A 70387-nucleotide genomic window follows, 5' to 3' on the forward strand; every position below is an offset into this window, starting at 1 on the left:
ATACAAAATTAGAAAAAATTCAAGAAAAATCGAAAAATGACTACTTTTGTTACTTAGTTTTTGAAAATTTCACGAGAAGTTACAAAACTTTTCCGAACGGTTTTTTAAGCTTCCAACTTTTGACACCTACTTAATCCCTCCCCCACTTCCTAATGCCCCTAACCCAACAATTATGATTAAATTATATCGATGCCTGTATATTTACAGAAGCCTCCCCCCTCATCCCTCCTTCATACAAATACTAAGACATAATCGAGTAGTGGCATGATTGATGGAATGTCAACAAGTGACAGTAGTCCCCTTACAATTTGGAGGGAAAGTGACTAATGATGGGAAAATGTAGATTAGGTGCCAGTTTTGGTAAGGGTATCACTTAACTTTAAAACCCCGTTGCCGGTGAAATCGGGACTCCAATCAACAAAAAGTTATATCAGTTGCGTAGATCAAGTCTAGGCATTCATTTTTGTAGTTGAAAACTTTTTGATAGCTCCGGCCACTTTTGAGATATGCGCCTTTAAAGAAATGCTACCGTAGGAGCGTGCTCGCCGAGAGGGGGCGACGCAGAGATATATTTAAAGACGCATATCTCAAAAGCCTTAAAATCTATCAGAAATTTGTCAACTACAAAAATATAGCTCTTGGCTTTTTCTACAAGAAAAATAAAAATTTGGGACATAAAGTGACACCAAGGGGACATGTCAAAGATCACCAATTTTCACTGGCACTCCTTCTCATATGCTATATTTAAAGACGAATATCTCAAAAGTGGGCGGAGCAATCAAAAAGTTGTCAATTACAAAATTAAAGATCTAGATTTATTTTACAAAACTCACTTTAAATTCTAAAAATCCGTATAAAATTGAAGCCGTGACTCAATCTCAAAGTTGGCCAATTTTCAAGTTTGACAGTACCCCCAGGATCTGAATCACCGTAAAACAAAACGTTAGCCTTTCCTTACATGACCTTTATTCAATATTTCGTGTACGTGTGTCTGCGTGACGCAACCAATTCATGGGTAAGACAACGGGAAATTACGTAATCCCGCCTATAGAAATTTTTGGAGGATAAATGGAAAAAAGGAAAAAAAGGAACGGCGGAAGGATAAACAAAAGATCTAATTGTGAGAAGAAGGAGAACTTAAGTACAGTAAGGAAGGTGACCGCCATGTTAACTAAGCATGCTCGCTACTGTAGAACTTACGATGACGGTGATTACAGTAACCTAGTCACGAACTAGGGAAGGTCATAAAGTTAGTTTGGAGTTATGGAACGTGACCTGTATCATTGAAAAGCTGAGAAAGCGCTGATTCAAAATACATATTCAGTTTTTACACTCGATGCCTGGTATTCGAGAAAAAAGGGGTCAAAGTTTGGGAAATTACAGAATTATTAACTTTTTAAGCCTAAGGCTTGAGGCCTAAGGCTCCAAGTGCCTTAAAACGTAGTTTATATTAAGAACAAATTCAAGACCTTCAAAAGCATATTAATATCTTCAGATTTAGTTGAGTTTTCAGAGAGTTAGAAGGATTTGTATTGAAAAAATTAGACTTTTGAGCCTACGGTTGCACCAAAAACACAACTTCTGTGTCTACATGTCTGTCGGTGTGTCCGAATGTCTGAATGTTCAAAAATCCAAAATTTGGATATTAAACAATTGCCGGAGAGTTATTAAATACAAAGATTTGAAAATTGCACAAAATTTTCTCTTTTGATTTTGTTTTTCTCGAATACCAGGCCTCAAGGGCAAAAACAGAACCTATAATTGAAATCAGCGTGATTACAGCTTTCCAATGGCATATTCCCTAATAAGCTACAGTAGGACTATGTCAGCTACAGTATACCTGTTAAGATCCCAAAAAAATCCCCTGAAAGTGAGAAAATTTAGAAGAAGAGAAGTAGACGATGCGATGGAGTAGAGAGGGGAGAAGGCTCTTCCGATATTCGGACGGGGTGCGCAGCTGGACAAACTAAAGGGGGAAAGAGGGACTATTGGATATATATATTATGTTGTAGAAAAAGAAAATCGTCATTTCGGATTGGGAGAGAGAGGGAGATGGAGAATGTGTTCGGTGATGGGATGAGGAGGAGCATAAGACGAGGAACATGTACTTCAATTGGGATATAAAAACATATAGTGTCAAATGATGGGTTTTTTGAAAAAAAAAAAGGGGGGGGGGTGGTTACGGTAGTTTAGAAAGAACAACTTTAGATTGGGAAAAGATTTGAAAAATTGTGTTTTTTTTCTTCAATTTTTTTCAGTAATAGTTGGTCTCCCACACCGTGGAAAAGAACTGCTATCAATTTGTACTGAAACTCAGTATTTTCAGGTTTTTAGACGGCTCAATAAACATGAAAATCTTATGAGCCAGAACAGAGATGAGAGGAAGAGTTGGCGGAAGAAATCCTTAAATTGGCGGAGCAGCTTTTCTTTAGGACGGTAGCAAAAAGTGTACAATAGATGCAATTTGCAGCATAAATTTGTCTATCGATTGGAAAAAACAGGACCCAAAAATTTTTTAAACTAAACGAGTTAGAGTCAGTTTAAGTCTGTATTCCGCCTTCCGCCCTGAGGCCATTTGACGGAAGGCGGAATACAGACTTAAACTGACTCTAACTCGTTTAGTTTTTAATATTTTAATGTCCTGTTTTTTCCAATCGATAGACAAATTTATGCTGCAAATTTCATCTATTGAACACTTTTTGCTACCGGCCTAAAGAAAAGGTACTCCGCCAATTTAAGGATTTCTTCCGCCAACTTTTCCGCTCATCTCAGAGCCAGAAAACGTGAACTTTGGTGAGAAATTGACGATTTTGATATTGAAAAAACAGATTTTTGGAAAACTATGATTTTCAGCTATTTCAGCCAGTTTTCCAAAAATGTAACAGTTTCAGAGCGTCCTCGAGTACATTTCCTGCAAGTTTTGTTCGAAAATGTGTTCTGCCAAAAAAGTTATATTCACTTCTCCGAAAACCGGGTTTTCTGTTGTCGTGACCGACTAAAATTCACTTTATTTTTGGGTTCATAAGATAAAAAGTTTAATTTTACACAATTCTGATGGACGGGACTTTTTTCATCCATTACGATGTCTGAAAACCTGAAAATACTGCATTGTCAAAACATTTATGGATGCGATAAACTAACAATAGTACCCAAAAGTTTGGATATTTGAACATCTTTTTTTTCCTCAAGATGAACTCAAAATCGCGAGAAAACTTGTAGGTTGTAACATCTAGACACATGCAGACTTTTACACTTTCAAAAATGTTCAAATCGATGTCCTCATATTTGTCAAACGATCCACACACAAACACCCACACAAAATAATTTTGAGTCGTTTCGATGGAGTCCGGGATTTTACAAAAAAAGGCATCATCCAGAGGAAACGTGTGGATTTACGGGGGTAAATCTACACTTAGCTAGCTAGAATGTTGGTCGTCAAGCGTTGCCTAATCTTATCATAGCACAACTTGAAAACGTAAAACTGAGAATTTGATTATGGTGCCGAACTAGTACTAATTTTACGTCAGAGATCAAGGGAATTAAATGTTAGATAAGAATGTCAAGGAGGGGTCTCCTCAAGCTGAAAAAGTGAGAATTTTATATCAAAACATCTTAAAATTGGTCCCAAAACTGTAATTTTGGCGTTTTCCAACAAATTTTCGTTTGGAAATTAAGACATTGATATTAAAAACAAGTCAATGTAACAGAATCTGTTCAAATCCAAAGCTTTCAAAATTAAATTTAATTTGTACACCAAAAATAGAGCTCAATTTTTGTAGTTGACAACTTTTTGATAGCACTTCACGCTTTTGAGATATAGCCATACTCAGAAAGCTTAAAATTTCAGTTTTTAATTTTAAAAAATTAGTAAAAACTAACCAATTTCGTAAAAACTTCAGTTTTGCCAGACAGGTTAATAATTACGTTTATTAAGTAAATCAAAAATAGATCTCCATTTTTGTAGTTGACAACTTTTTGATAGCTCCGCACACTTTTGAGATATGCGCTTTTAAAGAGGTGCTACTGTAGGAGCGAGATTGGGGAGACGCAGAGATATCTTTAAAGACCCATATCTCAAAAGCGTTAAAAGCTATCAGAAATTTGTCAACTACAAAAATGTAGCCCTTACCTTGATCTACAATATAAATATAAATTTGGGACATTTGGGACATAACGTGACACCAAGGGGACATCTCAAACTTGATCAAGTTCCACTGGCGCTTCCTCGGATGCAATCTTTAAAGGCACATATCTCCAAAGTGGACGGAGCTATCAAAAGATTGTCAACTACAAAACTGAAGGTCTAGACTTGATCTCCTTAAAAAGTAAAATATTGAAAAAGTGTCGGAGTATCTTGATAAGGTTTTGGTGTATTCCAGCAAAAAATTGAAAAATTAAAATAAAAGATGGTTCTGAAGCAGATAACGACCTAACTATGTACAAAATCTCTTAAAAGTACAAAAACGAGTACACATTTTGACTAAACACCTGTCATGTGTACCCCCAGACCAAATGCGGTAAAGCCATGCATGATCATCAAAAAAGAAGCCGCCTGTCTTCTGTCCCTCCCCCCACTTCAAGTGTCCACACAAATCTTTCAAACAAATAGAGAAGAGCTACAGTATACCACCACCTCCAATGCGAGATTTTCAATTAGGTACTGCAAATGACACTTTTTCGACGAAAAGAATTGGAACAAATCTCTTTTCTCTCTGTCTTTCACTCGATTATATATCCGAGAGGGGAGCAATTCAATTTAGAGGGATTCAGAAGAGAGAGGGGGAGAGGGAAAACGGATTTTATGAATGACAAGGGGAGATGGAGTATAAAAATAACGAAAGAGAGGGGGAACTGGTAACAGACGATGTGGAAATGTAAATGTAGAGAAGGTATTAGGGGGAAACTGTGGAGAAAAAAAGATTTCAGGTAAGCTTCAGGCCAATTTAACTACCGGCAATTAGGTGGAGCTGTGTAGTGCTCTCGGACAAGATTTTTGCACAATTCCTAGTTTTTCCGTTTTTTCCCCAATATAAACTAAAATAAACAACAGTTTGTTGAAAAAAACGGGAAAACGAGGAATTACAGTACCGCTCAAAAGTATATTAAGTTTTGCCTTTTTCAGTTGAAAATGACCAACTTTGAGATTGTGTCAAAGTAATTCTGATTGTCACACTAAAAAAACTTTTAATGGATCGTACAGATCAAAAATAGAACTTCATTTTTGTAGTTGACAACTTTTTTGTACGGACACTCCCTAGCAAGTTACATATCGACAAAGTAATTTCTCCCTCAAATCGACCAATTTCAGTGCAAATTAGTGCAATTTTTGAGCTGTCGTCTTAAAATGACCGTAACTCTTTAGGGAGTGTCCGTACAAAAAAGTTGTCAACTACAAAAATGGAGCTCTACCTTTGATATGTATGATCCATTAACCGTTTTCTTGGTGTGACATTCAGAATTACTATGGCACACTCTCAAAGTTGGTAATTTTCCACTGAAAACAGCCAAAGTTGATACCTTTTTGTCCGGTACTGTATGTTTAGGAAAGCTTCAGGTCAACGTGAAAACGCGATTGGGTGAAAATAAAAAACATACCGTTATAATGCAAAAACAAGTACATTTTTTCACGTCTATTTTCAATTATTATTCTTTTTGCTTTGAAAATTCAGTATTTTTAGGTTTTCGGACGTCGCAATAGATGAAAAAAAGATCCCAAATGATCGAATGATCGAATGACCCAGAAAACGTAAACTTTGGTGAGACTGTGACTTTTTTGATACAGAAAACATTTTCTTATAGAAATTCCACATAATGTACTTGAGAATGCTCTGAAACTGTTACGCTATAATTTTTAGAATAAGAAAATTTATTTTTTTGAAAATCGATGTTTCTCTATCATAAAAGTCGTTCTCTTACCAAAATAAACATTCTCTGGCTCATTCGATAGAAAAAGTCGAAACAAAAAAGGTGGGCAAAATTTGAGAATTCGAAATTTGAAAATCATGAACTCCCCAAAAAAATTATTTACAGATAGTCAATTGGTTAGTAGTGAAAATGTACAAAAATATGAAAAATGGTAGTAATCCATTTTGAATGGTAAACAGGGGGATTGATGGAAGAGCATCATGCGAATTGCTTTTGTTTGCTCCCTTGATCTAGAGCTCGACCAAGAGAGGCGAGCAAACTGCAAAAAAAAATCAATAACTACTTGTTATTTAAATAGTTTATATTCTAGACATCCGGACTAGCATCTTGAAAACACACAAAGCTTAAAATTTCAGTTTTCCTAAATTAAGTAAAAATTTACCACTTTGTAAAAGCGTCAGTTTCCGCCAGACAGGTTGCTAAATATACTCATTCAGTAAATCAAAAATAGAGCGTCATTTTTGTAGTTATCAACTTTTTGATAGCTCCGCCCACTTTAGAGATATGCGCATTTAAAGAGGTGCTACTGTAGGTGTGTGCGCGCGGAGAGATGAATCTTTAAACGCGCATATCTCATTAGCGTGAATAGCTATAAAAACATTGTAAACTACAAAAATGTATCTCTTGACTTGTTCTACAAAAAAAATATAATTTCAAGAAATTCAGACAAAAATTACCGACGGTGCAACACATCAAAGTTGACTAATTAAGGCGGCTTTAAAGAAGTCAGTCTCTGCCAGGTATCAATCGTTAAAGGTGCATATCTCAAAAGCGTAAAAAGCTATCTGAAAATTGCCAATTACAAAACTGAAGAGCTAAATTTAATCTACTAAAAAAATAATTATTTAAAAGTGTTTCTTATGATTGGGGTACCTTGATGAGGTGTCAAAGTTGCTGTATGCCAGCAAAACATTAATAAAAATGTGTTCTCTTAAACTTTAAGGTTTAAGGTTTAAGGCTTACGACCGTTAAAATCATATTTAAAATTGCGTACAAAAATACCAAGGGGCTCCAAACACAAGAAAGGGAAAAAACTATTTCAGTAGAGCGCGCTTACCAAATCTCAGGCGACTAAGTAAGGGGTAACGACCTCACTACTTAAGAAATTTCTCAAAAGTACAAAAATGACGTAAACGTACAAAATTTTCGAGTATTTTCAAGGATAGCATCACCAGAAATAGTATTCGTGCTCTATCATACCTTAGAAGCCAAATTTTAGGGTAAGAAAAAAATCACGCCCTACGACCCTACGTTGCTCACCAATCGATTGCGCTTCACCATTTTTCTTCTTCCTCTTCCCTCCTTCGCCCCCTAACCGTCCCCTCCGTCGCCTCTTTCCCCAACTAGATGCCTAGATTCCATACGATCAGTTGAGACACCAGAGACGACAAGAAGGACAATTCGCCCCCCTTCTCTTCCGACCGCACATCTGGCATTCGTCTGAATAAAACGACTAAGGCCCTTCGTTTTTCGACAACCCCGATGGGAGGGGGGATGTGTTTGTGTCTCACTCCACACTCACACTCATTTCCAAATTTCCAACTAAAATGTTGAAATTGTTGGGAAAACTACTAGAATTCCTTTTTGGAATTCTAAAAATCTGAGAACCTAGAGATCCAAGGACCCTATGTTATAAAACTCAAAAAGGGGCGGAGCCAAAAATCGAAAGTTTTCAAAAAGTCATCTTATAGCATCGAATATTTCAAGAAAAAGAGCGGAGCCACAACATAGAGATACTTTTTTTACCAGGTCTAATAATCTTAAAGGGGCGGGGCTTATCAAAAAAAAAAGTTTGGAAGATACAGCTGACAGAAGTACCTACGCCTCAAAAAGGAGCTTAAACTAGATTTTGAAGATTTTACAATCTCAAAATAGTGAAAAAATTTGACACCTCAACGTTCTCGCAAAAAAGGGGCGGAGCTTATCAAAATATCTAGACGGATACAGAACAGGAAAAACAAAGGTAATCCGAAAAAATTCACAATTTCTGAAAAACTCAGTTACTACAGTATCCCGTGAGTCAAGAATTAGAAATTTGAGCAAGGGGGGCGGAGTCAGAGCTTGGAAAGGAAAAAAGATGTGCAGGAATGACAAAAAAACTGTTTCCAAGGAACAATGTCTGAAAATTTTAACGGCCCGTCCCTGAACTTAGAAATTGTTAAGAAGTTCTTTAAGTTCCATAAAAAAAGACTTTTCTAATCAACAAACTAGAAAATGTTCAAAAATTTTTACATTTTTACATAAAACCCGTTAAGCGAAATGTCTGCGGTACTTAACTTCCCAAAAAGTGAGTATTGGGCAAAAAAGGGGGCGGAGTCAGGGTTTAACGGGCATCGTGAAAAAATGGGAATAATTTCAGCATAGGAAGCTATAGGTTTCAAATGTAACTGGCTAGATTACCGGCAAAAAAACTTTTTAAAAAACTTAAAATGGTACCAGAGATCTCCAGGTATCGATGATTCATCGATGATTCATCAACTTTCACAATAACTAATTATAATTACATCATAATTTTCTAATTGCTCAAATTACGAGAAAACAAATGAAATCATGCACTAATATAAAAACTAAAAACCTCGTGATGACACACCTCTCTGTCTTCTCTTTGCCTAAAAACTGCACAAAAACAGAAAGAGTGGAGGGACCAGCTGTGATCGGTGCCACTCTCCGTATCGAGTGTGTTGACTAGTTAGAAGTTGGGAACTTTTTTGAAGAGTTTGAGGGAAAAAGGTCAATTTACTAGTAGTGAACTTTTTGGACTGAATTGAGGAAAACGGGGAAACCAGAGTTGCATGGAATTCCGACTTCCGGGCATTTTTTCCATTCCGACTTCCGACTTCCGACTTCCGGATAACAAAAATCATTTCCGACTTCCGACTTCCGGATAAGGAATTTTACTTCCGACTTCCGTCATTCCATAACTGTGGAATTTTCGAAAAGTGCATTTCGCAAAAATGCATGGAAAAATGGTCTAAAAGGACATAAAATAGGCTTTTCTTCAGCCAAAGACTGATTTTCCACTGATTTTCGCTAATTTTATGATTTTTCTCTTGGAGTTTTTGAAAGTTTGAGAAAAAATCTAATTCCGACTTCCGACTTCCGACTTCCGACTTCCGACTTCCGACTTCCGACTTCCGACTTCCGACTTCCAACTTCCGACTTCCGGGCGTTTTTTCACTTCCGGCTTTCGAGTTCCGACTTCCGGATAAGAAAATTTCACTTCCATGCAACTCTGATGGAAACTAGAAAACGGTCTAATTTAAATAGCTGTATAAAAGTTTTTTTTATATGTAGAACATTGATTTTGAGTCTGTTTGGAAATATTGTACAAAAAACACTGAAATGAATACTGCAACTTTAAAAATCCTTTTGTTCATTTTGATCGTAGCTAAATAGGGAAGGCCACGAAGTCATTGTGGAGACATGGTTCGTGACCAATATCATTGGAAAGCTGAGAAAACGCGGATTCCAGATATATATCCAGTTTTTGCTCTCGATGTCTGGTATTCGAAAAAAATGACAAATTTTGTGCAGTTTTGTGCAATTTACGCGTGAAGGCAATAAATGAATATACATTTGAAGTGAACGTTTTCTCAGCTTTCCAACGGTATATGTCACAAACCTAGTAAGCATTAAAAGTACATTTATCTTTAGCTTAACGGTCATAATACAGTTTCTTATTTGAACTTTCGATCAGCTACTTTTCTGTTTACTTCAGTAAACCTATTTTAAGGGGCGAAATTTTTGATAATGGACAATTAATGCCCTTTTTAATTTTTGCTGCTTACTAACTAACTTAACTACATAAAACACAAAACATTTCTTAAAAATACCGAAAACTAAAAATGTTACAGATTTTCGATGGTCAAGGATTATTTATTCACAGGTACCTCCCGGTCCCGAATAAGCCAACCAGAACTACAGTATTGAAATGGTTTAAAGTTCTATTTCACGCATTGAACCTAGATTTTACGTGACTGTTATTTAATTTTAATTTAATTTATTGACTAAAAAAATAATCAATGTTATGATCCGTATCAGTTCTGATTTGGGACAGCACTATTAAATAAGGAACAGTTTCAAAATGGATCAGTTTTAAAACGTCGTCCAGAACATTTTTCCAAAACTTTTTACTGCTAATTCAGGATCCAAAAACTCACAACTAAAGCTCTCTTACAAAAAAAACAGTTTTAGACCTACAGTACCCTCTTACTCAAGTAATCCACCATTTCAAAGTGCTACCCTAGCAAACTAAGGAGGTCAAAAAATTGAGGCAAAGAAACAAAGGCGAGTGAAAAAGAAGGGATAGAAGAAACGAAAGAAATGAACTGTATTAAACATATATAAGATCTCCCGTAGAGAATCTTCCCTCCCCTTAACTGTCACTCATCTCCACCTCCCCCCTTTTCCCGCCGATCGAATTTCAAATTTGGCGCGTGCCACCCCAAAACGAAATAGTGTGGACAAATGAGAGGGTGTGAGAGGTAGATTAGCGGCTTTGTTTAGGTGCCATTATACACGCGATTTCATTGAAGAAAACGAAGAAGAAAAGAATTGGGTGATGGACGGAAAAGAAGAAAAATGAAATTTGGAAGTGGGGAGAGATGGTTAAAAACGATAGGTGGCGCGTGCGAGGGAAATAGATTAATGGCAAAATATCGATGGTCTTCATCAGAGTTGCGCGGAATTCCGACTTCCGACTTCCGTTTGGAAAATTTTACTTTCGACTTCCGACTTCCGGATTTGGAGTTTCACTTCCGACTTCCGACTTCCGACTTCCGGATTTGGAGTTTCACTTCCGACTTCCGTCATTTCATAAGAGTGGAGATTAGGAAAAGTATATTTTGCAGAAATACAAGGAAAAATGGTCTAAAAGGACAGAAAATAGGCTTTTCTTCAGCCAAAAACTGATTTCTCACTGATTTTTGTGAATTTCATGTTATTTTCTTTTGGAGTTTTTGAATATTTGCGAAGAAATCTACTTCCGACTTCCGGATTTGGAATTTTACTTCCGACTTCCGACTTCCGACTTCCGTTTTTGAAAAAATCACTTCCGCGCAACTCTGGTCTCCATTTATGTGCAACGGTGTTCGAAAAAATAACGCCCCATTGGCGCAAAAACAAAATTCGAAGAAAAATATCAACTTTGGCCGTTTTCAGTCGAAAATGACCAACTTTGACAGTGTATTTCGGTGTCATCTGATTGTCCGATAAACTCAATTTTATATGGGTTGGACAGAGCAAGAATATAACATCATTTTTGTAGTTGACTATTTTTTTGTAGAGACACTCCCTAGCAAGTTACAGGTAAAGAAACCCATTACTCCTTGAAATCGACTTTTCACTTTGACAACCTATAACTTTCATGATAGTGTCCCTACAAAAAAATGGTCAACTACAAAAATGACGTTCTATTTTTGCTCTGTCTAACCCATATAAAATTGAGTTTATCGGACAATCAGATGATACCGAAATACACTGTCAAAGTTGGTCATTTTAAACTGAAAACAGCCATAGTTGATACCTCGGTACTGTAGCATCGATGAACATGAAAAGATCAAAAGAGGTATCAGAAACCAACAGATTTTTATAAATCACAAATTTTCAGCAAACAGTTAAAATCCTTCTTAGATATTTTGAGGTATTTTGAGGTTACTGAAAAATCGATAAATTTTCTTTAAAAGTGACAAACTTTGACAGCATCTAATGGCGCTCGGTTTAGTAGTTGATTATTGATTTTTTGATATGTTATAGAACTAGTGTTGATCTACAACTTTGTAGTTGACAACTTTTTTGTACGGTCACTCCCTGGGGTACTGTAGCTTCCACTCTTAGCGTTACAGTAATCCACGGAGGTGAAAGTCGAAAAATTATACGAACAAGTAAAAATAGGGTTTTACCACCGGAAATAGGAAAAAATAACATTTTTCTACAGCCCTGAAGGTTTTTATATGCTTTAAACCTAATAAACTGCAAATTTTTTCCATTTTCAAAATTATTCGATTTTTTTTTTCCAAAATGTTAGTACAAGTCTAAAAACACTGTATTTTCAGTGATTAAAACGGAAAAATTCTGATTTTTGGAATTTTGGAATTTTTGTCAATTTCTAGCTAAAAACTTCAAATTTCATGACGCTTTTTTCGGGTATTTCATCTCACGCGTATCTCAGTCAGCTTTGATCGCATCGGAAAGATTTTGGTACCATTAAAAGCCCGTAGTTTTTTCTATCGATTTCAGTCTCCCTTTTCGTTATTTTCTTCTTTTACGTGCCAGTTCACTACCCTGTGACGGATTCTTAAAGTGTACTCTAAGGAAAATGCCAAAATCTTTATTCTCCATTCACAAAACAAATATAAATCACTGCTTATGAAGTCTTGCTTTCGATCGATACGGGTACGGATTTCTATACACATTGCCACGATTCGGACACTGACAGTACCCGGCATCAGGTCCCGGTCCTCCAGGCGCCCCAACCTCTCCAGGTGATCCATCTTGTCCAGGCACCCCAGGGTACCCAGGTTTCCCTTCAGGACCCGCCGGTCCTGGTAGACCAGGTCTTCCGAGTTTTCCGTCGAGTCCAGGCGGTCCCTCTTTTCCAGGGAACCCGATTCTTCCCTCTCTTCCTGGAAGTCCTCTTCCCTTCTTTCCATCTCTTCCAGGTAAACCAGGTTTTCCATCCGATCCCGGTCTACCCGGTAATCCCGAATTGCCTTGCTCTCCAGGCCGTCCTGGCTTGCCATCGGCTCCTCGATACCCTGGATTTCCAGGTTTTCCAGCTGGACCAGGTTCTCCAGTTGGACCATCTCTACCGGGATATCCTGGAAGTCCTGCAGGACACCGAATGCAGTCTCTTTCGGGAAGTGGACATCGAATGAGTTCGTAGACTTGTTGGTTATCCGCTCCAGGTGGACCACGGGATCCGGGCGTTCCAGGGGTACCAGGGTTACCGGGGGAGCCTGAAAACCCAATTTTTAAGTTTAGAGAATGATCTAGAAGGTGCTAGAACCTCAAAATAAGAATGCAAAAAAGATTTGGCGGGTAGGTGGAAACGAACCCCTGACTTTGTGGGTGACGGGCAAAAGCGCAGTCGCCTGCGCCACCGAGCGCACAAAAGTGAGCTGAGGGGAGGGTAGTCATAAGCAGCGCCATTTGCGGAACAGCTAGTGGCCGACACTGCCGCCGCCACAATCAATTCCTCGCAGCCATAGCGCAACTAGTAACAATTGCCACTACCAAACTACCAACCAGGGTTCGATTCCTCCTACCCCTATTATTTTTTGCATTCTTTAACAATGCCAACAGTATTAAAATTGTTCGATTTGGACCACTTTAAACCGGATTTTCAATTTTTTTTTAATTTGGAATTTTTAAAATTTGAAAATCCTCACTAACCTGGTGGTCCGGGCGGGCAAACCGGTTTCGTCGGCTCACACTGACACCACGCGGGAAGTCCACCGTACGTGTGCCTCTTCTTTTTCAAATGACTCTCAAACGGGTTGACGGGTGCTCGCGACGGTGGCGCCACCGTCGACTGCACATTCATCATGTCGTGCCACGCGGGGTCCGTTTCGAATTGGAACACGCGAATCGACTCGTTGACCTAGAAAAATCATTTTGTGAGGGGATTGGAATGGAGAGAGGGGGCTCGGAATGTGTTTGTTCTTCCGACTCATTTAGCAATTCCCTTTTGGGATGACCGTTTACCCGAGAATTGTAAAATTGACCTACTTAACAAAGATATATCACTAAAATAGGAAAATCATAGGTTGATAACTTTGAGGGACATTATAAAAAGAAAAAATACCAAATTCTGATCAAATTGACATCAGAGAAACCTTTCAAAGTTTAAAAATTGGTCAACTTTGAAGCGCTCTCACGGCTTCAGTTTTTGTCCAAATTGTTCAAAATTACATTTTTCTAATAGCCCAAATCTAGCTCTCCATTTTTGTAGTTGACAACTTTTTGATAGCTCCGCATGCTTTCGAGATATGTCCCTTCAAAGATTGGTGCTTGGGGCGGCGAGAGAACGGGAGGGGGAGACGCAGAGAAGCTAGACACCCTCCTTTTTCTGCGTGCTCTCTCGCCTCCCAATCTTTAAAGGCGCATAACTCAGCAGGGCGGAGAGCTAGAAAAAAGTTGTCAACTGCAAAAATGTTGCTCTATTCCTGCTCTATAAGAAAAACAAGAATTTAAAAAAATTGAACAGTAGAGAAGCGAGTTACAAGACTTTGAAGTTTGAAAAAAAATTTCTTTAAAAACCTTATTTTCTTGATAAGTTTAACTCCCCCAACTAACCTGAACCTCCATCTCATCCATCTCTTGAAACAGACCATGCAGCACCACCAGACAGCTTACAATAGCTCCCAACGAACATGTCGTCGAGACAGCAGCCACCGCCTTCACTTCCCACCACATCTTCTGGGGAATTCTGAATTCTTAGGGAATTCTGAATTAGAGTGAAGTCACTTTATATACCCTCAAACTTATAAATATAACTGGTTTCTCAGAAAATGCATTTGCAAATTACGGGCGGTGCGGAAGGGTGGAAACCTTCTTTGTCCCCCTCTTTTCCGTTCCACTCGGTTTCGAATAAAAAAGAAGTGTAAAAGATCCATTTTGATGGATATTCTTTTTGGCGGCCCGGCACCACATTGATGGGTATTGATGGGATTAGACACAAATATTGGAGGGAGATGGAGCCAGGGGAGGATGTATTGAAAACAAAAGAATGGGGGTCAGAAGTTATTGGTACTTGGAGGAAGAGCTCGGAAAATGATGAAATAGGAATACAAAAATGGTTTGCCAACAGTGGGAGTCGAACCCGGGACTCTTTGCGCGGGATGCAAAAATGCATACCGCTGCGCCACAGGTTGCACAAGGAAAAGGGAAGGTGGAGGTGGTGATAAGAGTCGCCCTTGCCTCGCCTTGGTGAAGGTGGCGGCGGCGGCAGATTCTCTCTACTGTGGAGCACTGTGGCGCACCCGGTAACACAGTTGGCCAGTAATCTCGCATCCCGGGTTCGATTCCTCTTCCCTCCCATTATGTTTTTCTTTTTTTAACGATTAGAATGGTATATTTTATTTGAAATTTGACCCATTTTCCACAAAGTTAGCATACTTAAAATTGTCAAAAACACATTTTTGGACATCCGGGCATCGTGACACACAGACAGATACTCTACAAAATACTTTACGATGGAGGGGGTAATTAGAGGACGTAGACCTTCACGAAACCAGTAATTTGGCTTAATTACAGTGAATACATAGACTGTAGTTTTATGACTGCTGGTGGTAATGACCGTGAAAAATTTCTGAAATTTTTTTTGAACTTTTGATTTTTAAAATAGTTTTTATTGAAAAAATAGAATAATTTATGTATAATTAGCAGGTAATTAATGATAATTAGGATACATCTGCTGAATCTCCTCAATCACTGTCATATTTTCTGGTGTGTAGATGTTGAGCTCTTCGAGATTCGCTTTTCGGAGGGAGAAGAAACTCTGGAAGCGAAAATTTGAGTCGCTACGCAGTTGAATTGTATGTAATTGGAGATACGGAGTGAAAAATTTTGAAATTTTTTAAATGAAAATGAAAATTTTGCGATTTTTGGCGCCAAAAATTAAAGTCAAATCTTTTTTTTAATATAAAAATTGTAATTCTGAGTCGCTACGCAGTGAATAGGTACTGAATTTGAGATTCTTGGTGAATACAGTAAAATACAGGCGGAGCTCAAGAAATTTTGGAGTTTTTGGCGCTAAAAATTCCGAATTTTTTCAAAAATTGAAAAAAAAAGTTTTTTGAAAATTTTGGCGCCAAAATTTTAGAGCGCACTTACATGCTTATCGATTTCCTCCTTTTTCAGCGATTGCATCAAATCAATTTTTCCACGTCGTGCCAAGTGGTTCCAGATTAGTTCTGAAAAATGGAAATGCGTGTCAGGGTCCTAAAATTTGGGAAAAAATTTTTAGTCAAAATTTTTTTTTGAAATTTTCATAAAAACCTTACCATTAGTAACTGTTGGTGACGTCGTCACCACCCTCGGTCTATTCACAATTACAGTAGGCACATTAACCAGACCCGATGCTCTCGCCCTTGCTGAGTAGAACTCCGCTGTCGCCGTCGCCGTCGTAGAAGACGTCGCCGTCGCGTCCCTCGACTTTTTCAACATCCGCGGCGTCGTGCGCATCTGATTCTGAGGTGACCCTACTGACGTCACATTTCTCGGCTTCCTCGGGTTGTACTCCGTCCTCTCAATACTATTGCGTCTCGGGCGGAAATTGAATTTCGGTATGTAATCGTCTCTCAGGGTACCCGATCGTTTTGCGTGGTATTGCGCGATATCGTAGAATTCTGACGTGGGCGTCTTGTTGTCACGCTCACCGTAGAAGTCTGTGAAGCAGAGAGCAGCGAAGGATTGGCATTCCTTAAAATAATGACGTTTTTTGCTAAAATAATGATATTGAAATTGCTAACTTCGTTGAAAATGGGTCAAATTTTAAATAAAGTATACCATGGTAATCGTTAAAGAAAGTAAAAAATAATGAGACGAGAGAGGAATTGAACCCGGGATGCGAGATTACTGGTCAACTGTGTTACCGGGTGCGCCACAGTGCGCCACAGCCGCCACCGCCACTTCCAAGGCGAATCAAAGGCGCCGCTTATCACCACCTCCTCCTTCCCTCTCTTTCGTGTCCTCTGTGCCGCAGTGGTTACGCTTTTGCCTCCCGCGCAAAGGGTCCCGGGTTCGACTCCCCCTTGCGTCAAACCATTTTTGCATCCCTATTTCAGCATCCTCCATACCTCCATATACTCCCTCGTTGCTTCTGTCTCATTATCATACTCATTGGTCTCCGGTCGTTTCGCAACTCTCGCCGATCTCAAAATATCCTCGACTGACGCGAATTTCTGAAAACCTTGCAAGTTGCTATTGCGCTCTATTGATAATTTCAAGTCTTACATAAGCGTTCCTCGACTTCGCCGGCTGATACTTCACCTTCGCCTCCAGCCATTGCTTCGGCTCGATCGCTTCCGCTTTCGCGGACACTTGGAACACTTGAGAGGACACCTTGTTAAGTAAATTCTGAAAAACTTTTTTAGGCCATTAGCTGGGGTTTCTAGGCCATCCCCACCTTAGTCCCTAACGCTTTATAGATATTTGAAGATGAGTTGCTCAGGTTAAGCCTCATGTCAGTAGGACGGTGACAGTGTAGTTGGCCACGGATTTGACCGGGTTCCACGGTATCTTGAAACGGTGACGTTTTGGCGGGAAAAAGAAAAAGTTTGATCTACTTACCACAAGACATCAAAAACAAGTCGTACGCGGTGCAACCGAATTTGTTGGCTACTGTAGCATCTGCGCTCCGTTGAAGAAGTAACGGAATGATATCATCGACTCGAAGCAGACTGGCGATTTGGAGAGCAGTAATGTGCATGTTATCCCTCATATTCACGTCAGAATCGCGGTGAAGGACTAGGTGTTTGGCCTGGAAAAAAAGTTGTTTAAAAAACTTTTTACTGCGGGAAAAAATATAATCTTTGAAGCTTTGTAACTTTTTCTGTACTAACGCAAATTTTATGAATTTATAGTATGTTATAGACCAAGGTACGTTCTACAACTTTGTAGTTGACAACTTTTTGATAGGTCCGCCCACTTTTGAGATGTGCGCCTTGAAAGTATTAAGCTTCTCTGCGTTTCTTACCACGGCGGCGCCTCATCTTTAAAGGTACACAACTCAAAAGCGTGAAGCGCTATCAAAAAGTTGTGAACTACAAAAATAAAGATCCATTTTTGATCTACACAAACTATATAAATTTGTAATAGGAAAATATTTTAAAATGATAGAAAAAATGGGCAAAAGTAGCAAAGCAACAATTATCAATTTTCAAACTTTTAGCTCTTATATCTCCTTTTCTAAAAACAATACAAAAAAGTTGTTAACTAACAAATTGTGTAGAATTTCACGCTCTTAATTTCATCAATTTAAATTTTTTTGATAGCATCACCCACTCAAAAGATAAAAGCCTTAGAAGTTAGCTAGGGGGCAGACACCCAGACACTCTAGCTTCTCTGCGTCTCTCCACTCACCGAATTAATACTTCTCACAGTCACTGCATACATAAGTAGAGTGCACCCATTTTGAGGAGGCGGTCCCAGCTCTCTTTCGATGATTTGATCCTTCTTAACCTCCTTTCGCAAGTCGGAGTCGGTATTCATCCCTAAACTTTTCAAAATGAAAATTGGTCAACTTTGACATGTCCTCTTAGTGTTGTTTTATGCCCCAAATGTTTCAAATTTATATGTTTCTTGTAGAACAAGTCAAGAGCTACATTTTTGTAGTTGAAAATGTTTTGATAGCTCCTCCCACTTTTGAGATATGCGCTTTTAAAGATAGCCAACTTTAGAGTCGAGAGGGAGGAGACGCAGAGAAGCGAGACGTCTCCTCTTTTTGCACGCTCTCTCGCCTCCCATTCTTTGAAAGCGCATATCTCAAAAGCGTGAATAGCTATCAAAAAGTTGTCAACTACAAAAATGAAGAGCGAGACGTGTTCTATAACATATCAAAATTTTGAAAAAATAGAGTAACAGGTGAAACAGTTTTGAGGTGTCAAACTTGAGGTACTTTTTTTCTATTTTTCTATAAACTCACGACTTCGATGATTCCTTTTCTCCCGGAAAAAGTTGTAGACATCCTTCCGATTAAACTCGCTAGCGAATTCCTCCGGCGTTTTTCTCATCAATGTTTTCTTAGTGGCACTGGCGCCGCGATCCAAAAGTGTCCTAACCATATATAACCCCGGTGTACATATGATAGCGACGGATAAGGCGGATAGCCCTCTCAGCAGCTCCATAGTTTCATCCATGTTCACACGGGCGCTGTAATTTCAAGTTGGTAAGTGAGGTAAGCGCGCTCCACTGATAATCTGGTAAACTAAACTGACTCTGCTAAATAACCACATATTAATGGAGACTTGCTACACGTCGCCACAATCAATGAAGTTGGTGCCAGTGACCGTTTCGCGGTTTGATTCTCGTTGGGGAGCCTTATAAGCCTCCTGACAACATCTGCATGACCACCTGCACAGGCTAATGTTAAGGCGGTGACACCAAGGAACGTCTTCTGATTTGAAGCACCACGTTGGAGTAAGGTCTCAATTACTGGGAGTTTTCCTTCACGAGCTGCGTAGTGGAAAGCGGTCATTCCGAGTTGGTTGACTGCGTGGATGTTGGCACCGTGGTCGAGGAGGCGGACTACCTGGAAAATGTATAATTGGGTAGATGAAATCTAGGGCTTCATTTTTGTAGTTAACCACTTTTTGATAACTCCGCCCACTTTTGAGATATGCGCCTTTAAAGATAGCAACGAAGACAAAGCGCTTGGTCAACTTTAACATGTCCCCTTGGTGTTACTTTTTGTCCCAAATGTTCCAAATTTATATTTATCCTGTAGAACAAGTCAAGAGCTAGATTTTTGCAGTTAACAACTTTTAGATAGCATTGCACGCTTTTGAGATATGCGCCTTTAAAGATTGGCACTTAGAGTGGCGAGAGAGAAGAGAGGGGAGACGCACTCCTCTTTTTCGCCTCCTCAGAAGACGCTAACTTTGAGGCTCCGTATCTCGGAAAGGTGAAGAGTTATCAAAAAGTTGTCAACTACAAAAATTTAGAGCTAAAATCGTTATGTACAGAACATGTAAATTTGTTCAAAATTCTGTCAAAATATAAAAGTTACAAGCTTGCAAAGTTGGTCAATTTTTTTCAATTTTTAGCAGGTTTGGACCCCTGAGGCAACTTTAACAGCTCATATCTTAAAACTACAAAAGCATACATCTATCCTCATTCTACAAGTAAAATATAAATTCGGGACACCTGGAACAAAAAGTGGCACCATGGGGACATCTCAAATTTGACCAATTTTCAGTCGCGATTCTGCTATCTTTAAAGACGCTTATCTCGAAATTGGGCAGAGCTATCAAAAAGTTGTCAACTACAAAAATGGAGATCTAGAGTTGTTCCTCAACATACTAAAAATTTGGTAACTTGGCTCAAAAACTGAACCCGTTTCACAAACTTAAAGTTGGTCGATTTTTGACAAAATCGAAAATTTTCCGGAACTATTAGGTTGGCAAGAAAGTTTTTGTGCATGACTCAAGTTGTTTTTACTCAAACAGGAAGCATTCCAAATACCAAACATAGTAACCATCTTAGTCCACAACTGTCTCCAATTTACTGGATAGGTTCCCGATATCGTCCTGGCAGATCTCCGGTTGTTTCGAGGCAAAATAGACTTCCACCCATTTTTCGACTTGACTTCAAGTATCGAAGTCCTGTTCAGCGGCAAAGCGCTGAATTACCCCGAATTTATAGTAATTTGTTAGAAGAAGGTCCGAACTCTAATTTGAATAATTAAAAACTATTTTCCAATAATAGGTGAGAAAATATTTTGTCGGGTATGCAACTAGCGGATATGCAACATTATGGAGGTGGCAGACTTTTTGACCGTGTGGAGCTAAAGACTCACGTATAGTTTTGATTTTTTGCACACAAAAAGAACAGAAGTAGACGATTATTTTTTTCACATTTTCCAATCATATACGTTGTGTTGGGTCCTCCACATTAGGGTCATTATTTTCTTTGGGTATGATTCCCTTTTGATGATGTCTACCAGCGTTTGATCAACGACAAGTCGGTGGGTTTCCCTGGGGTAGTTTATGTGCAATACCCACTCTCTATCAGTGATACCCAAATGGTTAAGTCGATTGAAGTTTGAAAGAGGAGAGAGAATTCGAAGCCGCATGTCTACCTTTCACTGAACGCGGATCTTAGCCAAAATATGACTGTTCAATGTCTCTTTTTTTATTGTTGCCGACACATTTCAAAAAGTTTCCAATTGTGTTATAAGTAGTAGTGATTATCATTGATAATTCACAGGAAGATTGAGATGGAAACTCTCCTTTTACAGCTCACAGCATGTACAAATCCTATTCATATGCACTTTTAGTACGTGGTACTTCGACCACAGAAAAATCGCATTTCTCAAAGTTGGAAACTTAATTACTTATAGTGTGCCAAAAGAAGAATTCATCCTTGTAAACTTTTCCTGTTGGTTGCACAAATTTTGAAATTTTGGTATTAGATGGAAAGCGGAAATAAAAATATTGCTGTAAGAGTTGTCGGTCAAGAATAAAGATAGACATGGCTCTTGCAGAAGAGAAGCGTCGGGGGGAATTCCTGACTGCTATCAGAATCACAGAGAGTTTATCTAACAAAGGGTATGCGTAGTTGGTTTTGTTTCTTGTCGATTGACTGGCAACATTCGAAACAAAACATGCACAAAAACTTTCTTGCCAACCTAATATCTCAAAATTTCGCCATTTGCGCTCAGCCCATGAGCAAGTTTTTTTGAATTTCTTTTTTTTAACTGTCTTCTTTTTTAACTGAACTTTTCAACATAGTGTCACTGTTTTTTTTCCGATTTCTGTTCTCTCACGTCTTCCTGTATCCATACATAAATTATTGACTCTCACTCAATACCCACACTGCACGTTCTCATGCCTTGAGAACGCGCGCGCGTCTTCACCTCAGGCCACGCCCACCCACCACATGGCCACGCCCACCCATTGCAAAAAGTATATATAGTGGTTGTAAGTGTGCCTCCATAAATCAGTCTTCTGCTCACAGGCATGTCTTCCGTCTCCCGTTCTTCCCCAACCCTCGCCACCCTTCCCGTCTTCCCTGCTACCCATATCATGGGCTACTTGGATATTGACTCCCTCTGGAATCTAGCATGTACGTCTAGAGTATTCATGGAGTTCGTCCAGGATCTGAAAATCCGTACTGGCGGATATCACGTAGATATTCAACAGGGTTTATATAAAATCCATCTCCCAGCTATCCATTACTATTACTCTTACTATGAAGAGGATGATGAGTATCTCATTGATTCGATGGACAAGGACTACAAGGATTTCCAGAGTCTATTCCCTGAAAATATTGATGTTTTGAGAATTGACGCAACCCTTGTCAACCACTTCCATCGCTTCAATCAAGAGTGCACTGTACTTTCCGTTGGTGAACATCCTATTTATTACGATAAACAGAAAATGAATGACTGTTCTACGGAACAGATTAATCTACTTCTGAATTCTGTCAATTTCCGGAAAGGACTCGCATTGAATGGACCGAAGCCACTAGTCACTGAGAATGAGAAGATTTTTAATATCGATTGGCTGCATATCAAAAATTGCACATGGATCACACCGGAATTTATTAGGAAGTTGAGGAACAAGATTGTGTATTTGACGGGTGCTAAGGAATTGACAGAGGAAGACATCAATCAATATTTGAAGGATTTGAAGAATGGAAAAATCGATAATAAGAATCTTCAAGTGATAGGATTCAACACTGGATTTGGTCGACCTCGTTGGAATAAAGAAGCTATTCTTGATGGATTGGACACAGTTAGAGCTGCAGATCAAATCTACAAAGTGGAGGATTTTGATAAACGAATTAAATCGGAGCTTTTCCTTGGCGTAGTGTCTGACACTGGAGATATCAAAATTGAAGATTCATTTGATTTCACTAGAGATGATGGAATCAAAATAAGCGTCGAATTCATTTGTCGGACTGTGCGGATTTATATTTGGAATCAGAAGCAGATGCAGAATCTGGATAAGGATCAGGATATGGAGAAGGTCACCAAGAAACGAGGATACCCTGAGGATACCAATGGACCAGCTGCAAAGAAGTCTTGCTTATAATAATTATAGTATTTTTTAATGACTTCGTTTTTTTCACACAACTTTTCACATAAATCTTATGAAATTCAAATACTTTTGTTATACAAGGGGCTTTGCACAGTGGATACCAGCGCACTAGATAATTGGAGATTTAGTGAAAACAACGCAATAAAAGTTATTCAACTTTGAAGCATTGTCACGGGCTTAGACAGATTCCAAAATTTTTCAAAGTACATGTTATAGGTAGATCAAACCTAGATCTCCATTTTTGTAGTTGACAATTTTTTGATAGCTCCGCGCACTTTTGAGATATGCGCTTTGAAAGATTGACTGATTCCAAGGAGTGAGCGGTGAGAGAGGGAGGAGACGCAGAGAAGCGAGACGCCCTCCTCTTTCCACACGCTCTCTCGCCTTCTTATAGGACACAAAACTTTGGGCCTCCGTATCTCAAGAACGTGAAGAGCTATCAAAAAGTCGTCAACTACAAAAATGTAGAGCTAAACTCGATCTATAAAACGTATGTAAATTTTTAAAAATTTCTCTCAAAATAAAAGAGTTACAAACTTTCAAAGTTAGTCGTGATTTCAGTTTTTAGCTGGTTTTGAAATCTGCGACATATTTAACAGCGCATATCTCAAAATGTTAAAATCACGTGCTTTTTCCTGTTTTTTTCTGTTGGTACTAATTACCAAACTAATTATCCCACATATAAAACTCACCAACTTATTATTCCCCATCGCCGCAGCAATATGTAAGGCAGTCACATGATCATCATCCACCGAGTCGATATGCACTTTTTCTCCAAGAATTAGAGAGTCTATCTGGAATTTTGTAAATTTAATCGATGACCTAAAAAACTGACGGCCTAACTTTTTAAAGCCCTTTTTCTAGGCCATTTCTCATCAAAAACTAAAAATTGCCCAGCAAACGCGCTCTATTGCAATTCCTTGCAATTTTTGCAAATTTTCAGGACAGTGCGGTAGAGCGCGATTGCTTCCCCCTAACTTTTTCTAAATGTTTTTTTTAACTCACTTTTTCAATATCGCCATTAAACGCTGCCTCCAGCAATTCCTGTTTCGGTATATCCCTATCATCGATACCATCCGCCGCCGCTCCGCTCATTTCTAATTTTTAATTAAAATTGGTGAGTTCTTTGACTAAATTGAACCAGAAAACAAGTAGAAATCAATATAAAACTGATAAAAAATGGGAAGGAAAAGAGAAAAGAGATATAATGACGCGCCGCCGCAGAATCCTGTTTGAAAACGATGATGCGCAGTGATAATGAGATGATGAAGGGGGAAGAAGAGAAAGTACACGGAAGAAAAGGTATTTATGTATAAGATAGATAGTAATATTGATTTTATGTACTTTATGAAGAAAATAGTAAAAAAACTAGCACAAGTTTGACACCTCACAACTTTTTCACCTGTTACTCTATTTTTTCAAAATTTTGATATGTTATAGAACGGGTCTCATACTGTATTTTTGTAATTGACAAACTTTTGATAGCTCTTTACGTTCTTGAGATACGGAGCGTCAAAGATAAGCACCTGTGAAGCGGCTCGAAATGGAGAAGAGAGCGTGCGAAAAGAGGAGGGTGTCTCGCTTCTCTGCGTCTCCTCCCCTCTCTCCCCGCTCGCGCCTTGGAATTAGGCTATCTTTAAAGGCGCATATCTCAAAGGGGTGAATAGCTATCGAAAAGTAGTCAACTACACAAATGGAGAGCTAGGTTCGATCTATCAGAAAAATATAATGTTCAAAGATTTGTAACTTTGAAAGGTTGTTTTTTTTTGTTTATCTTTAAAATAGTTTTGAAAGTTTATTAGTGGCACATTACACGAAAGTTAATGAGATTTGAAAATAAAAAAGTAGAAAAGAGTACGAAGCTCCAAAATTCCGCCTGGTAGATCAACAATAAAACTCGATAGTCGGCTCGAATCGAACGCATTGATGTCCCATCGCGTGTTGAATCGAAATCCGGGCGTTGCAAAACCGACACCGTACTATTTGACAGTTATGGGCACTTTGCACCGCCCGCATATTCTCTCGTGCCACGTCGATCGTCCCGTCGATACTCGGCGTGTTGAGAGTTTTGGGTTGATGGATGTGGAAGCGGATGGTTAGCGGTTTCGCGAGGTCCGACCAGTCTGGAAATTGGGTTATTATTAGAACGCACTTCCATCTTCACTATCTTGCGTTTTGTAAAATATTTTGTAAATTTTGAAATTCGAAAAATTGGTCAACTTTGACAAGACTCACCAGCGTGAGTTTTTAGCCCAAATTTTACAAAATTATATTTTTTGTTTAGATCAAATCTAGATCTCCATTTTTGTAGTTGAAAATTTTTCAATTGCAGTTCACACCTTTGAGATATGCGCCTTTAAAGATTGGGAGGCGAGATAGCGTGGGCTCAGCGCCTTTAAGCTTGTCTTTCTATAAAGGTGAATATCTCAAAAACGTGTAGACCTATTGAAAAATGTTTTACTACAAAAAAGTTGCCCTTAACTTTATCTACAAAAAAAGTATAAATTTGAAACATTTGGAACATAAAGTGACACCACGAGGACATGTCAAAGTTGACCAATTTTCACTGTCCCTTCTTCTTGGATGCTATGTTTAAAGGCGCAAATCTCAAAAGCGTGGAGAGCTATCAAAAAGTTCTCAACTACAAAATTAAAGCCCTAGTTGTGATTTATTAGAAAAATTTAAATTTAATGCATATAGATAACAAGGAAAGCCGTGACAACGCTTCAAAGTTGCCCATATTTATTTCAATTTCACTGTCAATTTCTTAAATTTTAAAAGGTTTTACGGTTTTTTTTTTAAGAAAAACATAAAAACCATATACTTAATATATTTTTTAATTTATTTCTTGAAATGACGTCATATTTCAATTGATCCCTTCAATATTGCACAATCTTCCAACACTCAAATTTCTCTGCGTCTCCTCCCCTCTGAGTTGAGGTTCCCCTCTTAAAAGGCGCATATCTCAAAAGTGGGCGGAGCTATCAAAAAGTTGTCAACTACAAAAATGCAGCTCTTGACTTGTTTTATAACATATCAAAATTTCAAAAAAATTGAGCAACAGGCCAAAAAGCTATAAGGTGTCAAACTTAGGAAACAGTGAAAATGTGGCAATCTCTCTCTCTCCCACTTCTCTCTATCTCAAGTGCATCTTTTTTCTCTCAATTTTTGCTCATTTCATCTCTTTTTCCCCCATTTTTTCAAAATTTTTTCTCCAATACTCACCAACATAACACTTCTCTTTGTGCTCTTCGATGACTTGATCGTCGTATTGCTCACCGCAAACAAAGCAAATTCGGAATCCGTCTGGAAAATAATATATGGCTATGGAAAAGGGGGAACGGGGGAGGGAGATGAATGGAAATTATTATTTCCGGAAGGTCATTTAGTCCCCCCTTGGGTGTCCTAAAAGGGGGAAATAGATAATTAAGGGTAGGTGGCCTAGAAATTTTCTGAAATTTTCTAGGCCGCAGATTGCATATTTAGGGTTTCTAGGCCATTTTAGCGGAAGACGGAAGGGGATATGCAACCGCGCCCCACCGAACCCCTCGACACTTTCCCTCTTTAAATCTTAGGGTACCATACAGCGTGCTTACTGACGGACTAGTTTTCCCCACGAAAGAATTTTCTAGGCCACCAAGACTTACTATTCTCATGATTATATCTCGACAATGACTTGGTCCTTGGCCTCTCCACGACGACTTCAGCGGCGGGACGGATTTTCTTGCGACGACCCGATTTTGAGCGACCGCGTTTTTGATTTTGCTGGAATTTTGAGAAAATTGAAAAAAAAATGTTTTGACATTTTTAGTGACCGTTAATTTTTGTCCAATTTTTGTGAAATTGTATTTTTCAGGTAAATCAAAAATAGAGCTTCATTTTTATAGTTGAAAACTTTTTGATAGCTCCACCTACTTTTGAGATATGCGCTTTTAAAAAGCGTGAGGCGAGAGAGCGTGCGAAAAGAGGAGGGTGTCTCGCTTCTCTGCGTCTCCTCCATCGCTCCCCTTGCGCCTTGAAGCTTGCCTATATTTAAAGACGCATATCTCAAAAGTGTGAAGAGCTATTAAAAAATTGTCAACTACAAAAATGTTGCCCTTAACTTTTTCTACAAGAAAAATATAAATTTAAAAAGTTTGAAATTTAAAGTAACACCAAGACAACATGTCAAAGTTGACCAATTTTCACTGGCACTCCGTCTCGGGTGCAATCTTTAAAGGCGCATAACTCAAAACTAGGCGGAGCTATCAAAAAGTTCTCAACTACAAAATTAAAGCTCTATTTTTGTTCTATGAAATTAATGTACTTAGAAACCTGTCTGTCAAAAACAAGCATCTTTACAAAGTGGTCAATTTTTACAAAACTTTTTTTTTACTAAAAACTGAAACTTTTTGTTATAGCTATATCTTAAAAGCGTGAAGTGCTATCAAAAAATTGTCAACTACAAAAATGGAGCCCTAGGTGTGATCTGTACAATTAATGCAACCATTAAGTTTTTTTTTGAGGTTTGCGTGCCAAGCCACCCTGTCAAAGTTGACCAAAATTTCAAAGAATCACAATTAAAAAAATTTTCACTTTAGCCTGTTATAGACGGGTTTTTCCAAAATTTCTGATCTTTTTGTTTTCGGACTAATATCGTGACCAATTAGCCCGTTTTCCAATAAACTTTTGCGTTTTTCTCCAATTTTTACCATCTAAGCCCCTTGTACCTGCATCATCTTCAATTTCTCTTGCTCCAAAATTTTGTGCATCGCCTCGACACAATTCTTCTCGTGTATCACAAGAGAGTGTCTAGAATACAAGCGTTGACAGTGAGGACACTCCAAAAACGTAGGCATTTTTTCGATTTTTTTTAAGAAAAAAATGCCACAAAAAAACGTAGAAACTTTCGGAAGGAAGAGTCTCTCTAATTTTTCATGAATTTTTGAGTGAATGGATACACACACCAAGAGGAGGGGGGAAATAGAGAAGAATAGAAGATGTTCTTCTGGCGAGAGAGTGAGAGTGAGAGAGACGCAGAGTTTATGAAGGGGGGAGCTCACACGTCGACGTCGTCTGGAGCCCATAGAGAGAGCCGTTACTAGGAGAGAGAGAGTGTGGAGAGGGGAGAGGATTAGAGAAATAGCGTGATAAGGGGATTAACAAGAGAAAGAAACAAGTCAATTCTAAGAAAATGCAATCAGAGAATCTGTGACTTGTAGGCGTAAAGGGGTGTGAGTGAGTCTTGAATTTTTAAATTTTGTAAGCTGTAATTAAATGTGCGCAGTACGTAAGAAGAAGTATGTTGATCAAAATAACAAAATTGGTTCATTGAACAGTTTTACCGATGAGAAGATATTAGTAGGTGCTGCTTGAAAATCATAGTTGTACGGAATGCTATTTTCCGAAAAACCGGAATCCGGAACCGGAACCGGAATCAAAATTTTAATTTTCCGGAATCCGGAATCCGGAACCGGAATGACGAAAAAACCCGAAATTCCGGAATTTCGGAATCCGGGATTCGGAATGATTCGATAAATTTGCAAGGCCAACTCATTTTTTCGAGTGTTTTTAATGATATAAAAAATTTAAAACTACTTTTGTGGTTCAAAACCGAAAAAGAAGTAATGCAGTTGTCTTTAAAACTGAAAAAAAGTTTTTTATTTAAAATTCAAAATTCCGGAAAAAAAATTCAAAAAACCGGAATCCGGAATCCGGAATCGGAATGAAGTTTTTTTTAAATACCGGAATCCGGAATCCGGAACCGGAATGAAAATTTTCATTTTCCGGAATCCGGAACCGGAACCGGAATGTCAAAAAAACCCGGAATTCCGGAATCCGGAATTTCCGGAATCCGGATTCCGGACAACTATGTTGAAAATGACCTAATTTAACAAGGGAAGTCTTTGGAGACACCGCTTTCAGATGATCTATACATTCGGCTATAGGCATTTTAGACTGCGGGGAGTCCATTTCTGCAGTCAAAACTTGGTAAATATCTCTGCGAGCCGAGTTATGAGCTTTCAAACTTGTCATGTGGTCAAACTTTTTCACATGGAATTCCAAATCGACAAGTAGTATACGCAAGATATTCTCATTTTTGCAACGTACAAGCACAGGTAAACCGCTGGGGAACACAAATCGAACCGCGGTGGCGTATATACCGCCGATTTGGAATTTCATGTGAAAAAGCTTGACCATATGAAACGTTTTTTTTCATAACTCGACTCGCAGAGACATTTAGCAGGTTTTTACAGCAGAAATGGACTCCCCGCGGTCGAAAATATCTATAAGCAAATTTATAGATAGTTTGAAAGTGGCGTGTCTAAACACTTCCCTTGTAAGACCATCACTGATTGTCACAATCGCTAATTAGGCAGAGAGAAAGACGAATCGGCTCTTCATTTAACTAACTAAGGAAGGATCCTGGGTCAAAATAGAGTTACATGTCGAGAATAATACATTAGAACGGAAATTTTGCGTTCATTTCAAATCTGTATTCTGTTTTTGCTTTTAAAAAAGTTATTGGCGTTTTTGTGAGTTCTCAGTTTGAATATGAGCACTCACAAAATTAACGTTTCTCTAATATGTTTTTTTTTAATTTTGTGTTGAACGTATATTTCCAATCATGTAGATTGTATTGTTATCTTGAAACTTTAGAAAATTTTCAGAAATTTTTTTGTCATTTTTGAAAATTCAGGTAAACGCATGCTCATTTTTGCACTAAGAAGACACAAAACGTGATCCAGCGCAAAATTTCCATTCTAGTGATATATATCTCGACCCGGGTTGCTTCCCGACTCTTTCTCTTTGAAACCGAAAAAAGCGTAACTTCATGTTTTTAACGCTAATCTCAGTCATTCTGAGCCAGTCACTCAACAGGACAGATCAATTTTAGATTGAAAGAAAAACAGCTCTGACTAGACGCCAAAAAGTTTTAAAAAGCAGGAGAATATACAAAACAGGGTACCCAGAGCACCCAGAGCAGACAAAAATAAACGGTGAGCTATGATTTGAAAAAGGAAATGTGAGAAATGGAATTCCAAGAAAAAACAAGTTTTTCCTCACATTTTGGATGTTTGGTCAGGCGCTCTCATACCACTAATTATAGCGAGGGAGCGTCATGTTTTGAATTTTTGGTTTTTTTTTTGAACTAGGTGATTTTGGACTTTGATCTCTACGCTTGATTACGAACTATGCAAATGCGCTCCGTTGCCGAAAATGGTAAAAAGGGATTACGGTAATTTGAGCCTAGAAACACAAGAACAAAAAGTTCGGCCAGCAGTGACCACTTTAAACCGTAATATTGGATCTGGAGCCCAAGATTTTCGATTTTCAGAAAATATGGAAATTCCTAGCATTTAGTACTCATTTACACCCTTTTTTCACCTGTCCTGTCTGAATCGTCACCATTTTTTATTTGAGACTTGCGACGGGGCGGGTCGAATTTTTAAACTTTTTAGGTTTTCCGATTTATTTAGAAAAAATTTATATTTGTAGGTTTGGAAGATTTTTGAGGAATATGCATGAGGAAATATATGGAAAGTGTACAGAAAAAAAATTTTGCAAAAAGTTTTATAGTTTGTAGTACAGTACCGGACAAAAAGCTATCGATTTTTGCCTTTTTCAGTTGAAAACGCCCAACTTTAAGAGTGCGTCATGGTAAAACTAAATGTCCCACAAAATAACTATTTATAGGATCAAACTGACCAAAAGTAGAGCTTCATTTTTGTAGTTGACAACTTTTTTGTTCGGACACTCCCTAGCAAGTTACATATCGACAAAGTCATTTCTCCCTCAAATCGACCAATTTCAGTGCAAAATAGGGCAATTTTTGAGCTGTCTTGTTAAAATGACCGTAACTCTCTAGGGATTGTCCGCCCAAAAAAGTTGTCAACTACAAAAATGAAGCTCTACTTTTGGTCAGTTTGATGCCATAAATAGTTATTTTGTGGGGCATTTAGTTTTACTATGGCACAACCTCAAAGTTTGGGTATTTTCAACTGAAAAAGGCAAAAGTTGATAGCTTTTTGTCCGGTACTGTATATTACCTTATACAAACAGTTTCTAATCTTTGTGACTATTTTTTGTGTCTAGTTTGATACAGTGAAATCTGTAACAATGTTAGTAATTTGTTCTCCTTTCTCTCTAACTGTCTACTTCTCTTCACTCTCCGTTTCTTAACACAATAAAAGGACGGCAATAGTGATAAGAAATCAAACATTTCATCAGCCAACTTTCCCTATTTTTATTGCTTTATATTAATGCCATTTCACATAGAAATTCTCCTCATCTAATTATAAAATCGTAAATTTTGAATAATCGAGATATTATGAAATTTAATCAAACTTCGACCTGATGTCACAGATCTTTGGATAGTGCGAAATGCAATTTTCGACGTTTTCTATGTAAATTTGACCTAGATAATCATTTTTGTATTTGAAAACTAATCGATAGCAACTCAAACTTTTGAGATATGACTCAAATTGAAAATCTAAAAATTTGGATTTTTCAAAATTGGCCATCTTTGAACATTTACCATAGTCTCAATTTTTAGCAAAAACATTTGCATTTACATGCATTGTATAGATCTTGATCAGTACTTCATTTTTCTAGTTGACAATTTTTTGATAGCTCCGCCCACTTTTGAGATATGCATCTTTAAAGACCTCTGCGGCTCTAACTATCCGCGCGCATGCTCCTACAGTAGCACCTCTTTAAAGGAGCATATCTCAAAAGTGGGCGAAGCTTTAAAGAAGTTGTCAACTACGAAAATAAAGCTCTTGGTGTGATCTACAAGCCTAACTAACAATTGATCTCAGGTGAAACGTCCCAGAGCATTAAAAAACTGCTTAAAACTCTTTTTTCAGGAAAACAATGCCTTCCTCAAAAATCTGCATCATTGGTGCAGGAGCAGCAGGTCTTGTCACAGCGAAACACGCTATTAAGGATGGTCATGAGGTATGTAAGCAAACAATTTTGATTAGCAGTAGAGCGCACTTTCAGGTCGACATATTCGAGCAAACAGATAGTGTAGGCGGGACGTGGGTCTATTCGGAGAAGACTGGTTGCCACTCGAGTATGTACAAGATTATGAAGTAAGTGGTGGCCGAACTTTGGAATTCTAGGCCGCCATCGAAATTTCCTCTTCCAGAACCAACCTGCCTAAAGAAGCGATGCTATTTCGAGATGAGCCGTTTCGAGAGGATCTTCCATCTTTTATGAGTCATGAGGATGTTTTGGAGTACTTGGTAGACTATTCGAAAAATTTTCCGATTCAGTTCAACACTACAGTAAACGACGTGAGAAGGGATGGGGAGAAGTGGAAGGTATGCCTCGTGGCCTTGGAAATTTCTAGGCCACCGTTTTTCCAGGTCACTACCTCCACCAACTCCAACGAACCGGTTTCCCACTTCTACGATGTCGTTTTTGTGTGCAATGGACACTTTTTCGAGCCTCTGAATCCTTATGAGAATTCAGAATTCGAGGGAGAAATGATACATAGTCATGACTATAGAAGAGCCGAACATTTTGAGGGGAAGACGGTTGTGATTGTTGGCGCAGGACCGTCAGGGATAGATATCACGTTGCAGGTGGCGTTGACCGCTTTTGAGGTGCGAAAATTCAACGATTTTTATATCAGTGTGCTCGTTACAAAAAGCAAAAAATAATAGCACTTGGTGGGAATTGAACCCCCGATGTTGGTTTACTGGCCAGACTCCTTACCAGGGACACCAAACGGGCGAAGAGGCGGCGCGGAGGAGAGGGTTGTGGTAAGGGTGTCGCCTAAGGTGTCAACCTAGGGATAGCCCCACCTTTATCACCACCTTCGGCTCAGCGCTGCCGGCCGACCTCCATGGCGCAACTGGTAAGGAGTCTGGCCACCAATCTTGCATCCAGGGTTCGACCCCCAACTAGGGAATTTATTTTTTGCTTTTTTTTCTGGTTCGGTTAATACATCGATTTTCCATTTTACATGTCTTTCAAGCGAATTTTCTAAATTTTGAATTTCAGGTCACGCTCATCAGCAAGAAAGCGGTCCATCCAGTCCTTCCGAAAACCGTCAGACAAATTGCGTCACATGTCAAAAGTGTCTATGAGAATGGTGTCGTTACCGACGAGGGTGAACGTATTTATGCGGATGTGATTATTGTGTGTACTGGATATGTGTTTAAGGTGCGATATAGATATATCGAATTTGGAATTATAGACCATTTGGGATCACGCTTTTTATGCTTTTTCGAGAAATCAAAAAAATATACGGTGAAAAACTATATTAAAGCTTTTTTCAAAAAATCTGGAATTGCCAAATTCGGCACTCCGTCACGGTGTTCGTCAAAATTTTATAAAATTATATTTTTCTTGTAGAACAAGTCAAGAGCTTCATTTTCGCAGTTGATAACTTTTTGATAGCTCCGCCCACTTTTGAGATATGCGTCGTGAAAGATGTGGAGTGGGCGCGCCTATCTTTAAAGACGCATATCTCAAAAGTGGGCGGCGCTATCAAAAAGTTTTCAACTGCGAAAATGAAGCTCTTGACTTGATCTATCAGAAAAATATAACTTTGAAAAATTTGGGATTCATCAAAATTTACTAATTTTTATCTTAAAATGCTAAAAAAAAATTTTCGAATTATACCGCCGATTATGAAGGTCCGCCCACTTTCAGTTCCCATTCCTGGACTCTTCCCTAATCCAACTCAAGCACAACGATCTAATGGTATCTCCTCTCTATCAACATTTGTGTCACGTGGATTATCCAGATTCTTTATTTTTTATAGGTAGGCCCCGCCCCTTCAATTTTTATTTATTGATTTTTTTTTCAGGATTACCGCTCGGAACCATCACATTCCCCTTATTCGAGGTCCAAGCTAAATACGCGTTGTCCCTTATCTCAGGAACCGGAAAATTGCCATCAGACATCTCCGAAATTCAGAATTTCGAAGCGCGACGTCTTCAGGGTCTCCAGAATCCTGGAGCCTTCCACATCCTTATCGAGGAACAATGGGATTATATGAAGGAGTTGGCTGAGATGGGCGGTTTCGAGGAGTGGAGTTATATGGAGACGATTCGCAAATTGTATTGTTATATCATGTCGGAGAGGAAGAAAAATGTGATCGGCTATAAGATGGTGAATTTCGAGATGAATGATGATGAGACTGATTTTAGGGTGGTGGGAATCTAATTTTACCTGAAAATCTTTTGTTAGAAATAAATTGGCTTTTTGTTTGAAGTTCTCCACGTATTCAGAATTCCCGTTTACGGCGATTGAAAAATCGAAAATTTGAGATCGGGGTGGCCGAAATTTTGCAAAAGTTAGGCCATCTGAATTTTTGTCGATTTTTCACACGAAAAATGTGGAAAAAATCAAAAAATTACCAATGACCGAACTTTTGCATTTTCTAGGCCACCGATGAGAAAGTTAGGCCACCGAGTTTTTTCCTGGTCAAAACGGATTTTTGTGATAGTTTTCAGGGATTTTTGTCTTTTTTAAACAGATTTTTGTTTTTTACTTCCAAGTGACTCTGGAACGTTTCGTGTTGTCTTGATGTCAATCTTTTAAAATAATTCCAATTCGTTTCAAAATACCCGTTTTTTCAAATTAAAATTTTTCGAATAGTTCTTTTCTACGCCTTCATACTAATAGTTCTAATAGTTCACAACTATTTGCCAGGACGCTTTTCTAGGTTACTGTAGCTCTCAGAATTCGAGCTCCAGCGCTACAGTACCCCAGGGGTCGTACGAAAATGAGGCGAACTACAAAAATTTTCGAAGACAGCGAAATGTCAGAAAATCCTGAAAAACTCTATTTGAGGGCTTTTCCTCAGTAGCCTCAAATTGATTGAGCTACAGTACTCCCGTTTTCAAAATGGTAAACCTAGGAATCCCTAGAATCCAGTAAAAGCAGAAGGGCACTTTTCCCCGCCTATCGACGGCACAGGATATCTCTAAAAAATCTTCCTACCACATCCAATAACAACATTGAACACATTAAAGGGGGGAGCAGATCCGCCAAAAGGTGTCAAAAGATTTCGGAGATTTTCAATCGTAGCCAATTGGATAGAAGGAAGAGAAGAGATCTCTTAAGGCAGGAAGACGCAAATCGTTACAATATATCTGTCTTGAAGGTCATTTCGGGAAGAAGAGGAGACAACGAAAAGATTTTCGAGAATTTGACTATACTTCTTTTCTTCTTTGCGAGAAGGAAGCGTCTCTTGTTTATCCGAGCATGGCACCAAGGTCTCGGATTATTTCCCTCCGCCAAGTTTCGACACTTAATAAGCAACATTTCCGCGGAAGCTCCGCCCACTTTTCTTCGGGAAACACCGTATACATGACATCATGTAAGCTATCCAGAGGGATCACGTGAAGCATGTGATGTCTCCGGAAAAGCTTTGGTCAAATCGAACATCATCTAGATCGGAAAATCCCTGAGACGGCGGACGCCGCAGGTGTTGTTTTGCCAGATACCGTAATCCCGTTGCTTTTTTTTCAAATTTCGTGCCATCTGCACATGTCAAATTACTAGAGAGATGAAATGAATTGCCTGCCACTAATTTTCGAAAATCTTGCGGTTTGCGGTGCCAAAAGGAAGGAAAAACGAAGGGTACTTCAAAAATTTGATTTACAGAGTTTTTTTTTTAGAAAACTCACAGGGTAGCTCGCAGACATCCCGACATACCGAAAAAGTTAAAAATGCCAAAAAACTTATAAAATGTGATTTACAGAAAGTTTTTTGAAAATTCACTGAGTAGCGACTCGCGAACATCTCGATATACTTAAAAATCTTTGAAATCTCGAAATTTTGATTTACCGTCATTTTTCTGGAAATTTTCGAGGAATCGGAAAAAAATTGTGGACATCTGGAAATCGGACATCCGGAATTACCGCGGCACAGCCTTAGGATCTTAGGTCAGGAGTCCTGGCGGCCTAGCTTTTTGTGGAGTCGGATCCTAGACCCCTGGAGCTCTGACAGCAAAAACTCGGCGTTCGAAAATTTAGGGAAAAAAACTTTTTTCCAGAAAATATCGAAACTGAGTCAAACCGAAAAAGATGTGAAAACTACAACAACCACTGATCCTATGGCCTAACTTCTTCCCAGGCCTCCCGCAACTACAGTACCCAAAACAAGTAAGGCGTTGTCAAAAGGGATAAGAAAGAGTGATTAGTGATCGGCGGCGGGTTTTTTTGTTCATCCCTTTTCCTTTTCCCCCTTATTTATCGAATCCCGAAAAACCCATAGAGAGAGAAGAAAGTTGCGTCGTTTGCATCTCCTTCACAGATCTTCAACTGAATACCAGGAGATAGAGTACGAGAGTTAGAATCTCAAAGAGTATATGGTATTGGACAGGGGGCGCGGCCCAGGACGAGAGACGCAGAGACAGTTCGTCCCATCCGAAACAACGACGCATCCCTGACGACTACTACTGACCACGCCGCCGGGTCACTTGCGTTCGGACACGACGACGATGCGAGGTAGGTCACCGCTTCAGAAGGCGGACACCGAGAAAAGAAGGGCATTGGCCCCTTCGGGACCCGCTAACCCGGTCACCCCGTTTTCGGGGTTTTCACCAACACTCATTTTTCTCCTCCGTCATACATACTTCCGATCCGATCCCGAGTCATTAGAAGCTTCCAGAAAAAAATTCTAGCCAGAGTCACCTAACCCTTAACCCTAACCCTATCGTCCTGCATGTTCTGTCCCTATGTTTCCTATCTCTTTCTAAAAATATGAAGACGAAAGATCTTTCTACCGTAATACTAGAAGAATGCCCTTTTTAACGAACCGACGATGACGATGACTACGACCGCAAAAATGAAGAACGAATGAAACGGGCGACAAATTGAAGATTTGAAGGCAACACCCCGCAATTTTTGGAATCGAAACAGAGGAGACCCACCGCGACGAATTTTATTTTTTTTCTCGCATATCGTGTGTCTACGTGTGATCGAGATATCGGGAATACTGTTCTTCTACTTTTTCGACTTTTTCGTATTTTCTACCGTAGTATGGTCTTCTGTGGATTTACGGCGTAAATCGACACAATACCAGAAAACTTCCTAGAACCGCTCCATTGGTATTTTTCGTATATTTTTCACTCGAGACTCGTTTTTCTCATTTTCCCGCCATTTAAAGTATTTTTTTACCCTCCCGATGCACTTTTATCCCTGCAGATTCCGAAAATCATACGATTTCATTTGACCAGTTTTTTTCTAGCGAAAATTGCTTTTTAACATTTTTAAATACTTCTTTCACTTTTTTTGCTAGAAATCCGTGACTTTGCCAACTTCGCATACCCCCACTACAAACTGACTCCGCCCACTTTTATACACGAATAATCTCCCATTTTAAGCCGTAGGGGCCCTATACTAGATACTATTTTTGCAAAAAAACTAAATTTTGTGTCAAATTTTTAAATCGATTTTTGGATTTTGAAGAAAAAATGTTGCAATTTTTTTCGCAAATTTAGGATCAATCGATATTCTTATTTCTTCCCAAGAGGAAAGTCAAATTCCCGTCAATTTTCTTCATTTCTAATCCATCTTCTCCTAAAATCGCCGGTGAGAACCGTCTTTATGATCCGTACTTGCAGTTATAATATAGGTATTAATGGTGTGTAGTGGACGGGGGGTCTTCTCCTCCTTATTATTCTCAATTAAGTTTCCTCATCCTTGTTGACCTTGGAACCCGCTTTTAGGCCGGAAATTATTGAATTTCTTCTTTTTTCGTCAACTTTTCTAAAATGGCTCAATTTTCAGCATTTTTTGAGCAAAAACTGAATTTTTGCACAGAAAATTGAGTTTTTCAGCTCAAAAATCCTAAATTTCGCTGAAAACTCGGCAATTTTTGCCACGTGGCGGTGGTTTTTTGCACCATTTTTAAAGTCCACCATTTAAAAAGCGAACTTCTATTTTTATCAGTGACTAATTCTCTAATTTTCCGACATGGGGGGCAACCGCAATATAGGGGAGAAAACCGGTTATTCACCCCCTCACCCCAGCCATTAGGAGAGTGGTCACTGTCGGTGCCAGGTGCATCAGAGAGGGTCTCGCTTCATTGGTTTTCAATGCAACATTCACCGACTGGTCAATAGATTTCGAGAATTTTCAAAACCCGAAAAAAATCCATCGAAAAAAACGACGAAAAAAAAAGATTGGTGCCCTAGTGCACCGGGGTGCATGACATGACCTCTAGCGACCTTTACCGGCCACTAGGGCACCCAATACAGTTGGAGGCGAGAGCCGAGAGGTCATCGGCCTCAGTTTGGCACTCCAGTTCTTGAAATGTCGCCAGCTTTTCTCTAGTGAGTTTTACCCCCTGTGTGCCAACGTGGCACCGGCCGTTTTTGGCGCCCCCGCGCACTGTTTGAGGCCCAGGTGACCGTGCCAACGAGAATTTTCACTTGCCAACGTGGCATCGGACATTTCGAGGGTGCCGGCGCAAATTTTGCGAATTTCCCAAAATTTTGCAAATTTTCCACGTGGCGCGGGATTCTAGAACGATTTTCGTGCGCCGGGGGAGTTTGTGCCACGTGGCAATGATTTTCAGCCGTTTTCAGCTGCAAATTCTTTAAAAATGGGGATTTTCTAGACGGAATCTCAGGAAAAAGAGTTTGCCAACGTGGCATCGAACATTTTGAGCGCAAATTTGGTTTTTAAAGCTGAAAATTTCAGATTTTGTATAAAAATTGAGAATTTTTGAACCGAAAAGGGAACGCCAACGTGGCATCGGACATTTTGAGCACAAAAAGGTTTTTTGAGTAAAAAATTGAGAATTTTTGAGCCGGAATTCGCAAAAAAGAGTTTGCCAACGTGACATCAAACATGTTGAGCGCAAATTTGGTTTTTAAAGCTGAAAATTGCAGTTTTTGACTGAAAATTGAGAATTTTTGAGCCGAAAAGGGAATGCCAACGTGGCACCGGAGATTTCAGATTTTCAGCGCGATTTCACAGTTTCAAAGCTGAAATTGACGATTGGCGGTGATTTTCAGCATTTTTTGAACGATAATTGAATTTTTCAACCCGAAAACTTGGATTTTTAGCTCAAAAACACGAATTTCCGCAGAAAACTCGGCTCTCCGCGATTTTTGCCACGTGGGGGTGATTTAGGCATTTTTAAAAGCAAAAACTGGATTTTCGACTCAAAAATTGAGTTTTCCAGCTCAAAAATTTAAAATTTCGCGATTTTTTGCCACGTGGCGGTGGATTTTGCACCATTTTCGATGTCGAGTATCTGGAAAAACAAGAATTTTGGTCATTTTGCTGGTTTTAAGCCTAAAAATTCCAACTTTTGCAAATTTTGCCACGTTGCAACTAGAAAAAATCGGGTTTTTTGCTCGAATTTTCTAATTATTAGCGATTTCTCACAACTTACCGCAACCGATTTAATCGATTAGAGATTTCCGCCACGTGGCCCTAAAAATTACCATTTTTTAACGTTTTGGCTGTCATGCCATTCCTATCCGATCAGAATTCAGGGAATCCCTCCCGCGGCGCCAAAGATTCCCTGAGATTCATCCCATAGGTGTTCTCTTGCCCATCACTGGTACCATCACGTACTTGCTGTTTTCACGTCTCTGTCTCTCTCTTCATCCCTCCTATTTTGCGATGTTTCGATTCGCATGATCAGCGGAAAGTACAATTTGCGAAATTGCAACCCCCCATAGTGGCGACGGCGGCGACGACGTCAACCACCACCGCGCCGCCGTCGGGGGGTCCTCCCCAGAGTGTCACCGGGAGGCATACCGTACCGTTCGCGCGAGATGCGCAATACACCGTGCACAGGTACCGAGGTCACTTCTTCGTCTTCTCGAGAAGATGAAGATGGAGAAGAAGAAGACGTACACACAGACACACACACAACATCTTCTTACTCTTCTACGTCTTCTTTATTCCCATTCTCTTTCCAAACACCGTCCATCTTCCCTTCAAAACACTGTAATTGTTATGAGAAGAGCGGTGGTGGTGGTTTCGGAATGGGGGATAAAGTTGAGGAGAGGTAAAAAGGGGGGATGAGGAGAGGGGAGACAGCAACGGGACGGGGAAAAATTGTAGGATTTATTATTATTATTATGTACACGAAAAGGGGGGGGGGGGGGGTGATGATGATCGTTGGCACGGTCGAGAAGGGTGGGGGAGACGTAAATAATGAAAGAGTGATGAGCGACATAGAGATGCTTATCTGAAAATAAGAGATCGGTGTTCGATAAGTTCCTTTTTCCCACTTTTTGTCACTTCGTTACTCTTTATCTGCTCTTTTTACCTGAGTTCTTGTGGTTTGCGGTATTTTGAAGTTTTTAGCCGAAAATTGCGGTTTGGCAAAGATTTTCCTAAAAAATAACATAAATTTCGAGAATTTTTGTGAAAAATTAGTGTCGATTTGCTCTACAATCCGGTTTTTCGGATTTTTTAAGAGAAAAACCTCGTTTTTAGCGAAAAATTAGCGCCTTGGCAAAGATTTTTCTGGAAAATAACACAAATTCCGAAAATTTTCGCGAAAAATCAGCTCCATGCTCTGTTTTTGGGACTTTTTAGTGAAAAACTCATTTATAGCGGGAAATTTCGGGATTGACATCAAAAATTGAGCTGAAATTGATAGAAATCGAAAAATTCGACAATAAATTCAAAGAAAAGCAGAGTCGAAGCTCTAAAACCAAGTGTTTAGCTAATTTTTGTGATTTTTCTAATAGAAATTAGCCAACGACACTGTTCTTGGACAGAAAAACGCAATAAACTCACTTTCTAACCGCAAAATTCACCAGAACACTATCTTAATAGCCAAAATTAAGTATGTAACTTTTTCGAAGCTCAATTTTCAAGATTTTAGGGTCGATTTCCATATTTTAAAACAAAAATATACCAGACAATCGATTTTCTTACCATTTTTCGACCTAAAAACATGAAAACCCGCTTAAAAAACCAAAAAATCCGCTCCTTAGCATTTTCGAAATTCCGGTAGCCAATTTTCAAGATTTTAGGGTCAATTTTTAAATTTTAAAGCTGAAATATACCTGAAAATCGATTTTCTCACCGTTTTTTGACCTAAAAACCTCGAAAAACCGCTGAAACCCACAAAATCTGCTCCTCAACATTTTTGAAATTCCGGTGGCCATTTTTTGAGATTTTAGGGTCAATTTTTAAATTTTAAAGCGGAAATATACCTGAAAATCGATTTTCCTACTATTTTTCGACCTAAAAACCTCGAAAACCTGCTGAAAACCACCAACCGACTTTTTTGAAACTCCAATTTTGGCGCGCCGCCCATTTTCCTTGAACTACGGTAGCTCTCGGTGTTTGCGTACAAAAGTACACTTCTAGGTCGCGTACCGTACCCATGCCACGTTTTTTTGTTGCATTTTGGCGGAAAAATTAAAAATTCTTGGTGAATTTTGTAAGAAATAATTAAAAAATTCCAACCAGATCACAACAAATCACGCGGAATATTCCTTGAAAGCCACGTTTCTTATCGATTAGGGTGAAAAAAAGCGGGGAAATCGGGTTGGAAAATAATTCATTTCTCTCTTCAATCGCCAGCCGAATTTAGGTCCGTTTTCCGCTTTTCAGCGTTTTCCCCCCGCATTCTACTCGTAAAATCTACTCGTAAACCTACACAACTCTTAACTTTAAGTTTTAGCTGGTCTCGTGCGCTGCAACAAGCTCACAGTTATCCAATGCAAGCTGTCGAGCGAAAGATAGTGGATCCAACGCAGCTTCACAGCTTCCAGCACGTTGAATCCACCTCTTTATCGTCGCCCGATGGAAAGAGCAAGGAGAATAACGAGAGCTCGTCGTCATCCACACCACCACCACCACCCCCACCACCACCACTCCGCCACATCAAGTCCGAAGTCGATTTCCGTTATTCGCCGGAGCCGCCGAAGGGTGGCGCGAACTGTGGGGATGTGCCACCGTACGCCAAGTTGCTCACTTGTGTCGTTGACCCCAATCAAATTGGTAATATGCACGGAATGGTGCATATGAACGCGTTTCAACAGGCAATGCATCATCAACAACAAATGCAGCAGCATCATCAGATGCAACAAGAGTCGAAACCGTTGTTGGGTACGGAAAATTAGAAAAAAATGGGAAAAAAGGGCCTAAAAACACGAAAAATCCCTAAATTTAAAAAATGTTTTTGTGTCTGTCTGTGTGTCCGTGTGTCCATTTGTCCCGTTTCCCCCATCTAACTCTGGCTTAGATCCTATTCTGGAAGCTTCTCTTAGGTCTCCACGTGGATTTTTGAGATTTTTTCTTTAACAATTTTTTTCTTAAAAATTTTCGAATTTCACGTGGAAATAGAGAAAATTTGGTAAAAAACCGATGTTTTGATTAAAATTTGGAAATTTTTCACAATTTTTGTCAGAAATGCACTGTTTGGCGTTTTTTTTGGGCAAAACCACCAAAAGAATTTATAAAAAGGATCATTTTCAGTGAAAATAACTTGAAAATTAGATTTTCAACACGAAAAATTGCTGAAAATTATTGAAAATTGCACATTTTTGGCATTTTTCGGACAAAAATCTTCAAAATCTGGCATTTTTTTGTGAGAAAAATTTGAAAATCCGTTTTTTAACACGAAAAATAATTTAAAACCTCCAAAAATTAGTTTTTTTCATTTAAAAACCTGGTAAATCGATATTTTTCCAGAATTTTCAACTTTTTCAGCCAAAAAATGCACAAAAAACTCTTTGAAATCGGACATTTTCACAAAAAATTCAAAATTTTTCAAAAAAAAATTAATCAAAAAAATTATTTTTTCACAATTTTGGTTTTCGGAAATCCACTTTTTTAAGCGTTTTTCGCCTAAAAATCTCAAAATTTTCATATTTTTCCAGTTTTTTCAACTTTTTCTACCAAAAACACTCAAAAACCACCAAAAATCGATATTTTAAATCGATTTTTGACGATTTTTCCACTCAAAAATACAGAAAAACTCTTTGAAATCGGACATTTCCAGTGAAAAAACTTGGAAAATCGCATTTTGAACAGAAAAAATGCAAAATTTTCACAACTTTTAGTCAAAAAGAGTGTTTTTACTTTTAAAAGTCTTCAAGATTCCGCTTTTTTTAGCTTTTATCGTCTCAAAATCTCAGATTTTTTTCAACTTTTTCAATCAAAAAACACTCAGAAACGCCAAAAATCGATATTTTACATAAATTTTTAATAAATTTTCTCGATTTTCCACTCAAAAATGCACCAAAAAACCGACTAAACCCTGTCTAGGCCCCCTAATTCTCTCGTGTTTTCAGTTTCAGCACAGATAGAAGTGATACCGTGTAAAGTGTGCGGTGACAAGTCGTCCGGTGTTCATTATGGTGTTATCACGTGTGAAGGATGCAAGGTAATTAGTTAATTAGCAGGGCACGCTTGTTACAACCGCGCTCTACCGAAACCGCGAGAAAATAGTGTGCGAAATTGAGAGACGCAGAGAAAAAGAGACATTTTTCAAGGGCATTTCGGTGGAGCGCAGTTGTAAGAACTGTGCTGAGCTAATAATTAGCAGGGTAATTAGTGGTAATTAGCGAGTTTCCAGGGATTCTTCCGTCGCAGTCAATCATCGATTGTCAATTATCAGTGTCCCCGACAGAAGAATTGTATTGTTGACAGGTAAAAATGAAAAAAAGTTTTTTTTTCATGAAAATGCATAATTTTCAAACGAAAAAACGCGTCAGAGGTGCGCCAGACTCCGATTTCGTCAAATGAAAATGTGACTGGCGCGCTTTTGACGCATTTTATTTCGTATTTCGTCCGAATATCCTAAAAAATTGGCAAAAAAAAAAAGGAAAATTAACTAAATTTTGGATTCTGAAGTGGGCGGAGCCTAATAAGCCACGCCCACTTTTGAAAACTTTTTTTGTTGAAAAATTGCTTTTTCCCCCCGTGAATCCAGGTAATTTAACCGGAAACTCTGAAAAATCAGTGAAAATTTTGATTTTCGAGATATTTCTATCCAAAAAATGCAATTTTTCGCCCATTTTTGGCTAAAAACTCCAGAAAAACCCCCGCATTTCCATCAAAATTCAACATTTTAACTGGAATTTTTCAGAGTTAACCGTAACCGCTGCCAATACTGTCGTCTGAAAAAGTGCATCGAGTTGGGAATGTCTCGAGACGCCGTGAAATTCGGCAGAATGTCGAAAAAGCAGAGGGAAAAAGTCGAGGATGAGGTTGGTTTTGTACATCAAATTGTCGATTTTTTGTGTTTTTTTTCTATTTTTTCGAATTTTTCGTTAAAAAAATCAAAAAATTTGTGTTTTTTTTGCTATGGCACACTTCTTACAACCGCGCTCTACCGAAACCGCAAGAAAATAGTGTGTGAAATTGAGAGACTCAGAGAAAAAGAGACATTTTTCAAGGGGATTTCGGTGGAGCGCAGTTGTTTGAGCCGTTTTTTTTCAAATTTTTCGTTGAAAAAATCAAGAAATGTGTGTTTTTCCGTGTTCCGCGCATGTTTTTGTCCCCTTTTAACCAATTTTTCCAACTAATTGTCTGTCTGTGTGTCTGTTTGTCCGCTAATAACACTGTCGTTTTCCTAATTTTAACGCACTTTTTAGCCGTTCTCTTTCACGCTGCCGAGCAGAGATCGCAAATGGATAACAGGTGAAAAGGTTCGCTCACTTATCACTGCAACAGGTTGCACTTTTTCCTTTTTTTTTTGGTGGTTGGGTTGTAAAAATAAGCAAAAATAAGAAAAAATTGAATTTTTTAAAGGTTTTAGATGAAAAATCCAGAAAATTTGGTGCCTGGGGTGGATTTACGCCCGTAAATCGACAATTTTCAAGTTTTTACTCGATTCAGATTCAGAAATTCAGTACTCGAACCCCCCGGATTTGTACTTTTTACAGTTTTTTGAAAAATTAAAATTTTGTCGATTTTCCAGGTTCGAATGCACAAACAGCTCGCCGAAGCAAGTGGACTCGGAGGGTATCACATCTATGGCGACTACTCACCGCCACCATCACACAGTTATTGGTAGGTTTCATAGAGTTTTTGAGCAGAAAATTTGAATTTTTCGGTAAATTTACCATAGTTTTCGTCAAAATCGGGAAAAAAAAAACGATTTTCGACTTGGAAGTTTGAGTTTTTCACGATAAAATCAGCCTAAAAATGCATTTTTAACTCAAAAAACTGCATTTTTCGCTAAATTTACAATAAATTCCGCTAAAATCGGCAAAAAAATCTGGTTTTAACTCAATTTTTTGAAATTTCCGCTCAATTCTCAATAGAGCGCGTTTTGGCTCAAAAATCCGGAGTTTGCAATAGAGCGCATAAGCACACGATTCTAACTGGAAATTTCAAATTTTCCGCTATTTTTGCGCAAAAAATTTGGTTTTATTCGCTAAATTTACAATAATTTCCTCCAAAATTTTTGAATTTTTCGCTGAATTCTCAATAGAGCGCGCTTCTAAACTGTTGGGGGCGTGGCTTATTAGGCTCCGCCCACTTTTCAGCTTCAATTTTTTATTTGAAAAATTCAATTTTTCCACAAAATACAAAAATCTGAGTTAAAAGAAATTTTGCAGTAGAGCGCTCATGCATTGAGAAATTTTCACACGATTCTATTATCACAGCAAGCCTTCTAACAACCGCGCTCTACCGAAACCGCGAGAAAAGTGTGTGCGAAATTGAGAGACGCAGAGAAAAAGAGACATTTTTCAACGATATTCCGGTGGAGCGCGGTTGTAAGAACTGTGTCGAGAAACTGAACATTTCAAAATTTCCGACGAATATTTTTCTATAGAGCGCAATTGCATCATTTTCAAATCGAAACTTTCACTATTTTTTGCAGTTTCGACCAAAGTATGTACGCCCACTACCCATCGGGCACCTCAACACCAGTCAACGGCTATCCCATCCAAGTTCCCGCGGCTCCCGTCACTCCCATGCCTCAAAATATGTACGGAGCAACGCCATCAGCGACCGGAGCGCCTCCAGGAGCCCCCGGCCCTCACTACGTTGCTCATCAAGCGACGGGCGGAAGTTTCCCGTCTCCACAAGTGCCTGAGGAAGACGTCGTGTCCCGTGTGATCACCGCATTCGACCAACAACACCACGACTACCGTACCCAAAACGTCGTCTGCGATGTCGATCCGGAGTCATTGTGCCATCTGACACGTGTCACCGGATGGGAGTTATTCTCGAATCAGTTGGATCCACTCGTCAAGACGATCATTGAATTCGCGAAATGTGTCGACGGATTCATGAATCTCCCCCAGGAGACGCAGATACAGTTGCTGAAAGGAAGTGTGTTCGAATTGTGTCTCATCTTTGCGGCAATGTATTATAATATGGATACGCATGCCGTCTGTGGAGAGAGATACACCATTCCATTCACATGTTTTAGCACGGAAGACGCTGCTGAGGTTTGTGCAAGAAAACACACATTTTAGCACTAAAATCAGTGTTTTTCCCTGATTTTTTGGTTTTTTTTTGCTCAAAAACGTCGATTTTGAACAAAAATTGCGAGATTTTGAGCTTTTTCCGGTAGTTGTGCCTATTTTGCCAAAGTGGGCGGAGCCTTGCTTCAAAATGTGCGCTAAGATTGTAAAAAGTGGGCGGAGCGGCAGGGTTCTAGATTTTTTACTCCAAAACTGAAAAATTGAAAAATTTTCATCTAAAAACACTACAAGGTACCGTTTTCACGTTTTTAGGCACAAAAATTCGCGTTTTTCTAGATTTTTTCAGCGAAAACGACTTTTCGGTGTCAATTCTGAACAATTTTCATCAATATCGCCCGGAATTTGCAGTAAAACCCGCAATTTTCGCTCGAAATTGACGTTTTTCAACAGAAAACGAAAATTATTCGGGAAAATCTGTTTACAAGAATTTGAACTGAAAATCGACGGATTTTGAGCGATTTTCGCCGGTTTTTAGCATGAAATTATCGAAAATAGCCTAAAAATGCAGTATTATTAACCAAAAATGACTTTAACTAGTTCAATTCAACCACAATTTTTTTTTTGAAAAAAATCGATTTTTTTCACTTTTTGACCGATTTTTGATCGATTTTTAGCCGAAATTTTCGATTTTAAATGCATTTTTCTATTAAAAACCGCTATTTCTATCCCAAAACCTCGATTTTCCTCAAAACTTACGAGCTCTTCTCGTCGGCGGTACTCCGACCATCGATCGTCTCGGCGGCTCGTCGTCTGGCATCGTTTTTCGAGTAGAATTTCACTAAAACATTGATTTTTTCTTGATTTATTCGTTTAAAATGAAAAAATTCGATTAAAAACGCGGAAAAACCATTAAAATCGATCCATTTGGTACCGCATTCGCGATTTGAATGAAAAGTTTCAACAAAAATCGTTTTTTTTTCAGATGCACCTGATCTCTGAAGTCCACCAAACGCTCCACGAAATCGTCGCTCTCCAACCGAATACTTCGGAACTGGCACTCCTCGCCGCCGGACTTCTTCTCGAACAAGCGTCAACGTCTTCTTCATCTGGAATCGGTTCACTCATCGATCCGACGACTATCGCCACGGCGGAAGTGCTGAAGACGGCCCTTCATCAGACAGTCGCATCGAGACTCGGATGTATGGAGACGACGTTGAATCGACTTCAAGCCGTCGAGTCGAGAATTCGACAAACCGCTCGCTTGCATCAGGAGGTCAGTTGTGCAAAAATGCGAAAAAAAATGCCATAGTTGTCAAGACCCGAAGGCCCGGCTTCAAAAAATGACCCTTTTTTTCCCAATTTTTTTTCGAAATTTTCTCAATTTTTTATCGAAAATGTGACCATTTTTTACTATTTTTCAGATTTTCTTCTAATTCTGAATCATAGTCGAAAATTTTACTTTTTCGCTAAAAAATTCAAAAAATTCGAAAAAAATTTGAAAATTTGACTTTCGCGCCAATTTGCCCGGGCCCTGATTTCGCCGACAAGGCCCGGGCCTTGAAAACTATGAAAAAAAGCAAAATTTCTGGAAAAAAGGATCCAAAATTTTAAATTTTCCAATAAAACAAATTTCAAAAAGCCGGTTTTTCCATAAAAAACTCAGTGTTTTTTTTGTTTTTAGCTGAAAACCCGAGATTTTGCAAAAAATTCATTTTAAAACTCGTCTATTCCATATTTTGTGAAAAATCCAATTTTTAAAATCGAAATTTTGAAGAAAATTGAGTTTTCCGTCTAAATAAAAAACCTAGAAAGTGGGCGGAGCCTAATAAGCCACGCCCACTCTCTTAGGGGCACTCTGTCTAAAAATGCTTGAAAAACGCGTCATAGGTACGCCAGACTCTTATTTCGTCAAATGAAAATGTGCCTGGCGCGCTTTTGACGCATTTTATTTTGAATTTTGGTAATTTTCTGCACTTTTCTGACCGATTCAATTTTGGATTCTGAAGTGAAGATAAGCCACGCCCACTTCTTCAAAATTTCTGAACATTTTTCGAAAATCGTGATTTTTCGATGAAAAAACTCGAAAAATTCGGAATTTCGGGGTTATTTGACGCGTAGAAGTCGAAAAAAACAAGCAAAAAGAGATTCCGAACGTTTCGACCACCACGGGGATCGAACCCCCGACCCTTTGAGCGATAGGCACTGTTACCTTAACCACTCGGCCAGAATCAAAAAAGTTTCGAAAAATCGCTATTTTGGGGTTAAAAACGTCGTTTTTCAAGTTTTTAAGCGCAAAAAACCCTAGTTTCTTATGAATATCCCCTATTTCAGGCTCTCCAAAACTTCCGACTGTCGGACCCACACGCATCTGAAAAACTGCCGGATTTGTACAAAGAGTTGTTCACAATCGATCGGCCTTAGAAGCAAAAAATTATGTATTGATTGTCCCAAAAACGTTTTATCCTTTCCATTCCCCCTTTCTACACATGAATCTCGTTTTCCCCGTTTGTCCGGTTATTTGTATAATAAGAATAGACCAAAGTCCCCGCCCCCCACTAAACCACGCCCCTTTTTTTAACAATTTCTGTGATCAGTTTTACCCGAAAATAATTAAGTAGAGATAATAGTACTCGTCTGTTTCATTTTTAAAATGCATCCCAACATTCAACTTGTTCTTTTTTTCCTTTTTACCCTTAACCCTGTGTGTTATCGTGTACCATAAGTGTGCAAAAATCGTTTTTTCCCAAAATTTCCCTTAAAAATTCAGGTTTCTCCCTCCCAACCGCCTTTTTTCAATGTTTTGTGATCAATTAATGTAAACGGGTCCCAGTAATTAATAATAATATTAATTTATTCGATGCCCCGCCCCCTTTTTTTTACCATAAACTCGCTTCCACACCATTCCAGTGTCTGTGCTTTAAGAAAATTTTAAAAACACACTTACCCCCATTTTCTCTTGTGTATTCCTTTAATTTATTACACTCTCTCGGTTCTTTTCTTACAAATTCCTTCTCTGTCCCAATACATCTTTCCCCGCCCCACTTGTCGTGTTACATATAATCTCTGTTTTCCAGACATTCTCTGCCGATTTTTTCTCAGTGATATGATAAATTATTTCGTCAGTGTAAATAGTTTAATTATATATCTTTATTTCACAAGATTGCCATCTTTTTAATACTTTTTTCCGCGTTTTTTCGCGAAGAAAATCGAAAAAAAGGAGGAAAAAAGCAAACGCGCTCCACCGAACACCCATTCAAATCGCAACTGCGGTGCCGAATGGATCGATTTTAACGGGGTTTTTCGCGTTTTCTATTGAATTTTTCTGTTTTAAACGAATAAATCAAGAAAAAATCAATGTTTTAGTGAAATTCTACTCGAAAAACGATGCCAGACGACGAGCCGCCGAGACGATCGATGGTCGGAGTACCGCCGACGAGAAGAGCTCGTAAGTTTTGAGGAAAATTGAGGTTTTGCGATAGAAATAGCGGTTTTTAATAGAAAAATGCATTTAAAATCGAAAATTTCGGCTAAAAATCGACCAAACCCGGTCAAAAAGTGAAAAAAAAATCGATTTTTTTCAAAAAAAAAAATTGTGGTTGAATTGACCTAGTTAAAGTCATTTTTGATTGGTAATACTGCATTTTTAGGCAATTTTCGATAATTTCATGCTAAAAACCGGCGAAAATCGCTCGAAATCCGTCGATTTTCAGTTCAAATTCTTGTAAATTGATTTTCCCGAAATTTTTTTGGTTTTCTGTTCAAAATCGTCGATTTTCGCAAAAAATAAACAAAAATGGCATGTTTTTGAGCTTTTTTCGGTAGTTTTAATGCAGATTCCGAGTTAGTTTGATGAAAATTGACCAAAATCGATTTTTTCCGAAAAAAAAGTGAAAAATTAACTGAAATATGTTTATTACCGGTGAAAATATCAATTTTGATGGGGTTTTCTGTAAAAACTGCTAATATTTATCAATTTTGACTCTAGAACGTTGAAAAACTCACTTTTCAGCTTTTTTTCCCCTTCAAACCGCTAAAATTCTTGTTAGAAGCCTCAAAAGACGATTTTTCATCTAAAATCGATGACAACCCACATTTTAATCGTTTTCCTCACCAAAAATCGTCAATTTTTCACATTTTGATCTCAAAAACCTCGCAAATTGTCTCAAAATCACTATAATTAGGAGGCTTTTACACATTTTCAGTCGAAAACCCTCATTTTCCAGCCAAAAACCCTTATTTTGCTGCGAAAAACTCCATTTTCCAGCCACAAACTTGGTTTTCCACCCGAAAACTCCATTTTCCAGCCACAAACTTGGTTTTCCACCCGAAAACTCCATTTTTCCAGCCAAAAACTCCTCATTTTTCAGCACCCCTTACTTCACAGCCGGTTCTTAGAGCAATATGTGAAAAATTAACGATTTTTTGATCAGCAAAACGACAAAAATATGGATTTCCCCTTGTTTTTAGGAAAAAACCCTCATTTTTCAGTCAAAAACTCGTTTTTTCCACAATTTTTCCACATTTTCACCTCCAAAATTTGCAGGCGGAGGCAACACGCCAGCGGCTTCATCCTCCACTCCTTCGGCTCCTCGCTCCTCAGCTCGCGCCGCAAAACGAGTGAAAAAAGAGGAGCCAGAAGAGGAGGAATACAAGACGAGTGATCAGGAGAAGAGCGAAGAAGAAGTGGAATCTGAGGATTCTGGAGATGAGATGACGACGCCTTCAAGGGGAAAAACTCCCGGAGCCGGGAAAGGAAAGAAGAAAAGAGTTCCACTCACAGATTATCATTTGAAGAAGAAGAAGATACTGGCGAGAAAAGCGGCGAGAGAGGCTGAAAAAGAGAGAGAAGCAGAGATGGAAGTGGAGGAAGTGGAGAAGGAACCGACTCCGCCCCCTCCACGGAAGCCGCCGGCGTTCTCGAGTTATACACCGATTCAGTTGATGCAGGATCATATCATTCGGAAACTTGTCGAGAAGGATCCCGATCAGTATTTCTCGTTTCCGGTTACAGAGGCAATGGCACCGGGGTATAGCCAGATTATTACGAAGCCGATGGATATGCAGACGATTCGGTTAGTAGGCGAAAAATTAGGTGAAAATGGGATTTTTCGAAGCGTTTTACCCGTGAAAAACGCTTCAAATGACCGAAAAAGCCACGAAACTACCGTAATTTGCAGTTTTGTGGACTGCAAAATACGGGATTTTTGTGCCAAGACACAAAATAATGCTGTTTTTGACGATTTGTTAGCTAAAAATGCTGAAAATCCACATTTTTGTCGTTTTCCTGACCAAAAATCGTCACGAATCAACTGACGGAGTCAATTTTTCACATTTTGATCTCAAAAAACTCAAAAATTGTCTCAAAAGCACTATAATTAGGATATATGCAGATGAATAGGTTAGTAGGCTTAAAATTTTGTTGGAATTAGCTGAATTGGGATTTTTCGAAGCGTTTTACCCGTGAAAAACGCTTCAAATAAGCAAAAAAGCCGCGAAAAGACCGTAATTTGCAGTTTACCAGACTGCAAAATACGGGATTTTCGTACCAAGACACAATAATACAGTAATCGGGATTTTTCGAAGCGTTTTATCCGTAAAAAACGACTCATATTGATAAGCCACGAAAATACCGTAATTTTCAGTTTTGCGGACTGCAAAATACGATATTTTCGTGCCTCGCTTCAAAACTGAGATACTGTGTTGAAAACTATACCAAAATGTAGATCACAGCAATTTCTATACCGCTAACCTACCCCGGACCGGATAACGAATCGTTAATGTGCCGTGGTGCAGACAGCTCGGTCTACTAACGGTTCTGATGTATGACACAGACTTTCAGTGACAAAAATTGATTTTTATCGATAAAAAACGAAAGAAATAATAAAAGAAAGGGAGAACTGATTGATTTTGACACCGAAATAGAAAAAAACCGGTTTGAAATACTTTTTGCAAGACAAGATGTTGTATCACCTAATCGGTTGATAGTGCAATTCCATTTTTAGTCAATAAATGATCTCGTTGACTCGCTAAACGCAATGTTACGTTGAAAGATATACGAAAATGTAGATCACAACGAGTTCCATTTCTCTGACCTACTGCGGACCGAGCCATATTGTACTTTAGTCCTGTCCGCGGCACATTAACGATTCGTTATCCGGTCCGGGGTCGGTTAGCGATATAGAAATTGTGATCTACATTTTGGTATAGTTTTCTACTCAGTATCTCAGTTTTGAAGCGAGGAACGAAAATCTCGTATTTTGCAGTCCGCAAAACTGCAAATTACGGTATTTTTCGTGGCTTTCTGGAGTATTTGTTCATCTGATGCGTTTTTCGCGGGTAAAACGCTCTAGAAATCTCGATGACTGTGTTATTAGCACGGCACCCCACTTACAACCGGTCTCTACCGAAACCGCGAGAAAATAGTGTTCGAAATTGAGAAACTCAGAGAAAAAGAGACAGTTTTCAAGGGAATTTCGGTGGAGTGCAGTTGTCACGAAAATCTCGTATTTTAGAGTCCGGTAAACTTATCTGAAGCGTTTTTCAACTGTAAAACGCTTCAGAAAATTCCGATGAGAGTTTTGACGGATTTTCATGTAAAACTATCATAACGTATCTGTATGATAGATTGATTGCAAACGCGCCCCTCTGCTAAAATTCTAAATTTCCCATTTTTCAGCGAAAAAATCGAGGATGGACTCTACCCATCACTCCCGCTGATGAAAGAAGACGCTCAACTAATTGTGGCAAACGCGCTCCAATACAACCAACCGACTACCGTATTCTATCTAGCCGCGAAACGTCTCTCCAACCTCATCGCCTATTATTTCGGCGAGCAATATCTCCGATTCCTCTTCCATTCCCTCCCATCCGCCAACAAGATCCCATTCGAACTCGTCGGAATTCGTCCACTAGCTACCGTAACCCACGATAAACCCGTAAATCGGCGCAAGGCGTTTCTCAAAGACGGAATGACGTCAGAGGATTGTCTACAGAGCGCGGATGCCAAGATTCGAGATCGCCTTTCCGCGAAATTGCCGGATTTGAAATCAGCGTCGCAGAAAATGGCGAAACTTGGGTTTTTATCCGAGAAAAATGGGACGGTCGTGTTGAATGTGGTGGCTGGAGGGGATTCAGGGGATTCTGATAAGGGACCTCATCATCAGATGACGTCGTCAGAGAACAGTGCTCCACGACGAGTGACTCTCGGAGACATTGTCGGACCACTTGAAGAGGGAACGACCGGAATGATTCAGATGGCAGATCACCGTCTGTTCTCACAGGCGCCCGTCAATTATCTGAATTACGGTCCGTTCTCGTCGTTCGCACCGATGTACGACTCGACTTGGTCTACTATGACCAAAACGGATACTGACATGTTTTTGAGGGTTTACGGAGAGAAGTCGAATGCGGCGGCCGCCGTTTCGATGCGCAGTTTTGTGGAGAATTGTCCAGAGTTTGCGGAGGTAAAAATGATGAACATTTGAGAAAACTGACGGATGGAAGAACTTTCCGTGGCCTAGAAACACAAAAAGTTCAGCCAGCAGTTTACCATTTTCATACTTGTCAACGGGCCGAAACGGGCCGGCTCGTAACTCGCGTCAAAATGAATATTATGAGCTCAAAAATATACGAAAATGTAGATCTCGACGAGTTCTATGTCCGTGACATACTACGGGCCGGATGTCTATTCGTTAATATACCGCGGGCCGGACTAGAATGGCTTTTTTGGTCATTTTCGCGTTTTTTCGCACTTTTTCACGGCCTTTTCACGGCCCGCGGCACATTAACGAATAGCCATCCGGCCCGTAGTAGGTCACGGGCATAGAACTCGTCGAGATCTACATTTTAGTATATTTTTCAGCTCATAATATTCATTTTGACGCGAGTTACGCGCCGGCCCGTGTCGGCCCGGTTGACAAGTTTGAAGAAAGCGGACGGATGGAAGAACTTTCCGTGGCCTAGAAACACAAAAAAGTTCAGCCAGCAGTTTACCATTTTTGGGCTGGAAATTCGCTTTTTTGAGGTTTTTTGAGTATTATCTTTGGAATTTCCTTTTTTTCTACACATTTTGAAACAAATTCTCAAATTTCCGATATGAATGGCCTAGAAACCCAGAAATAGGAAAAACTAGTCCCCCAATTTCAGATCGTCGAAAAAAAGCTGAACGGATTGACGGATGACGAGCACTCGAAGACGATAAAGAATCTGAATCAAGAAAAAGATGAAATCGACGATTTGATGATGGAAAACGAAGAGTATAGGGTACGTGAGAAGATTCAGAATCCTCGCACACGTCTTCTGCTTTCTGAAAATTTGAAAAAATATATTAAATTTCAGAATCAAACCGTCCTCTCACTCCTCAACGATGTCACTAGTATCTCGAATTTCGGAATTGACGTTGGATTCTTGAAGGATATTAGACAGGAGATTCTCGTTCCAGTACCGGTGAGTTTTAGAATTTTAGAATTTTTAATAATCGAGACCGTTTTTAGACAGAATGTTGATTATTTTGCTGAAAAATCCGGTGAAAAAATCGACTTCTAGCCCATACTTTCACACTTAGCTCCCCCCGTAAATCGACATTTGAACTCTGTAAAACGAGATAACGCTCGTCTCGTAAATCGACACAAAGCACAGTAAATCTGAACGAATGTCGTAAATCGACATTACTCGTGTAAATCTACACTTCGCTTCACGTAAATCAGCTGCACTGTTTGAAAAAAGCAAGAATTGTGAATCTAGTCCCAATAGTTTCATGTCGATTTACGGAGTTTTTTTTTCAAATCACGCAGTGTTGATTTACGTGAAGCAAAGTATATAGATTTACACACGGAGCGTAATTGTAATGTCGATTTACGACATTCGTTTAGATTTACTGTGTCTTGTGTCGATTTACGAGCCGAGATTCCTCTTGATTTACGGGGGGCTAATTGTGGAATTACGAGTCTAGAAATCCAGACTTGTCAAAAATCGGGCCGGCCCGGGCCGGGCCGAGATTTTTCCTGATTTCGGCCCGGTCGGGCCGGGCCGGGCCGGGCCGAGATTTTTCTTGGCCCGGTCTGCCCGGATTCAAAAATGGGAACCCGTTTTTACGAAATTTTATTCGAAATTTTTAGAAAAAATAGAGTAAAAATGCTTAAATTATCATACATATTCACATTTTTCAGAAAATTTCAAAAAATTCCAAAAAAAATTCAAAAACTCAAAATGTTTCAAAACGAGCCGAGCGGGCCGGGCCGGGCCGGGCCGAGATTTTTTCTGGTCTCGGCCCGGCCCGGCCCGTGACAAGTCTGTAGAAATCGAGATAAACCTCGTCTCGTAAATCGACACGAAAAAATCTCTTTTGCCTCTTTTTGACAATATTTGAAAAATGTGATTTGAATTGCTCGGCTCAATTCTTACAACTGCGCTCCACCGAAATTTCCTTGAAAAATGTCTCTTTTTCTCTCTGCGTCTCGCAATTTCGCATACAATTATCTTTGGTTTCGGTAGAGCGCTGTTGTAAGAAGCGCGCCGTGCTAGTAAATTTCCAAAAAAAAATTTAATTCATTTTTTCAGGAATCCGAGCCACCAGTGACGGAGCCTCTACCAGAATACATGATGGATATCAATCATATGAATGTTCAACAACAACTCGATCACATTGGTCAAGAGATCAAAGATCTCGCCCATCTCCAACAGGATCGTCTCTGCCAACCGCCACCTCAAATGTTGCTTACAGTACCCGAACCGTCGCCCATTGAACAGAAATTGGCGGAGAACGTGCAGCAACACTTGGCTCATCAAATGGCGACGCACACGATTCCGGAGGCGTTCGTCACCGATGCGGCACTTCACGACGCCATCGGAGTGGATATGGATGACGGAGATTTGTTCAGCGAGTTCTTTGTGACGCAGTGAATAATTTATTTGATTTTATTTATTTACACTTTTTCATTTTTTTCATTTACACTTTTTAAGCGGGAATTTTTGCTAATTTTGGATCTGAAAATTGCGAATTTCAGCGATTTTTTTTAGTAGGAATGGTCTAAAATGCTGAAAATGACTCTAAATGATAATCAGCCAACATTTTGTCTCAAAACGCCAAAAAAAACTCAAAATCGGTCTTTTTTTATGAAAATCGGCTGGAAATGTCATTTTCGTACCGAAAACATTTCAAAAATGGAAATTTTCTGATTTTGGGACAGAAAATTGATAATTTCAGCGCTTTTCTAGTCTAAAAATGGCATTTTCAGCCTATTTTTACCCGAGAGCCGATTTTGAGCCAAAAACTCACAAATTTTAGAATTTTCAATATTCGAGACCGTTTTCAGACAAATTCGCTGAAAATGCTGAGATTTTCGAAGAAAAACGACTCAAGATCGAGTTTTTGAGAATTTGACGCTGAAACCCATAATTTTTGACATTTATTCCGGAAATAATCAAAATTTTGACTGAAAACGGTCTCGATTATTGAAAATTCTTAAAAATACGCTCAAAATCGGTCATTTTTCGTATTTTTGGTAGAAATAAGCTGAAAATGCCATTTTCAGACCGAAAAAGGTTTCAATAATAGTTTTTTTTTTGCCTCTTTTCATTGATGGTCACTTATTAGCTGAAAATAGTCAAATTTTGGCTGAAAACGCATGTTTTTGGGTGAAAATTGTCTTTTTTTTCGGAAAATGAGCTATCTTCGGCTGAAAATGGTCGATTGTTGGCTGAAAATTATCAATTTTGTAGTGAAAAAAACGACCGCATTTTTATATCCCAAAACTCGTGTTTTCCGCCCCAAAAAACTCTCAAAAATAGCCAAAAATCATACTTGTCAATGCCTGGATAATTGGCGCCAAAATTCTAAATTTTTTTTTGAATTTTTGAAATTCTGAAATAATCATCAAAAAATGTACGCAATTTCGATAGAAAATTGGAAATTACAAAAAAAAATCTCTTAAATATTATCTCACCCCTCATAATTTGTTCCTTTTTTTTTAATTGTAACATTTTTACTCTCATCATTATTCTCGTGTCTTCCCCACCAGAGTTGCATGGAAGTGAAAATTTCTTATCCGGAAGTCGGAAGTCGGAAGTAAAATTTCTTATCCGGAAGTCGGACGTCGGAATTCCATGCAACTCTGTTCCCCACCTCCCTTTTGAAATGGTCTCTATCCTCTCTTAATACTTTTTTTTTGCAAAACTAAATTTCCCTCATCATTTTCAGCCTTACAATTACAATTTTTGTATATTCTTATATTATTGTATCATATAATAAACTAAACCATCCCGCCCATTCCCCTCGAGATTACATCAAAACAGGATTCCTTTTCTTTCTCTTTTTCTCTCCACCCTCTTCTCTCTCTCGACGTCTTCTTTCTCCTCCCGATGAAGATCGACAGATAGGAGACGTTGCATAGAAGAATGAAAACGACGAATTTATTGATTTTTTTGAGGTAAGAAATTTGAATTTTGACGTTTTCTGAATCGAAAATCAATTTTTTTTTTCAAAAATTCAGTTTTTTGGCTACAAATGTCTCCGGGTGCTCTCCAGATGTCAAGTTCGAGAAGGATCATCACAGAAGGTAAGTGTCTGTCTGTGTGTCCGGTGAAGTGTCCGGATGTCCGCAGCTACAAAAAAATCGAATCTTAAGTTTTAAGATTCGAATTGACACTGTTAGAGTGGCCTAAAATCAACAATATTTATACCATTGTGATCGTTACAAAAAGCAAAAAAGAATAGCAAAAAGAAAAAATCGAACCCGTGGTCGTATTTTTACTGGCCAGACTTCTTACCAGGTACACCACGAGGGTTGGCCGCCGGCGCGATACTCAAGGTGGTGATAAAGGTGGCGGCGGCCGGCTTTATCACCATCCTCTGTTTCGCGCCGCCCGTCCGCCCTCGTGGTGTATCTGGTAAGAAGACTGGCCAGTAAAAATACGACCGGGGTTCGATTTTTTCTCGTTGCTATAATTTTTTGCATTTTGTAACGATCACAATGGTATAAATTTTTTTGAATTTAGACGCTCCTAACCCAGTTTTCGTTTTCAAAAAGTGCTTTTCAAAGGAATCCCTCATCCTAAAAGAAGATTACAAGTATTCAGTTTTTTTAGAAAAGAACTCGAAGACAAGTTTATCCACAACCTGGCCGACCTGAAAAATCACGAGGAAGTCCTTCTGAAAGCGGTGGAAATGATGAAGCTAGCGAATGAAAAGAAAGAGAATGGAGAGGACGAAATCGATTATAAAAAGAGAATCGCAGAGATTGAAAAGGAGTTGAAAGCAACAAAAGACGATCACACGAGATTGTTGTGAGTCTGAATTTTTTTTTTGGAGTAAAAAAGTTTTTCCCAAAAGTTTTTTTCAAAAATTTCCAGAGAAAAACACGAGGACTACCTCCGCAAATTCGATGGTCCCCGTACTTGGTCGGAAACTATCAGCAAGTACACCGGCGACGCTTTCGGACGTCTTCTATTCAACGGCCTTTGGGGAGCCATCGTCCTTCTACTCCCTCTTCTGATCCGCCCATTCCAACGGAGATGGTTGGCGGCGTTACGCGGTGGAGATGGTCCGACCATTGAAGAGGTCACTGGTATGTGCATGGCTTTGGCTTTTATGATTGAAATCAAAAAATATCTAATTTGACCGGAGAAATAATAATAATAACGCTTTGACACTGTTAGAGTGGCTTAAAATCAACAATATTGGTACCATTGTGATCGTTACAAAAAGCAAAAAAGAATAGCAAGAAGAAAAAATCGAACCCGGGATGCAAGATTGGCGGCCAGACACCTTACCAGGTACACCACAAGGGCGTGCCGGAGGCGCCGACTTCAAGGTGGTGATAAAGCCACCCGCCGCCACCTTTATCACCACCCTCTCTTCCGCGCCGCCGGCCCACCCTCGTGGTGTACCCGGTAACCAGTCTGACCAGTAAAAATACGACCCGGGTTCGATTTTTTCTGCCTTCTATTATTTTTTGCATTTTGTAACGATCATAATGGTATAAATTGTTTTGAATTTAGACGCTCCTAACCCAGTTTTTCATCTCCAAAACTTTCGAAAACCGTTCTTTTTCAAACTGTTTTTGTTTATACCCGAAGAGATCGATCATCTAGATTTGGTCAAGACAAAAATAACGTCACTCTTTCCTACTGTCGCGTGATTCGTGAAATAATTTAATTTTTTTTCAAATTTCAGAAGATCATATTGATGGCATGAGGATATCCAATGAAGAAGTCCGACAAATTCTGGATTCTGATGATAAGCCAAAGAAGCGGAGAGTAGTGAAGGCCGAGTAGGAGCACCACAGAAGAAACGAATTATCACGTTTTATTTATTTTTGAATTTTTGAATTTTGAATTTTTTTGTAAAATTTTTAAATTTTTAAATAAAATTAATTCTTTCAGCGTGAACTCTTTTGAAATTCCTTTTGAAATTCACAACTACGTGGCGCACTTGGAAAACAAAGAAAAAAACAAAAATAACAATTCAGTTCTCAAAGATAACAAAATGATCTCCCAGCTCAAAATATTTAAGATATTTATAATCATTACACTATCACAATCTTTATCATCAAAGGCTCCACCCCTACCACAACCGTGTGAAGATAATGGGACAACTGAACTGTACGCGTTGGATGGGTTTACCAAGTAAGTAAATTTGAAAATTTAGGTACCAGAAATTTGGAAAAGTGGGTTAGGACCGTCTAAATTCAAAAAAATTTATACCATTGTGATCGTTACAAAAAACAAAAAATAATAGTATAGAGAAAAAATCGAACCCCGGATGCAAGATTGGCGGTCCGCGTTGTTACCGGGTAGGCTATGGGAGCAGGGCGGCGGCGCAGAACAGAGAGTGGTGATAAAGGCGGTCGCCACCATCTTTATCACCGCCCTCTGTTCCGCGCCGCCGGCGCGCCCTCGTGGTGTCCCTGGTAACAAGTCTGACCAGTAAAAATACGACCACGGGTTCGATTTTTTCTCCTTGTTATTATTTTTTGCTTTTTGTAAGGATCACAATGGTATAAGTTTCATTGAATTTAGACGCTTCTAACCCAGTTTTTCATTTCCAAAAATATGAAAAAGTGATTTTTTTAATAGATAGAAAAAATTTCCAGAGACGCCCTCATCCTAAAAGAAGACACCTCGTTCCAAGTATTCGGTGCAGACGCCAATCTTATCAGATACGCGTGGTTGGCTGATGACGCCGCCTGTCAGATTCTAGCGTACAAGTTGAAGCGCCGGAAATCGGATAGCAAAAGAATACGAGGATGGAAAAAAGTGGTGACTTACGTGATGGATAATAAGGATGGAAAAATGCAATCGGCTGATAAGAGAACCGACTTTTTCTTCTGCACTCAACCACGTGGTGTCGTTTTCGGGCAAATGGTCACGATTCCGGAGGGAAAAGGTTGGTTCGATGAAAAGCTAGAAAAAAGTTGTCAACTACAAAAATGTAGATCATAAAATTCTGAACATTTTTGTAGTTGACAATTTTTTGATAGCTCTTCACCCCGCCGAGATATGCGCCTTTAAAGATGGAGAGTGTGCGAAAAGAGGAGGGCGTCTCGCTTCTCTGCGTCTCCTCCTCTCTCCCCGCGCGCGCCTTTAAAATAGGCTATCTTTAAAGGCGCATAACTCAGTTGGGTGAAAAGATAGAAAAAAGTTGTCAACTACAAAAATGTAAATCATAAAATTCTACACATTTTTGTAGCTGACAACTTTTTGATAGCTCTTCACCCCGCCAAGTTACGAGCGTTCAAAAAATCAGTACCACTAAAGAGAGAGAGAGACGCAGACAGGCGAGAGTGTCTGCTTCTCTGCGTCTCTCTCACTTCCTTTGTATTTCAGACTACCAAATGGTGTACTTCATGATACCACTCCTTGCACTTTGTCTTATCCTGTCCGCAACGTTTTCCGGGTTGAATCTCGCGATTATGTCGTTTAGTATCAATGACTTGAAGGTAGGTCAAGTTTGAAAGTGTCTAGCGTAAGTTGAATATAGTATTAAATTGAAAATTTTAAGTTTATTTTGTAGAACATCTCAAGGACTACATTTTTGTAGTTGACCACTTTTTGATAGCACAAAACTCTGAGAAGATACGTGCGGTCTACGCTCAAAGCTCACTAGAGCGTCAAAGCGTCATAACTCGCTAGGGTGAGATCCCACAAAAAAGTGTCAACTACAAAAATGTAGATCAAGACTTTTTCTATAATATTACATAAAATTCTAGCTAATCCAAGGCAGCGATAGCAACCTTCACAACCAAAAACGCGCCGGTGACGTGCTTCGACTCCGGCGTCAGAGTAACCTTGTCCTGGTGACTATCATTTTTGGAAATTGCTTTTGCAACGTGTCAATCACTCTTCTAACCAATTATTTTGGTGAGTTCTATGGATTTTCTGGATTCGGTTATGTGGAACTCACTGCGACGTGTCTCCTCCTGATTTTCACCGAAATTCTGCCATCGCTGATTTGTACAAAGTGAGTTTGACTCGCTGCGAGCTCACCGCGGCGTAAAAATTTGACATTTTCCAGAAACGCGCTGACAATCGCCTCCGGCATGCAATATTTTGTGATTTTTGCGATGGTCGTCACGTTGCCGGTTTCTTATCCACTTTCCAAATTGTTGGACCATATTTTGGGCAAGGAGAATGGTTAGATCAAAAAAAAATTGTTGAAAAATTAATCGATATTTTCTAGCCGATCTCACTTCTCCAATCCAGATCGATTCGGTTCATTTGGACGCGTTGCTCGATGATAAATTCACTGATGATCGTGGGGTGAGTGTGCTCGCGGCGAGCTCAATGAAGTTTTCAAATTTTGAAAATTTCGCTGCGAGTTTTGTGCTTTCTCACTGCGAACTCATAGCGCCATCGCGTTGCGAGATGTTTGCAAGCTCACCGCGAGTTTCTTGCAAAAACGCTGCGCCATCTCACTGCGAGCTCACTGCGAGCTCACTGCGCTTTCACTACGAGCTTGATTTTGAAATGTTGAAAAATTCGCTGCGAGTTGGTTGCGAGCTCACTGCGAGTAAATTGGGTGCTCACTGCGAGTTACTTGCGCGTTAATAGTGAGCTCACGGCACTTCTCATTGCGAGATCGCTTGCGAGCTCACAGCAACTTTTTTCAATCTCATAACGACTTACTAGGGAATGACTTACACATAGGTTGGAGACACACAACATGACCTATATCGCTGGAAAGCTGACGTTTTACTGATTCCGAATCTGTATTCAGTTTTTGCAGTGGCCCTCCCAGTTTTGAGAAATTCGGCTCCAAAGTTAGGGTAAATTTTAGTGCTCAAACTCAAGTTGTCAACCCGCGTGTTGCCCTAACGCGTAAATTCATTCGGAGGATATTAAAATCAGCGGTTGAATGGTCGAAGGGGTTAGAGATGTGGTAGTAGGTGGACACTCTGTGGTTCGACTCCTTGCCTTTTTTCCTTCCTTTTTTCTTTTTTGTAATCCTCGTTTTTGGGTCCCATGGTCATTGCAATGTGTCAGAGTTCGGTTTTTGAAGCTTTTCGAGTCTATATTGACTTCCTGCGACGTTTTAAGAAGAAAAAAATTTTTCAAAAAATTCAACTTTTCTGTGACCAAGTCCATAGTGGGCAAATTTTTTTTTGAAAAATGTTTGTTAAAAGTTAGAAAAACAATAGAAAATGTTATAGCAAGGTATAAAAATTATTTTTTCCAAAGTTTACTTGTTACTCTGGTATATACCTTTTTGAAGCAATTACTCTGCTTCTTATGCGGTGATTCGAAGTTAAAGTCGTAGTGAAGATCTCTATCATGTAAACATGTTGGAATCTACTATCAAAACGCATTTTCTATTGTTTTTCTAACTTTTGACGAAAATTTTTCAAAAAAAATATTCCGACTGCCCACCATGGACTTGGTCACAGAAAAGTTGAATTTTTTGAAAATTGTTTTTCTTCTTAAAACGTCGCAGGAAGTCAATATAGACTCGAAAAGCTTCAAAAACCGAACTCTGACACATTGCAATGACCATGGGACCCAAAAACGAGGATTACAAAAAAGAAAAAAGGAAGGAAAAAAGGCAAGGAGTCGAACCACAGAGTGTCCACCTACTACCACATCTCTAACCCCTTCGACCATTCAACCGCTGATTTTAATATCCTCCGAATGAATTTACGCGTTAGGGCAACACGCGGGTTGACAACTTGAGTTTGAGCACTAAAATTTACCCTAACTTTGGAGCCGAATTTCTCAAAACTGGGAGGGCCACTGCAAAAACTGAATACAGATTCGGAATCAGGAAAACGTCAGCTTTCCAGCGATATAGGTCATGTTGTGTATCTCCAACCTATGTGTAAGTCATTCCCTAGTTAGTTAGTTAGACGCAGGCTGCTTGGTAACTCACTGCGAGTTGCTTGCAAAAACGCTGCGTCATGACACTGCGAGCTTATTGAGTGCTCACCGCAAGTTATCCGTCTACTCACTGCAAGTTACTTCCACGTTGATAGTGAGCTCACGGCGTGTTTCCTGTCTACTCACTGCGAGCTCAATTTTGAAAATGTGAAAATTTCGCTGCGATTCGGTAGCGAGCTCACTGCGAGTTTTATGACTTCTCACGGCGAACTCATGGCGTCATCGCTGCGAGCTCGCTGCGAGTTGATTGCAAAAAACGCTGCGACATCTCACTGTGAGTTTTCCGTCTACTCACCGCGAGATTACGAAATTCTTCCAGATGATGGAAGTCATCAAAAACGCGCTTAATCTACCCAAGAAACGTGCCGACGAAGTGATGACGGCGATCAAAAAGGTGAAAATGATAAGTGAGGATCAGCCGGTGGCAAGCACCTTCCTCAACCACCAATACGATAAGGGATTCTCCAGATTGCCGGTTCACGCGAAGGATGATTGTAATAGGGTAAGAGAACATTTGAAAAAGTAGGAAGAATTGCAGTACCAATTACAAAATATTTATTTGAATTTATATTGACCTTGTAGATCAAAACACGGGCTATATTTTTGTAGTTGACAACTTTTTGATAGCTCCGCCCCCTTTTTAGATATGCGCCTTTAAAGATTACAACTTACCGGCGCGAGAGAAAGAAGCTCTCTCGCCTTCCAATCCTTAAAGACGCGTATCTCAAACGTGGGCGAAGCTATCAAAAAGTAGTCAACTACAAAAATTGAAATCTAGATTTGATCTACAGGAAAAATATAAGTTTGTACCATAAAATTCAATATTGGAGACATGGCGCGCCTTTAAACTTTGTGTATTTTTTGGAAATTGCTGAGTTTCGAAGCAGTATTTTGTTGCTTCAAAATTATATTTGTGTTTCAAATATATATGAATTGTGTAGATCAATCCTAGAGCTTCATTTTTGTAGTTGACAACGTTTTGATAGCTCCGCCCACTTTTGAGATATGCGCCTTTAAACCTCTGCACGCTCTCTACCCTTAGGACGCTATCTTCAAAACCGCATATCTCAAAAGTGGGCGGATCTATCCAAAAGTTGTCAACTACAAAAATGAAGCTCTGGGCTTGATCTACAAGGTTCTTACACATTTTCAGATCCTCGGCGTGCTCCACGTGACCGACGTAATGCTGCTTATGGATGACGGTGCTCGAGGAATCGACACCGATTTGACAGCCGGCACCTTACTAGGAGTTTTAGAAAGACGTAAAAAAGTAGGTGGCCTAACTTTTTGCGCATGACCTAATTTTCCCTCTTCCAGCATTGTTACGTGTTGAATAGTACGCCAGTGGAGCGATTCATGTCTGAACTTCAACAAGGCTGCCCGATGGCGATAGTCGTTAAATTTTTGGGGGATGAGGTGGAAAAAAAGCAAGAAGCGAAGGAGGACAGTGTAGATCAAAACCTGAAGACCGCAATCGATGATGGCCTAGAAACTGCCGTGGAGATGGAAGAGGAATCCACCCAGTCCTTGTCCTCTTCCACGTCGTCGTCGGAGGAGGAGGCGGAGCTTTGTGACAAGGAATTGAAAAAACCAATAGACGAAATTAAAATGGTCAACGGAGAGCAAATACCCACTGACCTTAAAGAGAGGCCTGGAGAGAATTATCGTGTGATGGGCATCGTTACGTTAGAGGATTATATGGAGCAGATTATTGGCGATATACTCGATGAGAAGGATACGAGGAAGAGGGATCCCAGAAAACTCATGTTGTGACTCTTAATGAAACTTGATTTTCCTTGTAGATCAAACATAGATCTTCATTTTTGTAGTTGACAACTTTTTGATATCTCTGCACGCTTTTGAGATATACGTCTTTAAAGATAGCATCCGAAAAAAAGAGCCAGTGAAATTGGTCAGATTTGATATGTCCCCTTGGTGTAATTTTTGTCCCCAGCTGTCCCAAATTTATATTTTTCTCAAAGATTGAACATAGAGCTACATTCTTGTAGTTGACAACTTTTTGATAGCTATTCACGCTTTTGAGATATGCGCCTTTAAAAATTGGTACCTAGAAAAGGGAGGGGGGGGGGGGGGGGTGACGCAGAGAAGCTAGACACCCTCCTCTTTTCGGACACTCTTTCGCCCATTCTCAAAACGCTATCTTTAAAGGCGCATATCTCAAAAGTGGGCGGAGCTATCAAAAAGTTGCCAACTACAAAAATGAAGATCTAGATTTGATCTACACAACCGATATATATTAAATGCACAAAAATAACTTTGAAACAACGAAATACTGCTTTGAATTTTTGCAGCTCAAAATTTTCTTTCAAAAAATACCAAAAGTTTAAAAGCGCGCCATGTCGCCGAATTAAAGGATTTTAGTACAAATTTATATTTTTCTTGTAGATCACGTCTAGGGCTACATTTTTGCAGGTGACAACTTTTTGATAGCACTGCACACTTTTGAGATATAAACGTTTTGCGTTAGCCTCTGTGACACCTGTCTTTAAAGGCGCATATCTCAACACCTGAAACCGCTATCAAAAAGTTGTCAACTACAAAAATGGAGCTACAGGGGTGTTCTATAACATTTCTTTCTTATTTTTACAAAATTCGTCAGGGTTCCCAAAAATTCTGATCCCGATTTCAATGTACTCTGAACAACCGCAAATAGAATTGTCTCGTGGTGTCTTTATCACATTTTCAACGAAAAACGTGTGATTTCTTGATAGTTCTTTAGTATTTGATTTTTTCAAAGACTGACTTCATGCACTGCAGTATAGCTGAGTGGAGATGGCCTAGAATCCGACTGGAAGAAGTTCTAGGCCACCAGATAGATATTCAAACACCAGTTACAAAATAACAAAGTATCACCTAGACAATCATCAGAAATCTCGATGATCTTTCCATTAATCTCTCAAATTTTGAAACACCAAGAAAAAAATGTCCAAACAAGGTGTCCAAGAGATCAGAAAGATCTTTTAACACAAAAACAAAAAAGACAAAAAAGCATCTTCCGTTGCGGGGAATCGAACCCCGGCCTTATGGGTGAGAGCCATAAATCCTAACCACTAGACCACAACGGAGTGGTGAGAGAGGAAACTCCACGGGGCAATGATATTACGGCGGGAAACGAGGGAGACGAGAGGCGAGGGAGCGATTGCCGAGGAGAGATTAGACATGGGTGTAGTGAGGGGGGAGAGCATTTTTTAATTTGGAACTTTTTTTTTGAAAATTAGATTATTTTAAGAGTTTAAAGTGTATCTACGTCTACAGTTACGAAACTATTATTATTGTTTATCCAACAACAGCACACATCGCATCAGTTCGGTATATTCTTGTAACAACTCTATTCCCCCCGAGACCTGTGTCATGTGTCATCTCTGAAATAGAATACTGAAATAAAATACGATTACGAAACTATATTCCAGTCGAACACGTTGAATGTCATGGAAAAACGCTTAACCCGTCTCATTTGGAATTCAATGGCCTTGGCACCGTGCCAAGCGGCTTATTTTCTTATTTTTCGGTTTCACAGTGTTTGCGATTCCCTATTCTTGATTTCTGTCAAAGGAAGAAGGTCTTGCAAAACTAAACAAGGGTTTTCTGAGATACAAAACGCGGAAGTTGCGGATTAAAACAGTTCCTCGTATTATCTATCACATGTTCTATACCAGAAAAGGAAGCAAAAAAAAGTTTGACCCTATGTGGAATCGAACCCTGGTCGCTTGATCTATAGTCTAGGCTACCAACCCCAAGGCTATGTTGCCTTGGGAACGGCGTCGAAGGTAGAATAGGAAGCTTCATCACAGCCTTGAGGGGTGCGCGTCGCCCGGCGCGCGTTTAGTCTACCTGGTAAGCGGTCTGACCAGTAATCTAGCGACCGGGGTTCGAATCCCAAGTGGTGCTATTATTTTTTACTTTTTGTAAGGAGTAAGGTGATCTGTTAGTAATTACTTTAAAGTGTCTGTAAAGTCATTTTTGAGTAATCGAAATTTTCGAAAAACTTTGTTAAAAATTTTTGAACCGGAGAATGTGGAGAATTTCAAGGCGGTTATTTTAAGCAATAAAGCACAAAAATTGGGTGAGAAGTAAGAAAGTTATGAGGAATATAATTGTTGAATCACATGTTTTTAACAGAAGTGAAAAAGCGTTTTTAAGCGTTATTTTATGGCCGTGGCCTAGAAACCCAAAAACTCACATTATTTCCTCGTAACCTGCCACTCTGATAGCTCTTCACCTCCACATTCGCCATCAATATCCGCTCCATTCCCAGGTCCGTTTTCAGCGCCAATTACATTTTCGAAAAAATCGACATTTTCAAAAAACAAGTTCTCAACAAGGAAGTTTTGATGATTTGACAGTTCCTTGTTAGTTTGGTCACACCGTATTCGTTTGATCTACTTTGTGTTCCTTATATCAAACCGGTTCCGTTCTTATCAGTATTATAACAAAACTTTTTAAAAAAAATTTATTTTGATCTCTCTTTAAAGCAATCAAATCAGCAACCTGTGTCAAGTAGGGGGGATCGAAATGTACAAACAAATTGGGAGAATTGAAAAAAAAACTGTTACATATAAGCATATATAAAAGCTTCGTCGAGTTTCGTCGGCTTCTCCTCCAACACTTTTATCTTCTGATTTCCCGCCAAAAATTGGGAATTTGGAATCCACTGGAATCCACCACTGCAAAGCCCGCGAATCTCCAAGTCATACTGTCTGGATACTGCAAATAAGCAGAGTATCGGGTAGGTAAGGACCAACAGGCAGACGGCGGTGATGACAAAAGCGAATATGACGGGTTCGGAGTAGTAGATCAAAGTAAGGGTGGCCGATGTGGAGAGGGTGATAAGGTAGATGGTAGCGATGAGTCCACGGAGCACTGAGCCGGTGAGCAACATTTTTCAGGTATCAAAAATTTAGGCTGAGGGAGTGAGTCTCTACAGAATTCTGGCCGCTGGTACCCCTCTATTTATACTGCGAATTGGGGGAGGGCGGTGAGATAGTACGGAGGATGGAGAGAGCGGAGAGAACAGGTTGGATCTGTCGCCGACATGCCTCGATTCTGCCTCGACGTCTTCTATGTTGTCTTCTCTCTGTATCAGATGGTTGGAGGACTGCGAGAGAGAGGGGGGGAGGCAGAGATGATCTTTTGAAGATAGGGGGAGAGGGATAGACAACACGTGAACAAGTACTAGTGAAGAAATAATTAAAAAAAGAAAACAAAAAGAAAAAAGTTTCGGGGGGGGAACCCGCGACCCTTTGCGCGTGGAGCAAAAGCGCTAACCGTGACACCACGGTGGACACGAGAGAGGTGGCACACCAGGCGGTATACGTGCGAGGGGTTTTTGGCGGCGGCACGCTCTGTGGTGAAGTGATTTTTGAAATTAAAAATGGTGAGCTGAAAAGTTTTTTTCTTCGAATTTTTCGAATTTTTCTTATATTATAGTATATTTTCACTAACATTTCAAAGTTTTACCTAATTTTTCGAATTTTTCTCAAATCTTTTGTTGTTTTTATTGTAAAACTTGAGTATTTTCGTTTTTTTTTAACCTAGAAATCATCACAAAACTGAAACATTTTATTATTTGTTGAAAATGTGGAAAATTCTGCGTTTTAAGGTAAAAATCATAGAAATTGGACTAAAAATGAGAAATTTACGGAATTTCGAAAATTTTCAAAAATTCAAAAAAGTTTCAATTTTTTCCTTTTTTTTTTCAAAGTTTTTCTCCCAATTTTGAATTTCTCTCTGATTTTACATTTTTCCCTTGTTAATTCCATATATGATTATGATGAAACCAATTACTTGAAAACATCAACAACATAACATGTTGACCATCTCTCTCATTGACTTTCAAATCACGGAGGGCGAATAGTTATACACTTACATATACTTATCACTTTTTCCATGAAATTCCAAATTTCAAACTGGTAATGCGATGCAGGCGCCATCACATGACTTAAACTCGGTGAATACAGGAATATACACCGAAAATACTTGCAACATTCCGGGGGGAAAACAATAACAGCACTAACCTATAGACGTAGATAAACTTTAAACTCTTTTTATTTTTTATTGTAAAAGAATCTAATTTTCTTTTTAAAAAAGTTCCCAAAAAATTCTCTCCCCCCTCACTACACCCATGTCTAATCTCTCCTCGGCAATCGCTCCCTCGCCTCCCGTCTCCCTCGTTTCCCGCCGTAATATCATTGCCCCGTGGTGTCTCCTCTCTCACCGCTCCGTTGTGGTCTAGTGGTTAGGATTTATGGCTCTCACCCATAAGGCCGGGGTTCGATTCCCCGCAACGGAAGATGCTTTTTTGTATTTTTTGTTTTTGTGTTAAAACATCTTTCTGATCTCTTGCAAGACAGGAAACCGTGTTTGGAGATTTTGGTGTTTCAAAATTCGAGATTTCTGGTGATTGTCTATTGGACACTTTATTATTTTGCAACTGATGTTTGAATATCTGGTGGCCTATCTCTCGGCTTCTAGGCCACCTCCAATCAACTATACCTCGATTCCCGCCGAAATTTTGTTATCGTCATGAAGTCAATCAGATACTAATGAATTATCAAGAAATCACCCTATTAGTCTTTGAACGTATCTAAACCCAAAGAACGAAAAAAAAACACGTGTTTACCAATAGAAATGCATTATTATTAAGTCCCTGACATAGAAAAAAAGAAGACAAAAAAATCAACAAAAAAAAGAAACAAGATAAGAAAAAGATCAAGTAGACCGAGAACCCGTTGCAAATAAAAAAAAGATCATAGAATCCAATTTTGATGTGTTAATTGAGACATATTGAAACCACGAGACAATTCCACTTGCGGTAGTTCAGAGTACATGGAGGCGCTGAACTTGGGATCAGGGTTTGAAGAGCGGTGACGGATTTCCTGGAAATTGAGCTTCCTTTAAAAATGCAAAAAAAAATTTTTGTAGAAAATTGTCCAACTTTGAGATTCCGTCGCGCTATCAATTTCAGTACCAGTTTTTTGAATTTTTGATATGTTTA

At 39.2% G+C, this 70387-nt stretch overlaps 12 protein-coding genes across 12 annotated transcripts in view; 7 read left to right on the forward strand and 5 right to left on the reverse strand.

Moving 5' to 3' along the window:
- Nucleotides 1-12282: 12282 nt before the first annotated feature.
- GCK72_000208 (uncharacterized protein) lies at nucleotides 12283-14340 on the reverse strand (the record flags this gene model as incomplete). Its single annotated transcript, XM_003092284.2, has 3 exons — nucleotides 12283-12881; nucleotides 13318-13525; nucleotides 14221-14340. 3 exons carry the CDS (start codon nucleotides 14338-14340, stop codon nucleotides 12283-12285), a joined length of 927 nt encoding a protein of 308 aa, XP_003092332.2.
- A 976-nt stretch (nucleotides 14341-15316) lies between these two features.
- Nucleotides 15317-23783, reverse strand: GCK72_000209 (uncharacterized protein; the record flags this gene model as incomplete). The annotated part of the gene is made up of 12 exons (XM_053722339.1): nucleotides 15317-15424; nucleotides 15760-15839; nucleotides 15930-16347; nucleotides 16725-16829; nucleotides 16882-17004; nucleotides 17054-17166; nucleotides 17218-17407; nucleotides 18010-18140; nucleotides 18572-18798; nucleotides 18864-19177; nucleotides 23381-23482; nucleotides 23694-23783. 12 exons carry the CDS (start codon nucleotides 23781-23783, stop codon nucleotides 15317-15319), a joined length of 2001 nt encoding a protein of 666 aa, XP_053590984.1.
- Nucleotides 21606-22682, forward strand: GCK72_000210 (uncharacterized protein; the record flags this gene model as incomplete). The annotated part of the gene is made up of 1 exon (XM_003092283.2): nucleotides 21606-22682. One exon carries the CDS (start codon nucleotides 21606-21608, stop codon nucleotides 22680-22682), a length of 1077 nt encoding a protein of 358 aa, XP_003092331.2.
- A 789-nt stretch (nucleotides 23784-24572) lies between the features above and the next one.
- On the reverse strand, nucleotides 24573-27526 carry GCK72_000211 (uncharacterized protein; the record flags this gene model as incomplete). The annotated part of the gene is made up of 4 exons (XM_003092280.2): nucleotides 24573-24811; nucleotides 25914-25994; nucleotides 26336-26453; nucleotides 27398-27526. 4 exons carry the CDS (start codon nucleotides 27524-27526, stop codon nucleotides 24573-24575), a joined length of 567 nt encoding a protein of 188 aa, XP_003092328.2.
- Nucleotides 27527-31544: 4018 nt separating this feature from the next.
- On the forward strand, nucleotides 31545-33851 carry GCK72_000212 (uncharacterized protein; the record flags this gene model as incomplete). Its single annotated transcript, XM_053722340.1, has 7 exons — nucleotides 31545-31628; nucleotides 31674-31765; nucleotides 31822-31996; nucleotides 32042-32281; nucleotides 32682-32843; nucleotides 33336-33447; nucleotides 33493-33851. 7 exons carry the CDS (start codon nucleotides 31545-31547, stop codon nucleotides 33849-33851), a joined length of 1224 nt encoding a protein of 407 aa, XP_053590985.1.
- Nucleotides 33852-39429: 5578 nt separating this feature from the next.
- On the forward strand, nucleotides 39430-44642 carry GCK72_000213 (uncharacterized protein; the record flags this gene model as incomplete). Its single annotated transcript, XM_053722341.1, has 6 exons — nucleotides 39430-39665; nucleotides 41301-41728; nucleotides 42916-43007; nucleotides 43200-43273; nucleotides 43713-43833; nucleotides 44547-44642. 6 exons carry the CDS (start codon nucleotides 39430-39432, stop codon nucleotides 44640-44642), a joined length of 1047 nt encoding a protein of 348 aa, XP_053590986.1.
- Nucleotides 44643-45468: 826 nt separating this feature from the next.
- On the forward strand, nucleotides 45469-48426 carry GCK72_000214 (uncharacterized protein; the record flags this gene model as incomplete). Its single annotated transcript, XM_053722342.1, has 3 exons — nucleotides 45469-46029; nucleotides 46988-47278; nucleotides 48337-48426. 3 exons carry the CDS (start codon nucleotides 45469-45471, stop codon nucleotides 48424-48426), a joined length of 942 nt encoding a protein of 313 aa, XP_053590987.1.
- Nucleotides 48427-49389: 963 nt separating this feature from the next.
- Nucleotides 49390-55905, forward strand: GCK72_000215 (uncharacterized protein; the record flags this gene model as incomplete). Its single annotated transcript, XM_003092281.2, has 6 exons — nucleotides 49390-49450; nucleotides 50549-51077; nucleotides 52682-53468; nucleotides 54151-54267; nucleotides 54343-54450; nucleotides 55564-55905. 6 exons carry the CDS (start codon nucleotides 49390-49392, stop codon nucleotides 55903-55905), a joined length of 1944 nt encoding a protein of 647 aa, XP_003092329.2.
- Nucleotides 55906-57399: 1494 nt separating this feature from the next.
- On the forward strand, nucleotides 57400-59277 carry GCK72_000216 (uncharacterized protein; the record flags this gene model as incomplete). Its single annotated transcript, XM_003092292.2, has 5 exons — nucleotides 57400-57431; nucleotides 57495-57560; nucleotides 58090-58287; nucleotides 58354-58568; nucleotides 59177-59277. The coding sequence occupies 5 exons, from the start codon at nucleotides 57400-57402 to the stop codon at nucleotides 59275-59277; spliced, it is 612 nt and encodes a 203-aa protein (XP_003092340.2).
- A 211-nt stretch (nucleotides 59278-59488) lies between these two features.
- Nucleotides 59489-65145, forward strand: GCK72_000217 (uncharacterized protein; the record flags this gene model as incomplete). Its single annotated transcript, XM_003092294.2, has 9 exons — nucleotides 59489-59628; nucleotides 60096-60388; nucleotides 60829-60941; nucleotides 61212-61462; nucleotides 61517-61635; nucleotides 61682-61761; nucleotides 63692-63874; nucleotides 64526-64642; nucleotides 64690-65145. The coding sequence occupies 9 exons, from the start codon at nucleotides 59489-59491 to the stop codon at nucleotides 65143-65145; spliced, it is 1752 nt and encodes a 583-aa protein (XP_003092342.2).
- Nucleotides 65146-67942: 2797 nt separating this feature from the next.
- On the reverse strand, nucleotides 67943-68272 carry GCK72_000218 (uncharacterized protein; the record flags this gene model as incomplete). The annotated part of the gene is made up of 1 exon (XM_003092279.2): nucleotides 67943-68272. The coding sequence occupies one exon, from the start codon at nucleotides 68270-68272 to the stop codon at nucleotides 67943-67945; it is 330 nt and encodes a 109-aa protein (XP_003092327.2).
- Nucleotides 68273-70139: 1867 nt separating this feature from the next.
- Nucleotides 70140-70387, reverse strand: part of GCK72_000219 (uncharacterized protein) — a gene marked incomplete at both ends in the record, with an annotated part of 4301 nt that continues 4053 nt past the window's right edge. Inside the window, one exon of the mRNA XM_053722343.1 lies at nucleotides 70140-70268. Within this exon, the coding sequence (XP_053590988.1) occupies nucleotides 70140-70268 (129 nt within the window). The remainder of the gene's footprint in view (nucleotides 70269-70387) is intronic.

This window comes from Caenorhabditis remanei, chromosome I (genome assembly GCF_010183535.1).
Source record: "Caenorhabditis remanei strain PX506 chromosome I, whole genome shotgun sequence".
NCBI lineage: Eukaryota > Metazoa > Nematoda > Chromadorea > Rhabditida > Rhabditidae > Caenorhabditis > Caenorhabditis remanei.